This window comes from Kogia breviceps, chromosome 7 (assembly GCF_026419965.1).
Source record: "Kogia breviceps isolate mKogBre1 chromosome 7, mKogBre1 haplotype 1, whole genome shotgun sequence".
NCBI classification, from domain to species: Eukaryota; Metazoa; Chordata; class Mammalia; order Artiodactyla; family Physeteridae; genus Kogia; species Kogia breviceps.
In genome coordinates this window covers 8,176,627-8,237,574 of record NC_081316.1, presented here as the reverse complement: position 1 = coordinate 8,237,574, position 60,948 = coordinate 8,176,627, and the positions used below count along the sequence as shown (strand labels likewise).

The 60,948-nt window shown below is 51.0% G+C and overlaps 2 protein-coding genes across 10 annotated transcripts in view; both read right to left on the bottom strand.

Moving 5' to 3' along the window:
- Window positions 1-665: 665 nt before the first annotated feature.
- On the bottom strand, window positions 666-34,154 carry CRY2 (cryptochrome circadian regulator 2). 3 transcript variants are annotated; one of them, XR_010841236.1, is made up of 13 exons: window positions 33,851-34,098; window positions 25,849-25,957; window positions 23,326-23,468; window positions 21,546-21,730; window positions 20,703-20,791; window positions 14,071-14,211; window positions 12,624-12,935; window positions 12,255-12,406; window positions 11,930-12,132; window positions 11,513-11,605; window positions 10,219-10,360; window positions 2,950-3,063; window positions 666-2,821 (listed from the first exon to the last, which is right to left on the bottom strand). XR_010841236.1 is itself a non-coding variant. In XM_059068423.2 (12 exons), the coding sequence occupies exons 1-11, from the start codon at window positions 34,063-34,065 to the stop codon at window positions 10,221-10,223; spliced, it is 1,782 nt and encodes a 593-aa protein (XP_058924406.1). In that variant the 5' UTR covers window positions 34,066-34,154; the 3' UTR covers window positions 666-2,821; window positions 10,219-10,220. The 3 variants fall into 3 exon arrangements, 2 of the variants coding, with proteins under 2 accessions (XP_058924406.1, XP_066893181.1); XM_059068423.2 differs by lacking the exon at window positions 2,950-3,063 and having other exon boundaries at window positions 33,851-34,154; XM_067037080.1 differs by lacking the exon at window positions 666-2,821 and having other exon boundaries at window positions 2,950-3,203.
- Window positions 34,155-55,653: 21,499 nt separating this feature from the next.
- Window positions 55,654-60,948, bottom strand: part of SLC35C1 (solute carrier family 35 member C1) — a 7,329-nt gene continuing 2,034 nt past the window's right edge. For all 7 annotated transcript variants that reach the window (XM_067037077.1, XM_059068441.2, XM_067037076.1 and 4 more), the window contains exons 2-3: window positions 60,685-60,948; window positions 55,654-57,436 (exon numbers count right to left, since the gene is read on the bottom strand). The exon at window positions 60,685-60,948 is cut by the window's right edge. In XM_067037077.1, the coding sequence (XP_066893178.1) occupies window positions 56,877-57,436; window positions 60,685-60,948 (824 nt within the window). In that variant the 3' untranslated portion in view covers window positions 55,654-56,876. The remainder of the gene's footprint in view (window positions 57,437-60,684) is intronic.

Here is a 60,948-nt window from a genome sequence, read left to right as displayed (position 1 = left end):
GCAGCGTGTGGTTTTCTCGGCCTGGCCCGAACCCCATCCCACAGGAATTTGGGGTGTGGGCTAACAAAGCTCTCATGTCCAGTGGTCCAAGACTAGACACCCTCACAGGAAAGCCCATGCTCACCATAGAGAGGGGCTACTCTGGCCAGACGACACGAGACAAAGTCAGCATCCAGGCTCTAGGCTTGTCTGTGGGCAGATCTGACTACGTGGCCGGAGCAGAGGGCTTGCATCCCCTCTGCACCAAGCAGTTGCAGCTTATGTGGCTGAGCTGAGGTAAAGGAAGGATTGAGGGCCTGGAGAGGGCCCTGCCATTGACTGATCCCCAGCCTGGGGGTGTTTAAGGGGGCCGAGAGGCGGCGTCACTGCAGAACAGCACTCAGGGACCTCATCCTGGCCCTGGCATGCTCGGTACCATTATAGTCGACTGACCTCCAACTCTGACCAAGCTCTGCAGTTTAGACCGCTCGTTGCTCCAGCTGCTCAGCTAGGAGCCTCCTTGATCCTCCATCTCCCATCCACGCCTCCCTGCCACCTCCAAGGCGGGTGGGAGGCTCCTGGTCCAGCAGAACCGAGACGGTCTGGCTTAAGGCTTCATGCGGGCTAAGCCCCACTGCCTCCCAGTCCCCAGACCTCCCACAAAACTGACAACAGCACAGCTCTGCTCAGACAGGATCAGACATTTATGAAACACATGAATATTCACAAAAAAACTGCGGGAGAAACACAACTTCCCAGCCATAGAAAATCTCCGTATAAAGTGCATTTGGCCTGCGACCATCTCCTCCCCATGCTGGCCCTTGGATCAGGATTTGGGGCAATGCTGTGCAGGAGCCCCCAGGGACACCTGGGCCAGGAGGCGGGAGGCACGAAGCGACTGTGGAGCTCCAGGCCACCGGATGCACCCTCTCCTCACCCCGCCCCTCCCAGCTCCGGAGTGGACGCATGCCAGGGATGGTGGAGATGCAGGGGGAGGTGGTCCCGCCAACTTGTACCTTAGGGAAGAGAACCATTCTTAAGTGGGCAGGAAAAGGGGATCATCCTGACATTTGAAGGTGGTGCTAAATAAATACTGACTCTGGCCCTAAGCCCTCTGGCCTTCTCAGTTTCTCAGACTAGCCCTTCCAGGCTTGCTCTACGCTCCTTCTGGCAATAGCCCCCGATTCTCTTTCCTCGTGGCTGGGGCTAAGGGAACAGTGAAGACCCCAACCCAATGCTGCAGAAAAAGCCATCACCGGTGCCCTGTTCTCCCGACATGATTATGAGGGTGACATACATACAACAGTTGGACTCTAAAGGCAGCTTTCCGGCTGGGAAAGCCTGCGGACGTCTCAGGAAGCAGCCTGTCGATGTGCTGGACAGATGTAGGAGGCAGTTCCGGTCCCAGGACACAGGACGGTGAAGGGCAGGGCTGGGGCCAAGGGAATGAACCGCTCTGAGGCCGGGGAAGGTCACAGGGGAGGTAGAGCGGAGAAGGCCCAGGGGCCAGCTTAACGTTACGTGAACAATCCCAAGAGGAACTGGCCTCTCAGCTACACGCGCGCACACACACACACACACACACACACACACGCACGCGCGCGCTGTGGCTCAAGTGCAGGCCATGGGTGGAAGGAAGACTCGCTCCAGCTGACCGCACAGCCCTCCTTCTCGTGGTGTCTTTCTCAGCACAGCCCCGACAGTGGGAGGCGGAGGTGGGGGGTACAGGCTGCCCCTCGAATGCAAGGCCTTGCATTCTCTGGGTCAAACCTCCCACCTGCTGCTTCCAGAAGGCTTGGTGCGCTGGGTGGGATCTCGGCTTGGGTCTTTCCCAACTGTCCCCGGCAGTCCACCCCCCTGGGTCTTTGACGTCCAGCTACGGGGAGAGCTGGCGTGGCAGCCTGGTTGCTGACCAGCCCCGGGCAGGCTGTGCAAGGCTTCAGAGTGCAGACTGGGATGGCTTCCCTGGCTGGTGTCAGCTGAGCTCGGGGGCAGCACCGAGATGCCCTGGAGTGTGGCGAGAGGCGCCAGGGGGCTTCCTACCACCAGGAACCTGGCCTCCTCCCGGTGGAGGCACCTGAGACTCCAGTCAGCTTTGGGGCCGGCTCTCAGCTTCTGGGAACAGTAGTGAGAGCTGGCCTCCTACTTCTAACCTCAGGTTTTCAGCCCCGAAGAGGGAGGTGTTCTTAGCTATCATCTATGATACTGTACATGCCGCACTCCAGTCAGGTGCCTGGCTGTGCTTCTGCACGATGATGCCAAGCTTCCAGATCTGTCTACAGCCTCGTGCTCAGTCCCAGCTCCCCAAGGAAGAGTCCGGAGAACCCAGTGGCAGGGAAGTTTAAAATAAGAAGCCAGGCCAGGGGACTATGTCTGGACACACCCGTCCCCTCCAGCCTGCCCAGGAACTCAGCAGAACCCTAGCTGCCTCTAGAATCCCACACTCTGGACGAGAGCCGGAAAGGCTTCTTCCCCCCTGCTCGGCAGTCTGACGCGAGGAGGGAGGGAGGGAGGGAGGGTTGGGGGGCGGATGCCAGGATCCCAGCTAAGGTCCCACCACTCTTCTATTCAGACAAGGCAGCTGGCTCACAGGGACAGGTCTGGGGTGAAAGTCACGGCCGTGACCTCTAGCCTCCAGCCCAGGCAGTGTTGGGAACCACAGGAGTGTAAACAGACGCACGCACACGCAAACAGGCGGGGCCGCTCCTTCCTCGGCACACGCACACACACGCACACGCTTGCTCCATCTCTGGAGGTGATCAGCTGTTCTGCAGGCTGCGCTCTGCTGCCACGGTGGCTGCTCGGGCACCCCGGCTTCGCTCACAGAGTCACGGCACTGCAGCTGAAAGAGAACAACAAGGGCACAAGGGAGCGCTCGGGAGGCTCTCAGTGGCCCAGGGACATGGCTCCTCCAGCTGCTCCTCTGGGGAGCTGGGAAGAGCCCAGAGTAAACCGAGCGGGCCACGGTACCTGGGGACAAGGTTGTTGCTGGGATGCCAGCGGGTGCTCGCACGCTGGCCCTCTGGGGTGCTGGCGTGGACAAGCTGTCCCCCGTGGACCCTCTGGGCCTCCTCTGCCCCTTGCCTGAGAGCAGCAGAGAAGGGGGAGAAGGTCACGGACACTCACCTGAGGCCTTGGGTAACGCTTGCTCAGATATGACAAGGGCAGTTTCTGAATCAAGGCACAGCGGCTGCTGCCAGAGATGGAGAATCAGAAAAAAAGGGCTGGAAGAGAAGCCATCCGGGACCAGTCATCTTGAAGATGAAGGCAGTGACTGAGTTCACAATCAGCCGGTGAGCAAACTTCCACCCAGAGATAAGAGAACCCTGGCACTGTGCTAGAAGACTGAGGGGCGGGGAGAGGAGACGCAAGGATGACTCACTTCAAAGATTTATAACGTCCTGAATCTGGGGCAAAGGGAAGAAATGGCCTCATGTCTGATAACAGAGGACAGGGTAAAGCCCACCGTAATGCTGGGTTGCCTGTTGAAATAGGTCTAGCGTGTCTGAGAGAGTAAGGAGACATGCAGGGCTCCGTTAAAAGTCTACACCTTTCAAATGATGGTCAGACAGATAACGACAAGAAGGCTTACTGAGCCTACTATGGGCCGGGCACTACACACTTGTGTTACAGCTGAACTGTGTCCCCCCACATGCATACACTGAAGTCCTAACCCCCTCAGAATGTGACTGTTTTTGGAGAGAAGGTCTTTAAAGAGGTAATTAAGTTAAAATAAGGTGCTTAGGGTGGGCCCTGATCCCAAATGACTGGTGTCCCTGTAAGAAACCATTAGGACACAGACACGCGCAGAGGTAAGACCATCTGAAGACAGAGGGAGATGGCAGCAATCTACAGGCCAAGGAGAGAGGCCTCAGAAGAAACCAACGCTGCGGTCAACGTGATCTCAGACTTCTAGCCTCCGGAACTGTGAGAGAATAAAGTTCTGTTGTTTAAGTCACCCAGTCTGTGGCACTTTGTTGTGGGAACCCAAGCAAACTAATACAGCTTGCAATCCCATGAACCCTGAAGATATGGCTTCCAGTTTTACAGATGAGAAAACGGAAGCCAGAGAGGATAAGTAGATTACCCAAGACTAGAGCATTCAGAGGTGGCGGAGCCAAGACGGGAAACCGAGGTCTGTCTGATTCCAAAACCTGTATTTATACCACTCAGTGATCTCTGTATTATAGTTTTGCTCATTAAGACTTTTAGAGGCTATAAAAAGAAATCAACAGGATGGCGTGAAGACTAGTATCCAAGCAACATAAATGGAAGTTCAGACATTAACAGAAAAGGGGAAACGCCCTCAAGAGTCCAAGACACTGGAGCCAGGGATTCAAAATCAGTCTTCTGACACATGTGACCCTTTTCAGACAAATGTTAAAGGTGAAGAAGATTTTAACTGGATGATGATAATTTATCTAGAAGCTGGGAAAAATCAAGAGCAAACGTAGGAGTGGGTACCTGTAGGGGTCAGTACTGAGTGCCTCTTTAAAATATTTTCAACAATTTTCCCTTTAAGCTTGTACTACAATAACCTAGCCATATTTTTTCACTACGAATAAATATATTTGTTAAATATAAAGTGTACATATGTTTATTGAAACATGCCGATTGTGATATATATTTTATACATAGATCTCTCTCTCTGGCCCCTATTGTTAAGCCAAAGAGATGACTATTCTTCTGAAACTGAAAATTTCAGGCTTGAAGAGCATACACAACAGGTCCTCCTACCTGCTATCTCCATTTCTTGTGTTTTCTCCACCTTCGGGGATGGGGGAAGATAAAGAGTGCTTTAAGATTCCTTAGAACAAGGGCTCTTACTCTGGGGGTTCCTGGATCCTTAAGAGGTCCAAGGATGGGATTAAGGGGCAGTCCATGAAGACCAGGAAGAGAAATGTGTACATTTCTCTGTGTGTGCAAACAGGTGCGATTTTCTGGGAAGAGGCTCCATCTTCCATCCTCCTACCGTCTTCAAAGCAAGGGTAACCCAAAGAGGGTTTAAGAACTGATGCCTAAGCTTAGAAGATAAGGGGGTGAGGTGCAGGCAGGTGGCCATAATAATAAGAATTCACTCAGACCTACGCTGACTTGGGTGTGGTCTAGGTATGGGGCAGACTCGGGAAGGGAGGTGTCAGTGTCCTGGCCTCAGACAAGCCCCGGTGACCCACAAGCCTCTATGATGGGTTCAAAAACCCAAATAGAAAACCAAGGTTTGGAAGAACCAGCTTACCCTTGTCCACAAAGCTAGTCTCTAGAGGCTGTTCAACGAGTTACTCAAGTTGCTCCATCAGCAGATAACTAGAGGGTCCCTGTGCTCTTGTCCTCAAGCTAGGGCATAAGTCTGCAGAAAAAGGGGGCTGGGGAAACCAGATGAGGCCTTGCAGGAAAATGAGGACAGCAGCACTAAAAGAAAGAGAAGAATAGCTAGGGGAGAGGCGCTAGGGAAAAATCAACTCATAAAACATGTACTAAAAAAAAATCTCATGATTGTCCAACTCTTTCAACCTGTCATTAATACAAGAAGCAGAAGCGGCTGGAACACAGAGTAAGTTAACGAGGGCCTCCCTCGGCGTGCTCATGTCAGTTAGGACGGTCCCCCTGGGTACCTGTGCCCTCACGTCCCTTCCCTCCCACTGGATGCTTCCCTCCCAGTCTGCAAGTCCACCCTCCCCCAGCTCCCAGCCCAGGAGGGGTGTGCGGATACCGTGCACGCGTGAGCATGTGTCAGCAGAGGAGACACGACAGCTCAAGGTCGGGAAGAAACTGTTTGGAGCCTGCAACCAGGTCTCAGAGGTCACCCCTCCCCACCACACGGGGTGAGCCACAGTGCCCAGGAGCTCGCGAGGGGCAGAGGGTTTGCCGCCAGCTCCCAGGTAGGAGCAGGGAAGGCCAGAGGCGCAGCTGGGCCTGGATGGGGTACAAAGCTGGCCTCTTAGCTCCGTCTCATTCCTCGTGTCAACCACACGCCTGCCCTTCCTGCACCACAGAAATCACACGGCAAAGGGGAGGGGACGTCCATTAGTCAACAGCTTCTTAGTAAGTGCCAGGGAAAGTGTGAGGGGACGCCAGGTCCCAACTAACTTCTTGTTTCAGGAACTGAGAGACAGAGAGGTGAGAAGAGCCTGTGTGAAGGCTCCCGGGCAGCGAGCAGCACGATGCGACCTCCGCTTCCGCTGGGCAGCACTTTACAGGTTGCCCGGTGCCTTTCACACACATTATTTCACATAAGGAAGGATGTACATGGAACAAATGGCAAAAAGACGATGAAGAGACCCCAGAAATCGGGTTTTCCTCCGCGAAGCCCCAGGGCTGACCGAGTTGGGGTGAACCTCAGCGGAGGAGGGGAAGAGGCAGTCCTTGCCATGGACCTTTTATATTCAACGGGCTTCTCTCAGCAGATCACCATGTAGCAGCAGCAGGACAAACGGATCACGTGGACTGTTAGAATAATTAGACCAATAAGAAAAACGTGTGCACGAGGCGAGCCCGCCGGAATCCAGAGCAGTCAGCGGCTTTGGGGATTACGGGGAGGCGGGGGAAATGGGGGCTCTCTGGCGCTGTGGCTTGTCGTTCAGTTCAGCGAACACTGTACGATAACCAGATACAGAACAGACACTGATGTGGGTCTGACGTAAACACGGAACCGACGGGTATCAGGGTATGTTCTCCCACGAGATCAGTTGACATCATTGTCTGGCCCAGGCCTGAGGCGTTAGGAATAACAGAATCACAAAACTATAGAGGCTGCAGCTAAACATGGCCTCAAAAGGTCCACGATGGAGCCTTCAGGCTGCTAAAGAATGATTTATTCACACCTTACAGCTAGCTAAAGCATCTCAGAGAGGTTATGAATCCTGCCCTAAGTCACACAACTAAAACTGACGAGAGGAGAGGGGGCAGGGTCAATACGACTGCATCAACACAGGCCCCGTGGCCACTGCTCTGTGGTCCATCCAGCTCAGCGTGTGGGCCCTGACCGAAGTAACAATAACACGGTCGGTCAAAGACACCCTGAGAAGCATATGCAAGGTGGTAACGTGCTTTCACCTGCGTGGTGCGTTTTACTTATTCAAAGGCTTTTCACGTATGGCTTTTCGTTTTCTTTCCCCAATGTGTATCCTCGATGAGTAGGGCAGGTGACAAGATGCTATTATTGCTGTTTTACTGAGGTGGATGCTCACCGTCTTTAGGCCCAGGTGCACCCCCAGCACACAGCGAAGCACAAGTTTCACCAAGAAACTCTTTTCTCTCAGGGTTTCCAAAGAACTTGAGTATCTGTCCTGTCCTCTGAGCTCCGGGTCCTCACTTCCAATCAATTAGCCATGATTAAGGGCTAAACCTTGAGAATCAGTCCTTAAGATCCCGATAGGCTGATGGATATCTCCTGGACCACAAGGCAAGAGACCAGCGCGGACCTCTGCACCCTTGCAATGTCCACTTGGAATCACCACCACAGACTCTGAGCTGGCTCTCTCCCCCCACCATTCCTTCTCAGGTCCCAGCCCAATGCCTGGTTAATCTCCCCAAAATGCCAATTTGATCATTCACTCTCCTGTTCCAAAATGCTCCTTAGGTCCCAGAAAGTACACCAAGGACTCCATCTGCCTGGCATTTAAGACCCTCCATGATCAGACCCAACTGTAACCTTACGTTCTTCTAAAAAAATAATAATAACAATATCTCTAATAATAATAATAGCTACCATTTTATTTATGAACTCATAAGGCAGGCGCTGGGCTAAGTGCCCTGTATATTACGTAGACAGTTATCGACCAGTATCTACACTTCCTAGCTAACAGAATCTGGATTTTGTTCAGTGGGTCATGGACGTGGCCCAGACAATGGGTCAGGAATGGTCTAAGTCAGTGATTCTCAAAGTACAGTCCCAGAACAGCAGCATCATCAAACAGCTGCGAACTTGTTAGAAATGCAAATTCTCAGGTCCCACCCCAGACCCACGGGATCCCAACCTCTGGGGGTGGGGCCCAGCCATCTGCGGCTTAACAAGTCCTCTAGGGAATTCCACTGCTCACTCAGGTTGGAAATCAATGGTCTAACCAATCCTGACAACCCAGATCCCTATTTGCCAGCTTTGGGGAGGCTTTGTGACTCAGTTCTGGCTCATGAGGCCAATGTGAAAGGCTGGGGAAGGGGTATCCTGGGAGAGCTCTTATTTTCTTTATGAAAAAGGAAGAGAGGCACCCCCTGACAACCCTCATAATATAAAACCGCAACCTCCACGGCGCCCCAAACTTTCTACCTCCTTACTCGACTTTATTTTTTCTTCATACCACTTAGGGCTTCTTGACACATGATGTATCTATTTGTTTACTGTCTGTCTCCTCCCACAAAGATGCACCCAAGAGGGAAGGGACTTGGTCAGTCTTGTTTACAACTATATCCAGTGCCTACAACGGTGTCTGGCAAACTGTGATCACTTGACGTACGTTTATTGTATGAACGAGTGCAGCTGTCTCTGTGCTTCCTTCTCTTTCTTGCCTTGAGCAAGGAGTTGATGGCTGAAGCTGTGGCAGCCACCTTGAGGCCAGGAAACAAGAGAATCTCAGAAAAACTGGCTCTGACACTGTTGAGCCATCAAACCCAAAGTAGCAGCACCCACAGCTCTGGGCCTTTTGTTCAGTAAGAAAACCAAACCCCTCTTTGTTTTAGACGCAGTAGTCAGGTTTTCTGCAACTAGCAGCCCCACACATCCCTGACACATATATTTCATCATTTAATCCTTGCAACAAGAACCTAATTTTTGGTGAGGAAACTGAGTCTCAGAGCGGTTAGGTAATGTGTACAAGACCATGTAATCATTAAGCTGTTTTTCTTGTTGGAAATGCTCTCCTTGCTGTCTAAATCCAATCCATCTTTTGGGGCCCCTGGGGTAACCTTCTGTGCTGTACTCCCTGATCACTCTGGCCCACCAGTAACTGTCTTGTGATGAGCTGGGAGAGTCTGTACCATTTGTCCGGGAATGGCAGGTTATCTGTCTTGTTTTTCTCAGCAGACTATTAAACGCTTGTGGATGGGCGTCGTATCACATTTTCTATGTCTTACGCTCCCCTTCCGCATACACTTGCTGGCGACAGTTTCAAGCTGAACTGGATGCCATTACCTCTGAGGAGCCGTGACCCAGACATTTAACCTCTCTGTTCTTTAATCTTCTTACCTGAAAGTCAGAGTATCACCCAGGAAAGTTCCAGGTTTGTAAGACAGAATGAACTATGCTTAGTACCACAGAGTTAAGGGCTAACTAAGAGAACAGTACCTAAGGTTGCCGGGACTCCCAGAACGAGATAACAGATCTGTCCATCTGCAATGTCTAAGACAAAGAGCCTCGTAAAGAAAAGGGCACAGGCATCAAACACTCGCTGTCTCACCGGCATTCAGGTCTAGACACGCAAACCAGTTGGCCTCACCTGGCTTGAAGTAGACGGGTTTAGGAAAAAGAATTGGCTCCCTGGAGAAAATCACCCTCCAACCTAATGATGCAGACGTGGCCCATAAGGAGCAGCCTGAGATGATGACTGAAAGGGGACGGTAATTTATATCTCCCCCAGAAAGGCATAAAAGGCCCTTCTTGCTCTGGGGAAGGAGGAGCCAGGTTTTTGTTTTTGTTTCTTGAGACATTCACGGGTCTTTCAAGGAAGATGAGCACTGCCAGGGACGTGCGGAGCTGAAGCCGCAGCAGAGGCACGAATGGAGGAGTGGCTGTAAGAGGCACAGGTGATAGGGAGCCTGGGTCTTCTGGTCCTCAGGTGGGGCTGGGCTAAGTGAGCCTCCCAAGTCCCTAAGCCTGAATTCTGAAGGTAAGTGCTGCCCCCTGCTGGCCAGCCTACAGGACACAGCCTGTCGGGGCGACGGCAGAGGGGCCCGCAGCACCCCCAGGCCCTGCCCTGGGACTCTTTCTCCCACTGCTTCACATCGGGTCTCTGCTTTCTTCTTCTGGATTTGGCTCACTTTGATAGGTAGAAAGAGTCAAAGTTTTTTCCCCCTTAGCTGGCAAAGAAAGAACAAGGCTTTATCGTTAAATTCTCTTTCTAGTATTAGAAGGTATAGAAGTCAGGATGGTAGAGTTTGAGCTGAACCCCTAGAAAAGCAGCCAGTCCCTAGCGGGTGCCGATCTAGCCCGTGGGTTTTAGCCTCCAGCCGGCAGGCAGCTCCCCACGCTCTCCCCGCCCCCCCCACGCCCGCCCCTGAAGCCGACTCTCAGCTGCAGCCACTCACTCTCAGGCATCCTTGCTCGGCGGCTCCGAGTGAGGCAACCCTGCCACCCTGGCCCGTTTGCTGAGTTCTTCCCCCGGCGGCTCCTCCGCTGCTCCCAGCTTGCGTTTGGGGGACGCTGGGCCACTGGGCAGTGGTCTTGGGCCTGTAGGGAAGCAGGTCAAAGTGTCACACAGGCTTGCGTGCGGAGCCAAGGTGGCGCTCAACCGTGCAGCAGCAGCTCTTTAGCGGGCAGGGAGCCTGCTCATCAATGCAACCAGCACGTTGCTCCTCAGACCTGCCCCCTGGCCTTCCTTTCAGCACTGACTCTGCCCGGAAATATCCGAGGAGAGCATGACCAGGCCTGCTGGCAGTACAGCCAGCTTTGGGGCCCCCAATCCCACGGGCTCCAGGCCAGAGGCTGATGTGGCCTGTCGGCCACGCTTGCGCTGAAGGCGAGGCATGTTCCCTCCGTAACAGGCCTCCTGAAGCCGGAATGAGCAGTGCCCTGACCCGGGGAGCCAACCTGGCCGGGCAAACTAGGAACTAGGAAAAGCCCTGACGCTCTTGCCGGTCTGCGCTTGCTGATCTTCGTCCCGGAGCCGAAGGGCAGAGGCTAAGAACGCAGCAAGGCCATCTACTCCTCTCTCCTGCCACCGGCCTGGACAGCGCCAGTCGCCTCCTTTCCAGCCTCCCTATACTCGGGGGCTCTTGCCCACACTGCCCTCCACACAGCAGGCACAGTGAGCTTTTAAAAACATAAACCAGGTCACACCTCTGCCCTGCTGACGCCCGTCAGTGCCTCCTCCCTGCACTGACAACGGAATCCTAATCCTCCTCGTGGACGCCCAGTCTACACGCCGCTACTCCTGCTGTGTCCGTCCTCCTCTCGTTCCAGCTCCTCGCTCGGAACGCACCGGCCCCGCTGGCCTCCCTCCTCTCGTCCCTGGAATGGGTAAGCTTGTTTCCATCTCTGGGTCTCTTCTTGCTATTCCCTTTGCCTGGAATGCTCTTCCCCCTGTTCTTAGAAGGCTGGCTCTGCTCACGACGACGTGGGGCCCTGGTACTCCATCTAAAGTAACCCCCTTCCCCAGCCCTCTCTTGTCAGGTCACTCGATTTTATTTTCCCCCAAAGCACTTGCTGTCCGACATGATCTTGCACGGCTCCTTTACCATCCGTCTCCCCAGTGGAATACAAGTTCTACCGGGGCATAACTGGGTTCTGGCCTCCACCCTCAGCCCTCAGTGACTGGAGTGGTAGTAGCTCTGCCGCGGCCCTGGGGCGGGCGCGGGCCGTGGGAGGTTTAGCCGCGCTTACCTGCACTGTTCGTGCTCCCAGCCTGGCTCGAGCTGGGCTCTGCCACTGGGTTGCTGAGGTCTTCCATGCAGGAAGGGACAGAGGCCAGCAGACCTGGGCAGGAGGTAGGGGAATCATCAGAATGCAATCTCACAGGGCTGTACAGGGCCCCAGGGCAGGGAGGTACAAGGCAGGGGGTGCTGGGCCCTGACATCAAGGTTCCATCGCTTCCCGCTGGCCACAGCTAGTTCAGAGAGGCCTGATCCAGGCCCGCCTGTGTGGCCTGTGCCCCGGAAGTCAGGTCAACAGCCTGGAAGACAGTGCTCGGCGGCCTCCCTTTGCAAACATCTGGGAATCTCTGTCTACGCCCCCTGGGCCTCTGGCGCTGTCCTTCCCTTCGGGGAACTAGGGGGTGGCAGTGGGAGGAGGGCTCCTTACAGAGTCCCCGGTAGCGAGAGAGCTGCTGGTAAATCTGCTTCATCCGCTCAATGTTGAGCCGGCTGGTCTCGGCGTGGTTCACGAGGGGCCGTGGGTAGTCCACACCAATGATGCACTTGGCTGCCTTCTGAATCGACTCTGGGGCATTCCAGGGCTCGTAGATGTATCGAGAGGGGAACCCTTTCAACTTGGGCAGGTATCGCCTGAAACATACACACCAGACGACCCATCAGCACGCTGGAGTCTCCTTCAAAGGCCAAGAGTATCTCGCCCTAGGAGGAAGCCGAAGTGGTCAGAAACCGGAGAGCCTGGTCCGCATCCTCACCTGATGTAGTCCCCACTGGGGTCCGTGCGGCGGCCAAAGCCCACCGGGCAGTAGCAGTGGAAGAACTGTTGGAAGAAAGCACTGCAGGACAGCCACATCCAGCTGCCTGCGTTCACGCTGAAGTCTGCGTCCAGGAGCAGCTCATCGAACACCTAGATGCACGGAGGGTGGGACAGTCAGACTCCTTGGGGACCTGCGGCCGTGGTTCCCCCCAAGGCAGCGCACACCCTGTGGAGAAGGGAGCCAGAGCCTTCTGCTGAGGGCAAAGCCAAGAAGGATCTGGAGGGAATCTCCTGGACCCAGGGGTCCCAGCCCCTCCCCCAGCCCCAAAGGGGGCTGCCCTGGGCTGCCCGCCGAGAGAGGACTCACCCGGACCCCGCTCTCCCAGCTGACCCAGAGGTCCCCGCGCGTGAGGAAGCAGGCCACAGCGTGCCGGGCCAGGTGGTGGATCCAGCCCTCCTGCCTCAGTTGCGTCATGATGGCGTCAATCCAAGGGAAGCCTGTCTTGCCCTCGGCCCACTTGGCCAGGGCCTCGGGGTTGCGATCCCAGGGGATCTGGATGCAGATGGGGTTGCCCTCCATGCGGTCAAACCTGGGGTTGTTGGTGGCCGCCGTGTAAAAGAACTCTCGCCACAGGAGTTGCCCAAACAGGGAGAGCGGGGGTGTGCTGCTCCGCTTCACCTGGCGGGGTGGGACAGGATGTGGATACAAACGCTCGCCCAGCTATCAGCGCCGTGCCACTCAGGACGTCCCCACAAAGGAATCTGGAGCCGCCATGAACTCGGTGGCTCCAAAGCCCCTAAATGCGTGGAGGGACCCCGCCCCAGGAGAAGCGGCAGGGGTGCTGCAGACGGAACCCTGGGCCCTGGCTGTGCCCACTACCGCTCTGAGCCCTGAGGATGGCTGCAGGGCGGCAGGCAGCACTGCCGGCCTCCGCGCTGGGGGCCCAACTCCCAAAGACTGGTCATGACCCTTGTCCTCGAGAGTCCCCGTTGGGCTCCACTTTCTAAAACGTCCAAGTAAGTTTTCTCATCAGCACACGTAAAAAATGCTCAGTCTAGATTTTGGTTCAATAAGTTATGCCCAACAGCCTGGATCTGGGGCCATGAAAGAATTAAGCCATCAGACTGCCAAGCAAACAATAATCTTCCTAAAGTCACGAGATTACCCACCAAGCTGGCAAAGTTACCGCATGCCACAAAATCCAGATGTTGGCAAGAACGAGGAAACAACGTGAAACAATGCAGACGCAAGGATGAATCTGAGGAATCTGAATGGCTGGATGTGTTGTCCTCCCTCCTCCTGGGGGTGGGTGCATTACTACAGGGCTATGCACCTATCGTCCGTATCCAGCCCTGCATGCAGCCCTCCGGGTCATTTCCTCATCACTGATGGGCAACCGCCGCTCCTAGGCGCCCCTTTAAATGCTCTGGACACAGCCCCATAGAGGGCTGCTGTGCTCTTCACCTTAGAACTGGCACCGGCCTCAGCCTCCCTGCCTCCCACCCTGACCGCTTGGCCCCCGTCCACCTGCTGCCAGCAGAACTGCCACCTCTGGGGTCACACCCTGAGGCCGGCTTTTCTGCCTGTTCTGCTCCACTTGAGAACCTGGGTTTTGTTTGTTTAGATCAGCAGTTTGGGTTGTGCTTGGCTCTGGCATCTCTTGGATGTGGCGTCTTCCTCAGCTTCTCCGGACAGTACACACACTTAAGCCAGAGGGAAGGCCTCTCTTCAGGGTACCTGCCCGGCCCAGAAGGCCCTGGTGTCCTCTTGGCTGCAACCGGGGGCGGGCTTCGCCGCCCTCACTGCCCCTTACCTTTTTGTACAGGTCCCACAGGCGGTAGTAGAAGAGGCGGCAGGAGAGGCAGCCGAAGCGCAGGTAGGGGCTGAGGCCCGTGGGGCTGGCCAGCAGGGAGTTGGCATTCATGCGGGGTCTCTCATAGTTGGCAACCCAGGCCTGCAGCACAAAGGGAAGGCAAAGAAAGGGCAGACCTGGAGGCTTCCGAGGAAAAAAGCTGCGGCACCAGCTAGTTAAGGAATCGGCCTAAGGTCGCAGGCCAGAAAGCCAAAGGGCCAGGACGAGGCCCTGTGCACGTCCTGCTACTTCACGCTGGCAGAATTTTCGATGGAACCACCACCGATCAACCAATGAGGCCCAAGTTCTTGTCCTGACTCTGTTTGATCTGTGCTATGAGCATAGGTTATACAGTCCCTCAGCTACTTGTTTATTAAATGAGAACAAAATTTCTCACCTCCTGGGGATGAAATAGAATGATGGAAATGAAAGTTTCTGAAAGCACTGAAGGGTCTGTGATTCTACAGAAGAAAGGAAAAAGGGCGTCTACATTACAGAGGAAGATATCCCTCCCTCAGTCCCTGCTCTGTCCCAGGGACCCTGAGGCTGCTGTTACACGGTGGCTACCCAAGCACTTCTCCCCAAACCCGTTCCTGGAAACCCACAGAGTCATTCATTGCTGGGGCCACTTGTCATACAGTATCATTGGGCTTGTTTTTATCATCGGTTGCTGCCGGCAGACTGCTTTATCTCCACAACTCACTGACACCTGTGTTCTCTCATTTGATCTTAACAATCGTCTGAAGCAGCATTTGTCATTACCTCCTTTTGAAAACGAGGCAAGGAAGCTCAAAGTGTTATGTGACTCTTCTGAGGTCACAGAGGTGGTAAGAGACAGAGCTGGAGGGACTGACTCCGGATTCCAGTCTTTTCCCACTACCTCTAATAACCATTTTCTCTTTCTCTTCGTGATGACTATTTCACAGACTTCACGCCCTCTTTATTCTTTTTTTGGCCGCACCGCTTGGCACGCGGAACTTCCCCAACCAGGGATCGAACCCACAGCCCCTGCAGCGGGAGTGTAGAGTCTTAACCACTGGATCACCAGGGAAGTCCTTTACACCCTCTTTAGACCTCCTATTCCACACTTCCCCACCACCCTTCAGCAGATGACCTTCCTTCCTTATGATAAGGAAATGGAAGCCATCAGATGGGAAACACCTCAACTTTTAGCCACCAAATCTACAAATTCACCTGCATCCCCATCTACCCCCTGTCCCTCCTGTGACCCTGCCCAAGGCTAAGGCCTCCACCTGGCTCTGGAGCCCTCCCCTCTTCCTTCCCTTGCACATTCCATCTCTCCCTCTCTTCCCTGTTCACTCCAAGAACAGTGGGGAAATGATCTCGTTTCGTTGCAAACAGAACAAAACAAAAAGAACTTCTAGTCACCCTGCGCACTTCTCCCCTTGGGTCCTCTTTCCCCGCTTCGCAGCCGGCCTCTCTCCATTTCCTCACGCCCCCCGCCACTTCCGCCTTCACCGCTCCCAGCCAGAGGCTCTGAGGCGTCCGTGCCGCCGGACCCCGTGGGCATTTCTGTCCTGTGCTTTTGGACTCCCCCGCAGCACTTCACCAGGCTGACGGCTCCCTGTCTCCAAACCCGCCATTCTGTTGGCTCCTGGCTGCCATCAGCGGCTTGGCTGTCCTCGGTGTTTCACCAGGTCCACCACCCCTCCCAACTCCTTGAGTGGTGGCACCCCAGGGCTCTGTCCTTGGTCCCTTCTAGTCAACTGTGCTCCTGCGTGAGTCCATCCAGTCCCACGGCTCCTGAGACAGTTTCTTTGCAGACGATCACCGTGCCTGTGGCTCTGGCCCAGGCTCTGCTCACCTAGACTCCCAAGCCACTCCACCCAACTCCCTGCCAGGGAGCTCTACTTGATTGCCTTTCAGGCACCTCAAGGGTAGCGGGCTCTTTTCTTTAAACCGCCCTTCCACTGGCATTTCCCTATCCCAGAAACTGCACTGTCATCCACCTCGCTGCCCAAGCCAAACGCCTGGCCGTCGCCTTTGACTCCCTGCTCATCAGGTCCTGTCAATCCTACTGTCCAAGTGTTTCTCTAATCTGTCCTTTTCTTTCCATTCCCTATCGCCACCAACCTGGTTTAGGCTAAGATTGTATCTATACTGCACAACGGTGACAGCCTCCTAGCTGACCTCTCCGCATCAATTCTTGTCCCCCCGATCCACCCCCCATGGTGGGAGCAGAGTGATTCTTTACAACGCCCGTGTCCCTGAGGACACCACACGCGCTGCGCTTCCTGGTGTTCTTAGGCGAGAGTCCCACATCCTAAACATGGCTTACAAGCACCCCACAGTGGCCCCGTCTTTCTGGCTTCCTTCCTCACCTCACTCTTCTTTAAGCACCATGCTCTCACTACAGCTCTTACGCATGCAGCTCCGTTGGCTGGAGTGCTGCCTTCCTTTCCCCGCCCCTTTCCTCGGTTAATTTTGACTCTTCCTCCAAGCCTCACCCTAAAGGCCGCCTCCTCGGCAGGTGACCCCTCAGGTATTGGTTACGTACCTCTAACAGACGTGAAGTATATTTACCTGCTCATATCCTCAGCCCACCTCTCTTTGAAAATCTTTTTATTGTAAGTGAAACACAGATACAGAAATCACACAGATGTGTGGCTTAACAAATTACTCTAAGGCGAACACCTGTGCAACCACCGCCAAGAATCGGTTCAAGAATCAGCGCTTTGCCGGCCACCCCAGAAGCCTGTCTACGTGCTCGCCCCAGTCACGGTCCCTTCCCTGCCCCGTGAGTGACCACTTGCCCAACTTTTAAAATAATCACTTTCCTGGGGCTTCCCTGGTGGCGCAGTGGTTAAGAATCCGTCTGCCAAGGCAGGGGACACGGGTTCGAGCCCTGGTCCGGGGAGATCCCCCCGTGCCGTGGAGCAACTAAGCCCATGCATCACAGCTACTGAGCCTGCGCTCTAGAGCCCGTGAGCCACAACTACTGAGCCCACGTGCCACAACTACTGAGGCCCGTGCGCCTAGAGCCCGTGCTCCGCAACAAGAAAAGCCACCGCAATGAGAAGCCCATGCACCGCAACGGAGAGTAGCCCCCGCTCACCGCAACTAGAGAAAGCCCACGCACAGCAACGAAGACCCAACGCAGCCAAAAATAAATAAGTAAAATAGATAAATTTTAAAAAAAATAAATAAAAATGTTTACATTTTCCTGCTTTTGCAAAGCACGTTTGGAAGGGAGGGCTTTATCTTTTCAGTTATTCCTCACATTTTTAAGTGTTTTTTTAAAATTTTCACCCAAATGTGCATCCCTAGGCACTGTAGCTTAGTCTTGGCCATGTAAAAGACTTTGAAGCGGTTTTTTTATTATTAATTTTTATTTGAGAATAGTTGCTTTACAATGTTGTGTTAGTTTCTGCTGTACAGCAAAGTGAATCAGCTATATGTATACATATGTCCCCCCTTTTTTGGATTTCCTTCCCATTTAGGTCACCACAGAGCACTGAGTAGAGTTCCTTGTACTATACAGTACGTTCTCATTATACTTTGATGTGTTATTTAAGTTTCTTTAAACCTATGCATTTCCTGCCATTTCCTTCTTTTCCTTTTATATTTTCTGTCAAAGAATCCAAGCCGCTTGACTTGTACTAATTCCCACAGTCCAGATTTCCCTGTGTACGTAACGGTGCAGTTCAACACATCCCTCTGTCCTGTGTGCCGCCTGCACATTGGTGGCTGGTGCCAGAGACTGGCTTGGACTTAGGTTTGATCTCTTTGGCAAGACTACAGGGGTATCTGCCTGACTGTCACTCTCCTTGGTGTCAGCGGTCATTAATGCATCATGTGTCCTCACTAGGGGCCGCAAGATTCCATCATCCCTTTTTCATTTAATAATTGGGACACCTTTATGGAGAGATGCTTGTCCTCAGCTACCACTGGGTAACCCAGTGGTAAAGATCATACTGTTTGCCTCCCCCGTTTTGGTAGCAGCACCTAATTTTCTTGCAGTGACCCAACCCTTCCCTAATCTCAGTTCAAGGTGGTAAAATGAAGCTAAGCCACCTCTGACTCTGGGAGCGGGCTCACTCTCAGATGCAGGTCTGGCCAGAGAAAGCGCCCCCTTCCCGGGCCATAGTGACAGAGTCAGGGACAGTCACATGGCCCAAGCCAGACCAATGGAAACACTCCTTGGGACTTTCTCTGAAGCTTTTGGAAAAGAGGCAGACAACTTCCTCTGGTGGTGCTAGGCAGATTGAAAATAAGCAGCTGGTGACCAGCCTTGCCACTGCTCAAGGAAAGCCTGCCTGAGAATGAAATAATACAGAGGAAAGCAGAGCTGAGATGGTGAATGCATTCCAAGTAGCACTAGCTGGACACCTAGATCCAGCTGTGCCTGAAGGCTACACCTTGGACTCTTGGTTATATGAGTTAAAAAAAATCCCCTTTTCAAAGGCCAATTTGCAAACAAGAACTGATTAATATAATCCTCTTGCTCTTTCATTCCCATAACCCTCTGAACTACTCCTTTCCTAACCCTAAGCAAACTGTAATTCCTTGTTTCGTGTCTATCATCTCCTATAGACTATGTTTCTGGAGACAGACACTATGCCTGTCTTTTTAGGCAGTCTTTCTAGCAGCTAGATCATTCTGACGTTAAGAAAATGCTCACTTCAGATTTGGAGAATTGAAGAAGTTAAAATAAACCTCCTCAAACTGTTAAACTCCTGCTCATCAGGTACCTTTTGTTCTCCCTGCTGTGTAAAATACAGTATTCCCTCGGGCTACCACGGAGTCTGAAGGGCCCTGACATGAGGCCCCACCACAAAAGAGGCCCTCCAGGGGTGTATGGAAAAGAAGTCCCTGACTTGGTGATTTAAAAGGCACTCCTCGAGGAAATGCTTTTAAGGGGATAATAATCCCAAGCTATAGGTTAGCTCTTGACATTTTTTTTTTTTTTTTTTTGCGGTATGCGGGCCTCTCACTGTGTGGCCTCTCCTGTTGCGGAGCACAGGCTCCGGACGCGCAGGCCCAGCGGCCATGGCTCACGGGTTTAGTTGCTCCGCGGCATGTGGGATCTTCCCGGACCAGGGCACGAACCCGTGTCTCCTGCATCGGCAGGCGGATTCTCAACCACTGCGCCACCAGGGAAGCCCAGCTCTTGACATTTTTAAGTCTCACTGTACTCCTACCACCCCATTTCTGGGGTGGCCTTTGAAAAAGGGATTTTTTTTTAACTCATATAACCAAGAGTCCAAGATGTCCAGGATTTCAAAGGCAAGTTGGCCTTTGAAAAAGGGATGTTTTTCACTCATATAATGAAGAGTCCAAGGTGTAGCCTTCAGGCACAGCTGGATCTAGGTGTCCAACTAGTGCTACTTGGAATGCATTCACCATCTCAGCTCTGCTTTCCTCTGTATTATTTCATTCTCAGGCAGGCTTTCCTTGAGCAGTGGCAAGGCTGGTCACCAGCAGCTTATTTTCAATCTGCTTAGCACCACCAGAGGAAGTTGTCTGCCTCTTTTCCAAAATCATCTGCGCCTTTCTGCCTCCTTGGCCCAGCCTTTGTCTCCACACTGACCATAAGGATCTCTGGGTAAAGCTGATGTGGACAAAGACAGCTGGTTCCCCCACGCCCTTGGACAGCAGTTCTTATCCTTTTAAATTGCTGGGGCTTGCTTTTGGCCCTGTCTGATGGTAATACCCAAATAGGGACATCAAGGCTGCTGGGCCTTCGGGAGGCTAGGCCCATGGTGTGCCTTCACTGCTGGCGAGGTACCTCCAGGGCTGGGAAGCATTCTTTCCAAGTCCGCCATCTTAGCCTCCTTCTTGCATCGTTATCACCTGGCTGCTGGGCCCAATGCCCAGCCATCTGAGCAGGAATAGAACAAGTTGTGATTTTAGGGACCCAGTACCATCTGCAGGATGGGGGGGCAGGAAATAGGAGCTGACTGTTCATGAGAACCTCCTCTGCTTCTCTAGTTCCAGGGAGGTGGGGGCATCTGACATTATGAGGGGTGCCTCTGGGGCCTTGGCCTCTTTCCTTCCTCTTACCAATTCTCACTTCACTGGGAGGTGGGTCATTTGTTCTCTGTGACAAGCAAATGGAAATCACACCCTTGGAGGAGATCCAGCAAAAGGTGGGGGACACAAAATAATTAATCTTACAGACTTTACTGACCAGATACCCTCTTAGTAAAAGGGGACACACAGATGAAGGAAAAGCAATCTCGCCTAAGCTGTAGAATCGCACAGAACAAGACCTCACTCTGCTCCTTACTAACTGTGTGACCTCAGGCAAGTTACTTAACCACTCTAAGCCTTCATTTCCTAATCTGCAAAATGGAGAGCTCAATACTGTCCTTGTAGCGCTGTTGGAAAGATGAAAGGATTTAGTACAAGCAGGTGCTAAACCCAGAAATGCTCAGCCCAGTGACCAGCCCATGGTAAGCGCTCACTAAATGGTAGCTGCTATTATTATTGTCGTTATTGCCATAAGGAAGACTTTTCATTTTCCAACCAGCTTGAGCTAAGAGGCACTAAGGGACATGAACCTGGCTCCATCTTCCCTGCGGCATGGGTGTCGGCAGCTGAAGTTCTGTGTCTCAGAAACGGGGCCATACCTTCCGTTCCAGGTGCTTATCCAGGCGGGCCAGGGCTTCCGTCTCTCCTCCCTGCCAAACAGCTGGGCCGAGTCCTTCAGTGGGGAATCCTACAAGGGGAGGAGCAAGTCACAGGACTGGTGGTCAGGCCGTTTCAGTGACGGCTCAGCAAGTCCTCCCAGGCTGGTCTGCTCTTTGAGCTTTGTGGGAACTGAACCACTGTGCTTTTGGTGCTAGTGGGGCTGAGCTAATCCTCAATGGGTCCGTGTTTTCTAAGTCATGTTGGCTCTCTTTCCACTGTGGCCTTTCCTCTCCTTTCTCTTGCCTCCCCCAAGCCTCACTCTGGACAGGTGAGAACAATCCTGTACAGCTGGCACTGCCAGGTTAGCCGACTACAGCTTTGGTTTATAGGTGAGAAAGGCTAACTTTGTTCAGATCAAAAAAATGGATGGTGGGGAGGAAGGGGAACAGGAAGGGGAGAGAGGGTGTAGTCAGTGACCTGAGAGGCCGACATACCCCCCCTTTCATCAGAAACAACACCAGTTACGTTGGTATTGAGATGCCAGCACCAGGCTGTGCCTATATCTGAGAGGGAAAAGTACAAAAATAGAGGCATGAACTAGAAACAGAAGATTACATATATAAATACGAACAGAAAAAAGACTGCAGAAGGACTACTGCAAGATTAATGCTGGTTTTCTCTGGGTGGTGGGTAATAGTGATAGTTATTTCCATTTTCATTTCTCCGTATTTTCTAAAGTGTCTATAATAACTGCATTACTTTGACAAAAAAGAAAAAAATGGTAAATTCTTTTACAAAAAAGGAGGTGCTAGCACGAGAGGCTCGGGGCAGGAAGTACGCACCCAGCTCCTCCAGGGAGGGCACGCCATAGGTCTCATCGTGGTTCTCCTGGATTGCGGCCCTGCAGCCCTCCATCTGCTGGCTGGTCACAGAGCCCACGGGCTTCTTGGGCAGCTCCATGCGGCTGATGATGGCCTGAAAGCGCTTGTAGGTAAGGGGCGGCTTCTGCCCGTTCAGCTCAATAATCCTGGGGATCCCAAAGCACACCGGACGTCACTCACAAGACCCTTCATCTCGGGTCCCTGCCCGCCCAGAAAAGAGCCCAGACTTCGAAGGCTTGGAGGGTGGCTTTCCTCATCCGCTCATGGGTCCCGCTCCTAAGTGGAAAGGAGGGGACAAGGGGGGCTACACCTCCGTTTTACCGAGAGGGAAAATGAAGCCTAGATTGCTGGAGCAGGTGCCTGGAGCAAGTCAGGGACCAAGCTGGGGTTCAATTCCAGGTTCCCTGGTGCCAATGTGGAGCCGCCTAAAGACAGAGACCGACCATATCTCTCTAATCACAGAAAAGTCCCCACTGGTCTTCTTGGTCCTTGGTTTGCCTGTCCAAGCCACAGGGAGTCCCGTGGACCTCCCTCTCTATCCCAGCGTAAGCCTCAAGGAAGTGCTTCAATAACTGCTGCAAACATGTTCCTTGGTTGGAAAATCAGTCCCCTGTTGGGCCCCAATTACTAGAACAGAGAGGTGGAGAACAGCCTGTCCTCCCTAAATCGGAGGCTGGGCCTGGGGTTAATAGTAACAACTAATACTTCAAGGGTTTTCTTTGTCTTTTTTTGCAATTTACAAAAGTAGTTTTTCATGAGCAAGGGAAACACAGCTGCACTGAGCTAAGAAGAAAAGATATAGGAGAGTTTCGAGGAGAACTGAGGCTGTTTATATAAGGATGAACTGGGATGGGCTGCAGCTAGACTCCCGGGGCTCTCGTTGGCCGAGAAGCAGCTTACGCAAGACGGCAAGACGGCGAGATGGGGCTTGCTGGGCGAGTTTATTTCTCAGTTCCTCTCTCCTCCCTTCCGTTAATGGAGACGGAAGGTTGGCTGCTGCCCCTGCAGCACCTCCCCGCTCCTCCGGCACGTGGCAGGAGGAGGAGCTCCACACACAGCGCTTCCCTGAGCCGAGCCCAGCTCACATGCAGAGCTGTGTGACTCCCGCCTCCAGGCAGCCACACTGGTTGTGGGGAGGGGGACAGGGAGCAGGGCTTGGCAGCAGTGGCAGCAGCAGCAGGAGGGTGACAGCTCTCGCAGGGAAGGGGAGGAGAGGGTTTCCTCCTAGCCCCTCTGAAAGCACAGAGGCCCTGCAGGGATCTCTAGAGCCTCTGGGGCAACATCTAAATGCATGGCCGGGAAACCCAGAGAGCCAGGGGAGCCCAGGGAACGCATCTCAGGAACAGAAGCTGTGTCTATGAGGACAGAGATCTGCTGGGAGGGGCGACAGACAGGGCCCACTGAGGTCAGAGGGCAGTTTCTGAGCAGCAGGACGGAAGCGGGAGCGTGGGGGGTGGATGGGACTGGAGCGTGTTAGGAGCAGATCTATGAAGATCCTGAGTGGGGAGCCTCACTGCTTCTGTCCCTTGGGCCTAATAAGCCTCTTTGCACCCAAATCGGGCAAGCGCTCTGAGCTCTTCTACAGGCCCCAACTCTGACCTATTATCTTCCAGCTTCTAGAGAATGCCATGCCTCATGTGCCAGGGGCCCTATTGCTGAACCTCCCTGAGTTCCGCTCAGCAGGGGCCCAAATCACCAACTCCCACAACTGGCAACCTGACCCCTGGGACCCATCTCTTACTTGTCCAGGTCATAGAGAGTATGAGAGTTCTCAGTCACCACCTCCACACCAGCCTCCTTGGCCATCTTCATGATGGCCGCGTCCCGTTCTTTCCCAAAGGGTTCAGAGTCATATTCAAAGGTCAGGCGGGTCACCCCCCATTCCTGTGGGGAGAGAATCTGTAATGCTCAACGCTGTTTGGGGAGAAAGAAGCTGGGCACTCAGCTCTCTCCTGGGAGGGTACAGAGCCAGTCTAGAGACCTCGCAGAATGGGCTGCAGAACAAACTAGGGACAATGATTTAAACTGGAAAACCAACAATAAGATCCACAAGGTTTGAGGAGGGCAGGCTTTTGAGGTGAGGCCAACAGCCTACAACAGTGGAGCCTGAGGCTAGTGGTCTCTGTGGAATCAGGAGAGAGGTGGGCAGCTCTGTGCACTTGCTGTGTCCTTGTGGTAGGAGAATGCAGCAGGAGGATATAAATACATGCTCCCAGGGGAGCCTCCAATCCCAGAAAGACACTGACTCACTGGTAAAGATGGCGGGGGACAGGACTGCCATATTCTGCCTGCTTGGCAAGCCTTTCCCAGAGCTCCTCAGGGCCCTGAAAACTTCTGGCCTAGTTTTCTTGGCAGACTTGTGCTGTGTGAAGTGTGTTGATGGTTTCCACAGCAACACTCCGGAGGCCAGTAGCAAACACAGCTAATAGGCTCCAGCTCTCAGAGAGCTGGGAAAGGAGGAGCAGCCCTTAGCCCAGAGGCCAGAGAAATCAGACCAGAGGGGCCACATGTTTAAAAAGAAGGGAATTCTTTTCCAAGTCTTTCGTCATGTCTGGTAGACATTTCTAGTTTTCCTAGCAAAGCTGGGAGAAAGTGGCCCAGTGAAAAGTTGTACAGAAAACCCACAGAAAGCCCTAGAGCATGCAACTAGCAAGAAGGAAACCACATTCCAACCGAAGTCTCCGGTCATGGTCCCTTAAAACCCTGAATCCCCGGGGCAAATGTCCTGGCCGTGCACAGGCCAGCCTGGTCCTGACTCAGCCCTGCTGCATGTGAGTCCTGAGCAGGGCTGCTTATCCCTCGTTCAAGGACAGCAGCACTAAACATGTATTGAGCACTGACTACGAGCCAAGTACCATGCTTAGCAGTTCATATAGATTACGCTGTTAAAGACTCATAACCCTGTGAATAATAATAAAAATATTATTAGGTGACACCTTCTCCAAGAAGCCTCCTAGGCCTTCTCCCTCAGTATGATTCTCCTGGACCCTGCCCGTTTTCCATCACAACAGTTATCGCATGGCAGCGAAGCTCCCCACTGCTTGCCTGTCTCCTCCATTACAGCGTGAATGCTCACAGCACAAACCCTGCTTATTCTTCATAACCCAAGGACCTAGTATGGGGTCTGGTACACAGCAGAAGCTTAACAGCATACAGTGAGTGACTGATCTATCTGTTATCTCTGGGCTACTAGCGGGTCGGCCTCTGAGGTGCTGGGAGAGAGGGGACAACGCGGAGGGAGAAGAGAGGCAAATGTGTTTAATGGTGTGGTGGTTAAGAACACGGCCCTGGAGTCGGGGCCTGGGCGCAAATCCTAGACCACCCCCCTGAGCTTCCCAAGCTACTGTTGCTTCCTCATCTGCAGACCAGGGACAGCAGCACCCACCTCTGAGGGCTGCTGTGAGGAGTATGTGAATTAATGTATGTGAAGCACTTACCTAGAACAGTGTTTGACTCAGAGTCAGCCCTCACTGAATGCTGGCTATTGTCAGCACCGTAGCATTCGTGCGGGGATGGAAAGTGAATGATGAAGTGTTTACTAAGCTACTGGCCTTGACATTAAGTCTTTGCTCTTGCCTTTTCCTCCAGGAAGAGTAGGGAAGAAAGCTGGGGTGGAGAGAGGCAGAAAAACCACAGTGCACCGCTGAGGATGAGGGGAGACCGTCCTAGAGCCCTCTGTCCGCGAGCAGTTTCGTCTCTGTTTGGGCCTTAAAAACTGTTTTATAAAGAGGTTGGGGGGAAAAGTGGGCTGGCTACCTGATACAGCAAACAGAGGCCTATATGGTACCTAAATGAAGATTTTTATCAATCATTCACAGAGGAAGTAGGGATGTTTCCTCAGAGAGGCTGACTTTTTTTCCCAATAAGTAAAGCAAAGCAAGATGGGAAACGCCCATTGCTCAACAGGAAACCTCACCCTCAAACTCCTGGCGTAGGAAGAGCCCTAATAAATCTTTCTGGCTTGAGCCAGGAAAACATCTAAGGAAGCCAGTGGCATCCGGGGTGGAATAGCTTGCCACATCCCATGTCTGGACTGAGATGGGAACTTTCCAACAAGACACTGGATTCACAGAAGTCTTCCTTAATGCAGTTTCCAGTCTGTTGGCAGCTGACTGGCTGCATTTGCTCCCGACTTCCCTAGCAGCAGTGGTCAGACCGCCCCCGACCATTTCCATTTCCTCAGTCAGAATATTGTCTCGGTCAGTCTGCGGGGAAACCCTAGGCACAGACTCCCACTATCTTCTCTTGGACTTTGCACACTTACCTTGAACAGCCTTGGGAACACGTCAGCCGGCTGTCCCCGGACTACAAAGAGGCGGGAGTTCAGTTTCCTTAAACTTGTGTCCAAATCTTCCAGAGACTGAAGTAGGAACCTGCAGAACCCACACAGCCCTTGTTGGTGGTAACATAACAAAGAGTTACTCTTTCCTAACAAAGCAGGGAGAAGCTGGTACATTGTTTATGCCAAACAAGTAGCACGGTTCTACTGGGTTCTGGCTGACGTGCGATACGGTAGAGGATCAGTGCCACCTCCGTTGAAACCCTGCCTTTGTCATCACTAGCTGTGTGACTTTAGGCAGTTACTTAACCTCTTTAGCTTCTTCCCCCCCAATCTGTGATATGGAGTTGGTGTTGGTACCTATCTCATAGTATTGTTAAGAAAGCCAAATAATGCACGAAGCACATTTAGTACAGAGCCTGGCATATAGGAAATCTGCGATAGTGTGAGCTGCTCCTACTCTTGTCGTTCCTCTGTGATCACAGGCAAGTCACTTATTCCCTCTTGGCCTCAGGCCCTGGGTGTAAATATCTTCCCACCACTAGGTGGTTGTGAGAATCAAAAGGGAGAACAGATGGGAAAGCCATCTGAAAAACAAGTGCAGTACTGTGGTATGGAGGCCTGAGGTCCTATTAGCAGAGGAACAACACTGCAAGAGCCCTGGAAAGTCTCACCTTCCCTGGTCCAACAGACTCCCTTGTCTTTCCGCACTCATGCTTTGGGCTGCACGCATGTCTACCGTCACGGCCCCACGGCCCCACAGCCTGGGCTGAGTCCCCAGTTGCCAGGGTTCCATTTGGCAGGTAGCTCATTCTCCAGGCCTCTCCAGGGCTCTGGCCACCAGGTGTTTGTCCCAAGAGGGAGGAGGCACTTCTCTGTCAGATATCCTCCCATGCTTTCGGGGGTGGGAGCTGGGGTATGGGAGACTCCAGAAACTCAAGAGACCTAGCCTGCGAGCTGGGTCACCATGGGAAAGGGAAAGGAAATTAACACTGCCTGAGAGCCTTCAGTGTTTTATTTATTTACTTCATAGGACCTCAAACATTTATTACCTGTTCAGTTAGGCATAATCACCTTTCTGAGAAATTCCACCAATACGTTTTATGATGTGTTTTATCTTTAAATTAACATTTTAAACAGATTAACTCTTCATGTGGTTCAAAATTCAAGTTACAAAAGGGTACACAGTAAAACGTCTCCTCTTCCTGCTTCCCCAAGGAATTTAATCCACCCCCTTCTCCAGAGACAACTAATGCTATCAAGGTATTATATGCCTGTTATGCTTTTTAAGTGTGTTTTCTTTTGAATTCTCTCAACACATTCTGAAGGACAATACTATCCTCGTTTTATAGATGAGGAAAATGAGATACAGAGAGGAGAATTAATTTGCCAAAGATTACAGTTATTGAGTGACAAAGCTGGGATAGGAAAGTGTCCCAGACTCTCGGTCAGACTCAAACCATGTTTTCTTCTCTGTGCCTCATTTCTTTTTCTTTTTTTCTTTTTTTTTTTTTTTTTTTGCGGTATGCGGGCCTCTCACTGCTGTGGCCTCTCCCGTTGCGGAGCACAGGCTCCGGACGCGCAGGCTCAGCGGCCATGGCTCACGGGCCCAGCCGCTCCGCGGCCTATGGGATCTTCCCGGACCAGGGCACGAACCCGTGTCCCCCGCATCGGCAGGCGGACTCCCAACCACTGCGCCACCAGGGAAGCCCTGTGCCGCACTTCTTAAGCCTTTCAGTGGCACATCAAACACTGCTCCAGGGGCTGAGATTCCTGCAGGATCTCCTGTGTTTGTGGCAAACACGAACCCGACTCCAGGTAATCCACTGACATTCTGTTCTTCTTCCTCAAGAATGAAGCCGTGGCAGGCGAGCCTCGTTCGTGGACACCTCCTGCTATCTAGGCTGGGGCTCCCACCCAGGCCTGTCAACGATGGGAATGACCGGATTTTTCCTCTGCAGCACATCATGTTCCCTTCACTATGGGAGGCTTACAGAAGCACTGACTGTTCCCAGGCTGCCAGATGGAACCAGTCCCTGCTGCCGCTCTGATGTCAACAACCTGACACTGCCAGGCGGAGAATGCCAGAGACCCACATTCCTGCACGGGCTGAGTCCTGGGCTCAGCCCGGAGCATCAGGCTAGCTCAGGAGCAGGCAGACTCTCCAAGGGGTTGCGATGGGAGACTGACAGGCCGAATGCTGCTTTATGCAAAGCCAAAGCTCCACCTCTGCGAATTCCTGTTTTTGAAACACTGTCACACTCAGAAAAGGAAAGCTGAGACAGAGTGACGCACTTGCACTTGCTTTGGCCTCCTCCCAGGCCTCACCCTCTTCTCAGGAGGAAAAGACGAGAGACCAGTGTAAGTTGCCTCTGTGCCACTTGAAACCTGGGCCCTGCCGGGCAGAATGCCTACGGATAACTGGTGCCTTAGATTCTGCAACCCCAGGACAGAGGGTCCTGCGGCTCCCAGCAATGTCCCTGCCATGCACTTGGGGAGCCTCAGCCTTCACGGTCCACCAGGCTGCCCAGGACTTTGATTTGAAGCTACAGACAGGACTGGCATATGCACATGAAAGCTAGGTCCCAGCTGCCTTCTGCAGACTTTATTTCTAGACCTCATTTATTAAAAGGAGAGATTCCTGGCAGCATCTCTGTAGTACAGATGACCTCGTGAGAACCCTTTTCTTCTTTGACAAGAGAAGTCTACAGCCGAGGCAGTGAGTGGAAGGCAGGACCCTGGACTCCGCAACCAAAGGATAATAACAGTGACAGCGACTACTAACATTTAATGAGCGTTTACAATGAACCAGGTACTATTCTCCTTGTTTTACATACATCACCTCATTTAAGTCTCATTTTACAGATGAGGAAAACTGAGGTACAGAGAGATTAAGTAATTTGTGTAACATCATTCACTTGACAGGTGGCCAGAATTCAAACCCGGACAGTGTGGCTTGGCGTCTTTATTCTTAACCACCAGGCTCCACTGCATCTCAACCAGGACTTACCCCCTGAGCACTGAGGCTGTGCTGCCAGGGACTCGGCCATCAGAGAGCACCACAGCTCTACTCATAGGCCAAGGCCTTTGCTACCAAATCCTTGCTCCTCCGGGGATCAACAGCTGTGAATCACCCAGAAGCTTTTGCTGAAATGCAGGATCTCAGGCTCCACCCCGGACCTCCAGAAACAGAATCCGCATTTTAGCAAGATCCCCTGGGGACTCCTTTGCACATCAAAGGTTCAGAAGCACTGTCCCAGAAAACTGAACTTTACTTCTAGCTTCTATTTACAAGTTGCCTTTCTTTGCTTCTAATTTGTTTTCACTGAACTTCCTCTCTTTAAGAGCCTGGTTTCTGCCTCCCCTTTGACCCTCTAGAAATGCTGTTACTTCCAACTCCCCCCCTCCAGTCAAGCCCTGCAGGACTCCTCCAGGAAGGGAGGCCTCACGATGGCCCCCAGGAGCCCCAGCCTCCAGGCAGACAGAGAAAGAGTAGCCACCTCTAGGGCACCACCTGTGAGCATTGCCAAGAAGGGACAGGGAGCCTCGGAGCAGCGCTGCTCCTGGGCAAAAGCTCACTGGGACCAGTGGGCGAATTCTTTCACCAGAGAGAACCTTGGGCCTTTTTGCTTCCCTTGAGCCCGCCTCTCCACATGGCCAGTTTCTCTTTACTCCAATGAGGGGGGACTCTAAAGAAAGCCGGCCCGGGCATTGGAGGTGGCAGTGTTCGGGCAGGCAGCTCACCCCTGGCAGCTCCAGGCTGAGCTCACACGGCTGAAATTCAGAGCACACCGTCCTGGGTGAGTTCAAGCTCACCTTTTGGATTAGACAACATGTGCAGCTTAGTTGCATTATGTAAGTGCTCTGGATCCAGAAGCAGACAGAACTGGAAGAAATCAAATTGGGATTTCAAAAAATACTAAAAGGACTCAGTAATTCAGGGACTCCATGGAACTAGCCCTTTAAAATACAAGACACGCAGATCTTTTAGGGAAGGACTTCTCCAGAGAAGGCAGATTCTGTGCTGAGAAATATTTTGTTTGTTATTAATAGGAAGAGGGAAAATGATAGGGAACTCTGTTTTTGGGTCTAGATCGCCCTTGACCAAGTTTCTCTGCTTCAAGCCAAGGTTAACTGTAATGATGATATCATCGGCCAGCCCAGACTGGCTACATAGGCTATTAATATAAGTTAATTTCTCCTAAGTAATTCAGAGCGCTTTAAGCCCCATGGGAAAGGATAACCCAAACCCACAATCCATAGCAGGGATTGATCTCTAAGTATCACTTGGCTAAAAATATGTTTATTTTTTTCCTAATTTCGAAGAGAAAGATGAATGTGAAAGTTTTCATCCTTTTTAGGCAAATGGAAACATTTCCTTAGCAGCAGAACAATAAAGTGACTTTGGGTACCAGTGTGAACAACTCAGAGAAACTCAAATTTCCCTGCCTGTAGACCATAGTTCTCAATCCCCTTCTTGCTGACCAAGTTCCAGGGAAGAACCACCCAACTTGGACAGTCCACCAGTGTGTAGCTGCTGGCATTGGGAAGAGAGACGCACTTGTTCTCACCAGGCATCCTGGGGAGTTCCCAGGTCACCTCATTCACGAATTCTGAGTGATTTTGGCTGATATTTTATTTCTACCAACTCATTCTGTCCCCAAGTTCCTGAACACAGGTGTACGAGAGAGCCAAGGAGAAAATGACATAAATAAAGGGTAAGGTGAATTTTTGCCAACACTCATCTGGGTTGCAGTAGGGAGAGAAAGGTAATGAAAAACTGCAAGGGCCATTTTTAAATCTAGAGGTGGCTCACATCCCCTCTTTTTTTTTGGTTCTCACTGCAGTACTTCCTTCTAGACACAGTAAATTTGGGGAAGGTGGGGCTGGGGAAAACCGCAAAGGGTTTAGCTAACTAGTGCTTGGCAAAAAAAAGTCCTGAGGCTCAAATGCTACAATTAGCCTATAAACTTCCCACTACCACCGAGGCAAGAAATATGCTAGCCCTTCTCCTATGCTAATAAATGTACATGTTCTTGGTTGCCTTTCTCTGTCCACTTTTACTCTTAGGAAGGGCCATTCATGGTTATTTTACTCTGATTTATCTGCTGAAAAACGCTGTGTGGGAGTCAGCGTAGGAAGTGCAGGAGGATAACAGAGATACAGATTTTGGTTCCCCCCACCTCTTGCAGATGGCCCAGGGCCCACTCTTCTGAGGGAGGCTTCTCAGAGGCAGCAACTGAAATATTTACAGAGCTAGGATGTTACGCTGCAGCACAATTCTCCCAGGTCACTTCCAGATCCAGAAACAGCCACTGGAAGATTACACATATTGTAGTTACACAGAGGTACAGCTGGCTCCATCACTCTCCCTAACACCCAACCGAGTGCATAAAACAGTCTGCAGTTCTGCCCTCGCTCTGAACCTGGGAGCAAAGAATATGGCGGGGGTGGTACGAATGTGTCTGTGCCCAGACCCAGGAGCAGTTATTGTATTTGATCTGTTTTGTGTGATTTCACCTCTTTCTTCTGATTGCAAAACAAATCAGACTTCTTGCCAATGCACTGCAATACATATCCCAAGTTGTCGGGCTCAGGTCTGGGGTTCTCTAGTCCAGTGTTTCTCTGGCTTTGCTGTACATCACACCTTTAAAGACCCTAATGCCCAGACCATAACCCGGAACCATGAAATCAGAACTGGGAGAGAAGGGGGCCCAGACATCTTTTAAAGATCCTTAAATGATTCCCATGTTCAGCAAGGTTAAGAACCACTGCTCTAGTCTGTCCCCCTATTTTATTTACTTCATGGCATTAGCTCTACTAAATTAAGGTTGTTTACTTGTCTTGCGCCAGGCAAATGGAGGCTCCAGGAGCTCTGGACACCACATCTGCTTGTTCACTGCTATTTTCCTAGCAGCACCTAGAGCAGTGTGCCTGGCAGATATTAGGCACTCATTAAATAATCGCTCAATTAACATCTGCATTCCTACACAGCCTCTGACTTCAGGATTTGACACAGGCATCTGAACTGCCACATTCCTTTTCTCTCTCACTCACTCAAAAGCACAATCACAAAAGGGTGACCCACAAAACTCCGAGTTTCTAGCGAATCTGAGTTTAATCAGCAACAGAGTTTTTGTTGTTGGTCTGTAATTTCCACTACCACAAAGGAGTAGGCAGTCCTATGCAATGTCCTCCAAAACCCCAAAAAAGGAGAAACTCCGTGACAACGCAGCAAGCAAGCAGTCTGGATTCTATTTACTCTGCTCTGACTGCCACACCGCCACTGGGAGAGGGGCAAAGTCTCGGGCTCAGTCCGTGCTAGGGATGGCCGGTCATTTGAGGGTGTTTGTCAAACCCAACCTCCTATCTATAGAAACTGAAGTGGAGGCAGAACAATAGAGCGGCTGAAAATTGTGTGGGCAGGCTCTCCACACGACTATCTTTAGTCGTTCCCTCAATATAAATGGGTCAGGAGGGGGGCATTTAATAGATCCACTGCTAGGGGCATTCACTCTCCTAGCAGGGCACACACCTCGGTGAGGAAAGAATGGTGCAGAGCCAGCATATCCTGGGAATAACCCTGCCTCTCGAGCAACATGGTCACAAGCAAACATGCTCCAGAACAATGCAAACCAAAGGACTACTGAGGGGCATGTTAAAGAGAGATGCGAACACAATGTCTCAGAACTCCTTGGTTTTGAACACTCGTTAAAGAGAAAACCCATCAACTACCTATCTGTTAATCTTCTCCCATGATCCTGTCCACTCCATCTCCTGGGAATCATCAAAGAGGGACCCTCGATATCACAGCTTTCCTGGTCCCTAATCTTAGTACATCAGTTGATAAAAGTCTAATCTATAATGGCTCAACCGTCCTTTAAAAACAATCTCATGGGGGCTTCCCCGGTGGCGCAGTGGTTGAGAGTCCGCCTGCCGATGCAGGAGACGCGGGTTCGTGCCCTGGTCCGGGAGGGTCCCACGTGCCGCGGAGCGGCTGAGCCCGTGAGCCATGGCCGCTGGGCCTGTGCGTCCGGAGCCTGTGCTCCGCAATGGGAGAGGCCACGACAGTGAGAGGCCCGCATACCGCAAAAAAAACAAAAACAAACAAACAAAAAAAAACAAAAAAAAACAATCTCATGAGAAGAGGAGGAAGGAAGGGACACTTTGGTTCCTTCTTTTTTTTTTTTTCCTCTAGCAAGCCCATAGCTGCTGAGGGAATTCTCCAAAATGGCTTATGTACTGCTCTCTGCTCTCCGGCTCCGGACACAAAGTGCCTCTAACTGAACATGCCCTTGAGGTCTTTGTCTATAATGAAGGGGAGACGGCACTTGCCCTCTCTAATGCTAAGCCAGAGTCTCTAGACGCCTCCAGAAACAGAATGATCTTGGTGGAGGGAAGGCAGGATGGTTGAAAAAAGGGATTCAAACAAACCAGAGGCTTACAGATGACCTTCAGGAGCACAGCAATGAGCTCTTTACTTGAAGAATGCAGGCATCGGCTGTGCTATCGATTCAGAAACCCATCCCTGCCTTCACACCGCAATAGCTCCTGCCCTCCCCCTCTTCCCGCCCCCAGTACACCCCTAAGAGCCCTAGACAAGGAGTCCCTGTTCTGCCACTGGCTGCAACTCCTTGAGCAGGTCAACTTTGTGTCTCTAGGGCTCAAGAGTCTCATCTGTACAATGGGGATCATGATCTGTCCCACAGGAATGTCGTGAGGACCAAAGAGGATAACACGCAGTGCGAGCGCGCGGTGTCAGAAGCTGAGCCCTGGTCCACCCAGGCTATTACTACGGGGACTAATTGCTTCCCTCTTCACGGCTTCTCCCCTCTGGAGACTCGGCTCCGTCCCCCTGCCCCACCTCCTTCAGGCCGGGGTCTTTCGGCAGAGCGGACTGGGGCCAGAGCCTCCCCTTCCGAGGATGGGTGCCCCAGACGTCAGGCTGCATCCCCCCGGCCCGCGAACCCGCCCCGGTCCCCCTCACCTCCATCGGTTGATCCCGACTGAGGAGGAGGCCGCGAACCAAGGGTCGAGGATGTAAACGCAGCGCATACAGTGCGCCCCGCGCACGGCCGCCTGCAGCGCCGGGTTATCATGGAGCCGCAGCCCCTTGCGGAACCAGTGCACTGAGGAGGCGCCTTCCGAGCGGGCCGCCGGCACCGGGGCCGCCACTGCCGCGGTAGCCGCAGCCGCCGCCATCACCGCCCTGACTGCTCTGGCCACCTCTGCTCCGCCCCCATAGACACCGCGGGCCCCGCCCCCATCCCGCCCAGTGACCTATGACGCTTCCGTTCCTCTCTGGGTCCCCGCCCCCGGGACCTGGAGCCTATCTGCTATTGGCTGGGCGCCTCCCGCCCGGCGATTGGCTCTGAGGCGCTCAGTCTGGCCCCGCCCCCTCACGTTCCCACCCTGTGTGGGCTCGCTGGGGAGGAGCCGGAGGGCTGGGCGGGAGACGCAGGCTGGCGCTCCCCAGGGAGGTCTGGGCTTGGACCGAGTCCGGAGGGACTGTGGGTCCCAGGCTTGCCGCTGGAAGCTGTGTGGGCTGGCGGGGTTGCTGTGACTCCAGAAAGTGAATTACACGGCGAACAACCGGCAGTCCTACATCATCATCGTCATCAATATCATCATCATCTACCTCACTCTATACGTCATTACAACATTCTACTACAGCCGCCATTTATTGAGTGCATTATATATGCCAAGCCACATGATAATACCCTTACATTGACTGTGCCATTTACTACTCAGTTCAGCCTAGTTGCATTCATTCAACGAACCCCAGTGAAAGAGCTGTTATTATTCTCATTTTACGGGAAAAGAAGACTGAGGCTGCCTCAGGGTGAGTGACTTGCTCAGTATCATAACGCTAATAAAAGGATTCTACCCCGATTATTGTGAATCCGAAGCTTCTGCTTTTACCTACAAAGCTATACTTGGCGTCTGCGCTGAGCAACGTGGCATTTACAAGCGGTAGAGTTCAAAGAGTAGGAAGAAGTGGCCTGATGTCCAGCAGTAGAAGGTTTGGGAGTAGGGGCTGGAAATGTAGAGGACGTGGGTTGAGATAGTAATTGTGCCATCAGATGAGTTTTGCTTTTCCTTCTATGTTGAGTGGACTCAGTGGTCCCTCTGTATGCAAAGCACTGAACTGGAGTCTGTGTGGGGATTCAGAGATGTGGAGGACACTTCCCATTCCTCCCAGGGGAGCCAGGTGGAGCCCTCTTCGCCTTCTGGAGTCTAGCACAGGGCTTACTGATTGACAGAATGAGTGAATGACAGGAGAAGCATATAAATACCCACAGGGAAGTGTTGATGGTGGACTAAGCTAGCCTAGTCAGATTGGAGCTCCGGGGGTTATCAAATGAAGAGTCTGTCTCAGTTTGTCCCTAGGTTGTAGCCATGCTAAGAACCCTTCCGGAACTTGGGAATGAGCAGTGAGGAATTTAGCAATATAGCCAGCAGTTTAGTGGTGTTGATTGGCACAAGTCTTAAACCACAGTGGTGTTGCAATCCTAGGGTCTCTCATTGTCAGGGCTTTGTGCAAACTGTTCCCTCAAGCCTGGATCACATGCCACACTCGGCCCCCTTTCTGACTCCACTTTGTCCTGTGTCACTGCTCAGTGTAGATGTCACTTGCCATCTGGTCCCAGCCTCCACAGTGGCCCATCTCGTTCTGTGCTTCTTATCACTGGCCTTAGTAACATGGTACGGGAATTTCTTACTTGTCTGTCTGTCTCATTAGACTATAAATTACTGGAGGGCAAGGAATGTGGCTCATTTACAGCTGTATTTCCAGGGTCTAGCTCAGTGCTTGGCACTTTATGCTCGAGGATTATTTAGTAAAAGTTGGACAGGGACTAGACTCTCAGGTTGCCAGGAACCGTAATGTTCTATCCCAATCCCGACCCTGTCGTTGATTTTGAATCTCCTCTCCAAATGCTTGCTGAATGACGAGATGCCACCTCTCATTACTTTTCTTTTTTTAAAAAACATTTATTTATTGAAATTGAGGTATAGTTGATCATTTGTTTTGAGACTTTGTGTTCCTCTCTCCTACCCCCCCCCCCGTTTAAAAAAAATAAATTTATTTGTTTGTTTTGCCTGCGTTGGGTCTTTGTTGCTGTGTGAGGGCTTTCTCTAGTTGCGGCGAGCGGGGGCCACTCTGTTGCGGTGCGCGGGCTTCTCATTGCGGGGGCTGCTCCTTGTTGCGGAGCACAGGCTCTAGGCACGCGGGCTGCAGTAGTTGTGGCACACAGGCTTTGTTGCTCCGCGGCACGTGGGATCTTCCCAGACCAGGGCTCGAACCCGTGTTCTCTGCATTGGCAGGTGGATTCTTAACCTCTGCGCCACCATGGAAGTCCCTTACCCCCTTTTTGCTCCACAAGGTTGATGCTCTACTAGGAATGGAGCAGAGAGTGGAAGGAGATCGTTCTTCCCTATAGCCTCAAAGATGGGTATTCTTCTCTTTTTCTCCTCTGAACTCCCGCGATGCTTTCTCTATAGACTGTGAGCTACATGAGGGCAGGGACTGTGTTCATCTTGCTCATCAATGTATTCCCAGCACCTAGTTTGGTACCTGACATGTAGTAGGTGCTCAATAAATATTTGCTGAGTGATTGTCATTTATCTCTTTCTCTTTTTTTTTTGGTTGACATGTCTTGCAAGTTTATTTTAAACTATAGGTTCCTCTTTGCTCTCTCTTTTTTTCTCTAGGCAATTTATTTGTTGAGGAAATAGGGTCATTTTCCCTGAAGAGAGACCCACATTCTGGGTTGTTCTCATTCATTGCATCTCTGAGAATCATTTAACATACCAATCTCGAATCCTATACTTCCTGTTAATTGGGAGTTAGCTCCAGAGCTTCATAAGAATTCAGGATTTTTTTTTTTTTTTTGGATAAGGATACCTTACAAATGAACTTTCATTGGGGAGCAGACACAAGATATCAACTTGTTTCTTGTTTTGTGATTTTAAGATTGATGACTGTGTTCCAATACCATATCTCTTTCTATCTTATTAGGCTATTATGAAAGGCAGTGTGGTATAATGGTTAAGCCCAAGGTCTTGCACATTTGGAGTGGCTGTGTTCAAGTTCTGGTTCTGCTTTTACTGTCTGTGACCTTGGGTAAACTAGTTGACCTCTCTGTTTCCCACTTTCTTAACCTATACAATAGAGATCATAATAGTAGCTAGGCTATAGTAAGCATTTAATAATAGTCAGCTACTATTATTCTGACCAGCAGGATCTGTGTCTGCTTTTGTCTTCCTTGCAACACCCATGCCCTGGGTCTTTACACATAATGAGTGCTCCATAAGTTGCTGAGTGAATAGAAGATTTTAATCAGTTTTTTAAAGTCCTCAAAATTATACCAATAATGAAAAGCAGAGACAAGTCATCATCATCAATTTCCAAACAAATCAAGTACTTTTTATCTTCATGTGGCCTTCCAGACTTTGTCCATAACATCTAAGTTCTGCAGCTTTAATCAAAGCAGAGGTGCAGTGTTGCATGCATCCTTAAACAAAATATCAAGCATGTTTCATATTGCTATGTCATTGTCTTTGTTATTTCAATGACTATATAATTCTTCAAGTTGATAAAGATGAATTAGTTTACTGAATGATTGCACATTGCTTGGGTATAATAACAGGGTAACATTCAACCATCAGGAAGTAATCTGGCACTGGATAGAATACTGGAGTGCAAGGTCCACTTTTGGACTTTACAGTTCAAAAGGGACACAGAGAACTTGGAGAGAGACCAAAGAAATCTGTAAATCGCTAAGTAGGTGAAATGTACTCATGAATTATTATACCTTTGAGAGAAATGAGAACTCAGTTATACATCACATATCCCCTCACAAAGCTGGATATTTACTTATGACAAAGAAGTCTTTGTAAAGAAGTGGAGTAAAAGTGGTTTTTCCTATAATGTAAATGAGTCAGACAGGTATCCCAGTGTAAAAAAATGAAAATTGACCCCTATGTCAGAGCGTACACACAAATCAATTCCAAGTAGACTTCATGCGTAATGTGAAAGGTTAAAGAGTAAAGCTTTGAGAAGATTACATAGGAGAATACCCTCATGACCTTGGGGTAAGACAAGGAATTCTTTTAAGAGAGCTTTATTTATTTATTTATTTATTTTTGCGGCACACAGGCCTCTCACCGCCGTCGCCTCCCCCGTCGCGGAGCACAGGCTCCGGTCGCGCAGGCTCAGCAGCCATGGCTCACGGGCCTAGCCGTTCTGCGACATGTGGGATCTTCCCGGACCGGGGCACGAACACGCGTCCCCTGCATCGGCAGGAGGACTCTCAACGACTGCGCCACCAGGGAAGCCCACACAAGGAATTCTTAAATAAGACATGGAAAGCACTAACCATAAAGGAAAAGACTGATAAATTGGACTACATTAAAACTAGGAGGTGGGCCTCCCTGGTGGCGCAGTGGCTGAGAATCCGCCTGCCGATGCAGGGTACACGGGTTCGTGCCCCGGTCCGGGAGGATCCCACATGCCGCGGAGCGGCTGGGCCCGTGAGCCATGGCTGCTGAGCCTGCGCGTCCGGAGCCTGTGCTTCGCAACGGGAGAGGCCACGGCGGTGAGAGGCCCGCGTACCACAAAAAAAAAAAAAAAAAAAAAAAAAAAACAAACAAACAAACAAAAAAAAAAACTAGGAGGTTCTGTGTATCAAAAAACATTATTTAGAGAGTGAAAAGGCAAATTACAGAATGAGAGCAGAGAGTTGTAACATATATAATTCTTAAAGAGCTCAGATCCAGAATATTTAAAGAACCCTTACAAATGAAAAAGAGAAAGAAGATAGGCAACCCAGTGTGAAACTTGGCCACAGATTGGAACAGCCACGTTCCACCTCCTCCCCCACAAAGGATACGCAGGTGGCCAATGAACAAAGGAAAAAGCGCTCACCTTTATTAGTTCGTTGGAGAAATACAAATAACAACCACAGTGAGATGCCACTATAGACCCACTAGAATGGGTAAAGTTAAAAGTGTCCGGGAAAATGTGAGCCATCAAAACACTCATACTCTGTTGTTGGACGTGTAAATTGCTACAACCACTTTAGAAAACTGTCTGTGTTATATACTAAATTTGAAAAACCAAATACCCTACAGATCGTGAACGATATACCCTATGACCCAGCAATTTCATTCCTACTACATACCTAACAGAAATCTGTGCCCACATACACCAAACATTCATAGTAGTAGTATCAGTAATGGTCCTAAACCGGAAACAACTCAAATACCCAGAAGCAGTAAAAATGGATGAATCGTGGTGTATTCAAACAAAGGAATACTAAACAACAATAAAAATGAACAAACTATAGTTATATTCAACAACCTGGATGATCTCACACATATAATTTTTTTTAACATCTTTATTGGAGTATAATTGCTTTGCAATGGTGTGTTAGTTTTTGCTTTATAACAAAGTGAATCAGTTATACATATACATATATCCCCATAACTCTTCCTTCTTGCATCTCCCTCCCTCTCTCCCTCCCTATCCCCACCCCTCTAGGTTGTCACAAACCACATAGCTGATCTCCCTGTGCTATGCGGCTGCTTCCCACTAGCTATTGGTTTTACGTTTGGTAGTGTATATATGTCCCTGCCACTCTCTCACTTTCTCCCAGCTTACCCTTCCCCTGCCCGTGTCTTCAAGTCCATTCTCTAGTAGGTCTGCATCTTTATTCCCATCCTGCCCCTAGGTTCTTCATGACCATTTTTTTTTTTAGATTCCATATATATGTGTTAGTGTATGGTATTTGTTTTTCTTTTTCTGACTTACTTCACTCTGTATGACAGACTCTAGGTCCATCCACCTCACTACAAATAACTCAATTTCATTTCTTTTTATGGCTGAGTAATATTCCATTGTATATATGTGCCACATCTTCTTTATCCATTCATCTGTTGATGGACATTTAAGTTGCTTCCATGACCTGCCTATTGTAAATAGTGCTGCAGTGAACATTGTGGTACATGACTCTTCTTGAGTTATGGTTTTCTCAGGGTATATGCCCAGTAGTGGGATTGCTGGGTCATATGGTAGCTCTCTTTTTAGTTTTTTAAGGAACCTCCATACTGGTCTCCATAGTGGCTGTATCAATTTACATTCCCACCAGCAGTCACACATTTAATATGGAACAGAAGAAGCCAGACACAAAAGAAAACATTTATATATGTATATGTCCGCTATGTAAAGTTCATAGCCTGGCAAAACTAATGTATGGTGTGGATAGCTAAAGAAATAGAAACAACCCATGTGTCCATCATCTGATGAATGGATAAGTAAAACCTGATACACCCATACAATGGCATAGTATTTGGCAATTTTAAAAAAGGTAGTACTGATATATGCTTCAAGGTTGATGAACCTCGAAAACATTCTGCTAAGTGACAAAGTACCACATATTGTAGGATTCCATTTACATGAAATGTCCAGAATAGGCAAATCTATTGAGACAGAAAATGGTTTTCTAGGTTTGAGAGGACTGGGTGGGGGGTGGGCGGAAATAAGGAGTTACAGCTAATTTCTTTTTTATTTTTTTGGCCACGCTGCAAGACCAGGGATCAAACCTGTGCCCCCTGCGGTGGAAGCGCAGAGTCTTAACCACTGGACCTCCATGGAAGTTAATGGATGTGGAGTTTCTTTTTGGAGTAATGACAATATTCTAAAACTGATTGTGGTAAAGATTGCACATCTGTAAATATACTAAAAACCTTTGAGTTGTAAATGTTTCATGGATGAATCATGTGGTATATGAATTATATCTCAACAGAGCTACTTTTTTAAAAAATACAAAGCATTGTAAATAAAAAATAAAATAAGCCTCAGCACCAGAACAGGACTTTATATATATATATATATATATATGTATATATATATATATATATATAAAAAATTTATTTATTTATTTAAAATTATTTATTTATTTTTGGCTGCAGTGCATCTTTGCTGTGGTGCTTGGGCTTCTCATTGCAGTGGCTTCTCTTGTTGCAGAGCATAGGCTCTAGGCTCACAGGCTGCAGTAGTTGTGGCTCGCGGGCTCTAGAGTACAGGCTCAGTAGTTGTGGCGTAGGGGCTTAGTTGCTCTATGGCATGTGGGATCTTCCTGGACCAGGGCTCGAACCCGTGTCCCCTGCATTGGCAGGTGGATTCTTAACCACTGCGCCACCAGGGAAGTCCCCCCCCTTTTTTTTTTGATATTTGTTTATTTGGCGGCACACAGTATCTAGTTCCCTGACCAGGGATTGAACCCAGGCCCCCTGTTTTGGGAGCGCAGTGTCTTAATCACTGACCCACCCAAGAAGTCTCTAGAATAGGACTTTTAAAAGAAAGGTATTCCATGAAGAAATTTCAAAGTCAAAAAGCATTGTTTATATCAAATTTGCATATATGGTACTAGTTTTTTCATTGGTGTTATAGGGTCCTTTATTTACCTGGAGATGTGCATTAGATTAGCATGTGCAATGTTTTAAATAGATGAATCCATATTTAATATGTGTCCACATTAAAAAGATCTTAAGTTCATAAATTAAAAGCAACAACAAAACCCAACCTATGGCATTAGACATCAGATGTCAGAATAGCAGTGACCACTGACTAGGAGGGACTGCATAGCGATAGGGGTACCTGGGGGAGTTTCTGGGGTGCTTGTAATGTTCTGTTTCTCGACGTGGGCAATGCTTACACAGATGTATTCATTTTGTGTTAATCCATTGAGTTACGCGTTTTTATGATTCATCTCCTCGTTTGTATGTATGTTACACTTCAATTTAGAACATTCGGAAAATCGGGGGCTGGCTCTAATTGGGTCTGGTGTAGTGAGCCCAGAATCATCTGTCCCTGTCCTCTCTGGCTGTGTTTGCCCCGCAGTGTTTGCTCCTAAGTGCGCGCCCTGCAATGGCCGTGGTTTTGTGGAGTTGAGACAGCCTGCGGCCCCCCAGCTCCTGTAAAGAATGATGGTTCTGGGACTTCCCCGGCAATCCAGTGGTTAAGACTCGATGCTTCACGCTTCCACGCAAGGGGTGTGGTGCAGCCAATAAAAAAATAAATAAATAGAGAATTGGCTTTAAAAATCTATATTTATTAAAATATATATGTAAAAAGAATGGTTGTTCTCTGAAGGTTGCCATAGGAGCCTTCCTAGACTGTTCTGCTGGTCAAAGACGTCGAGGAAGGCTGTCTGGTGGGACCTGAGCTCTTATAGACACACTGGAGTTTTCACCTGAGGCAGGAAGTAACCAGTATCATCTTTTTAAAAATTATGTTTTATTTTTTTTAGCAGTAATTTTATCTTATTATTTTTTAAAATAGATCTTTATTGGAGTATAATTGCTTCACAATACTGTGTTAGTTTCTGTTGTACAACAAAGTGAATCAGCCATATGCACACATATATCCCCATATCCCCTCCCTCTTGAGCCTCCCTCCCACCCTCCCTGTCCCACCGCTCTAGGTGGTCACCAAGCACCAAGCCCATCTCCCTGTGCCATGCTGCTGCTTCCTACTAGCTAACTAGTTTACATGCAATAGTGTATATACGTTGATGCTACTCTCACTTCACCCCAGCTTCCCCCTCCCACCCCATGTCCTCAAGTCCATTCTCTATGTCTACCTCTTTATTCCTGCCCTGCAACTAGGTTCATCAGTACCATTTTTTTTTTTTTTTTTTGGATTCCATATAGATGTGTTAGCATACGGTATTTGTTTTTCCTCTTTCTGACTTACTTCAATCCTATGGGGGCTCGAACCATTTGTCAAACCAAGGGAGGAGGTGACATTGTGTGGCCTGGGCCTTACCTCCTGCTGGACCCCCCCTGAGACTCTGGTAACCTCGAGCAAAGCACCAAAGAAATGAGCGAGTGCTTTTCTAATCTTTGCCAAAGAGCAGACCGCATGTTCCTTTCCAGATGAGGCGTGGCCATCAGACCCCAGGCCCAGTGGCTGGTTGGGGATGGGCCGGCGGCTGTGCTCAGATCCCCTGGGACTGAGACCTCTGTCACTTCCCATCGCAGGAAAGCTGCCCTCAGAGGCGAGGCCCCAGCCAGACTCTACAGTGATAAAGAGCAAATGCAAGAAAGCAAAACCAGGGGGAAGGACTCCAACAGAGAGAACGGGGGTGTGTAACCTTGCTTAATTTCAAAACTGAAATTTCATAGGTTCTTGCTAAAGAAAACAGCATCTGCTCTTTAAGCTCAAAGGAGGGAAGGATGGCGTGTGTTTACAGGTCTGTGTGTGGCAGGGAGCCGGCTGCTAAGAGAGTAGCCACGCAACATACACCTTTTAGCCACCAGAAAAAGAACCTTGTTAATGACCCTGTCTCTGCTAATCCAGCTCCAGGGCCCTGGGAGGGATGACATCTTTGTGGTGATGGATTGCTGAGGCATTTGCCTTGACCCACCCTCAGTTACGAGCCTCTGTTGGAGGAGTAGAGACCTCTACCACTGCAAATCCGCCCCCCACCCCTGCCCCGCCACAAGGAGTGGGCTTTTGGCCACTAGTGTGGAATCATAGTCTCCTCTGGAGTATTAGCACTCTCTTCACTCTTCCCTCCATTCTGGTAAATGTATTTTTTAATTTTAGAAGAATAAAATGCTAGAAATGAAACCTTCCTTCTCAAGGACTTGGGGGTTGGCTTCCTTCTGTGGAGGGAGCATCCAGTAACTGCTTGTCTAGTGGCAGCATCTGCTTTCCAAAGGAGGTGAAAAAGGAGCTGCAAAGAGCTGCCATCCCTGTGCGCTGGACCACATGGCCCACAAGTCAATCTGGGAAACTGTCTTGATGAGCTTGGTCAAGGTTCTTCTGGTTCCAAGTAACCAAAACCTTCTTCAAGCTAGCTTAAACAAAAAGCAGACATATATCAGGAGGACACAGAAGCATCTTGTGGGACCAGAGGGCATAACCCAGATCCTGCTTCACCAGAGTTGAAATCAGGCATCAAAAAGCCACTGGAGGGCTTCCCTGGTGGCGCAGTGGTTGAGAGTCCGCCTGCCGATGCAGGAGACACGGGTTCGTGCCCCGGTCCGGGAAGATCCCACATGCCGCGGAGCAACTAAGCCCGTGAGCCATGGCCGCTGAGCCTGTGCGTCCGGAGCCTGTGCTCCACATCGGGAGAGGCCGCAGCGGTGAGAGGCCCACGTACCACCAAAAAAAAAAAAAAAAAAAGGTAATAGGAGTTAACATTGGGGAGGGTGATGTAATTGTGTTCTCAGGGATGGGTTACTGGGCTGGGGAAGGGATGGGGCAGAGGAAAAATTGATCCTATGTTTCTGTACCATTTGAATTTTTAATATATGCATTGTTCAATTTATGGTTAATTAATAATTTTTTTCGAAAGATATTATGTTAACAAACTAACTTAAAAAAAAGCCAAGGACAATGACCTTGCTTACTCCTCATTCAAAGGTAACATGCTCCCCTCCATGGTAAGGGACTTGGTATCCAGAACTGCGGACTAAGGCTTCCCCTGTTCCCCAGCCACGTTACTCTCAGAAGCCCCACAGCCAAACCCAGCCTCCTTTTGCAAGGGAGACAGTGATACAGCCCTTCCCACACCTGCCAACAGCTTGGTGGGGCTAGGAATGTGATTCCAGCCTCTCTGGTGGAGAGTCTCAAATGTGAGTGTTCCTAGGTATTCAAAGTGCAGATTCCCTGCAGAGTCTGACTCAGAGGAGTCTGGGGTGATGCCTGGAAATCTGCATTTTGAATGCTTCATAGGCAACTGAGATGCTGGTGGTCCTGCACGGACCACATATTGGAAGATGCTGCTTTAAGCCCTGGTCGGGGCACTCTGGGTCCCCAAGGTTCTGAGGCCCCTGTCAAGCCAGAGGAAAACAAACAAATCACACCAAGCTGGGGCTAGGCCTGCCAGCGTCCTGCTTCCCAGTGTCTCTTCCAATCCCACCACAACCCTGGCTCAGGAGAAGGCGTACTGGGACTTGGTAACACAGGCTGGAGGAGGGGAAGGGAGAGTTAGTTAGGGTAACCTAACACTGAGCAGCCTCTCATTCTGGCTTGGGGCATGGGTTGGGGAAATACCAGTAACAACGAGAGCTCACAATAACGCCCTGAGCTTGTTCTACGCCAGTTCCTCTACTAAGCACTATTCAAAATGCAGATTCCCAGGCATCACCCCAGACTCCCCTGAGTCAGACTCTGCAGGGAATCTGCATTTTGAATACCTAGGAACACTCGCATTTGAGACTCTCCACCGGAGAGGCTGGAATCACATTCCTAGCCCCACCAAACTGTTGGCAGGTGTGGGAAGGGCTGTATCACTGTCTCTCGTAAATATATTTATTCTTATTTATTCTCAGAAAAACCAGTGGAGTTGGTATTATCTCTTCTTTACAGAGGTGGAGGCTGGGGTCACCCAGTGGCAGAGCCAGGTTTGAACCTCACCCAGGGAAGCGAACCGCGGTCCTAAGACTGGTCTTTACACCCGGGGTAGCTGGATGTGTCGGTGCGGTTTTCAAAAAGGTCTGCAAGCATGTACGTAAGGGAGGAGAAGGAGAAGCCTGACCAGAGGGCAGAGCATCGCAGAAGTCCAGGCTGCAGGGGCTGTGACCCTGGTACCCCGGCAGCTGGGGTTCCAGGCCTTGGTCCACTTGTGAGAGCAGGAAGATGTTACATGCATACGAGTGATTATTATAATCTGTCTTCATCAAATGCCAGAGAGATCCCAGCCCAGCCAGAACCTGGTCTGACTATTTTCTGGCAGGGAGATCTCATGGGATGGGCCTGGGTTCCTCAGCGCCTTTAATGGGATTTGGAGTCAGACAGACCAAGATTCAAATCCCATTTCTGATACCTGCTGTGTGATCTGGGGCAGGTTACTCCACTTTTCGGGGCTGGAGTCTCCTTCTCAGTAAAACATAGAATAATCTTCTCTCCCTCTTAGGGCTGTCGGAAGGATCATGTTTGTGGAATTGTCTAATGCACTCTGCACAGTGCCTTGTGCCTGGAAGGCTCTCAGTGAACAGTGGTTGGAACAAATTGATAGCACCATTGTTGGCTTTCTCAACCTCAGTGTTTTGGACTGGATAATTATTTGTTGTGGGAGGCTGTCTTGAACACTGTAGCATGTTTAGCAGCATTCCTAGCTCCTGCCCACGAGATGCTATCACAACGTCCCCCCACCAACAGCTGTGACACCTAAATGTCTCCAGATATCGCCAGATGTCCCCGGAGGGACAAAATCACCGCCAGCGGACGACCGCCAAGCTAGAGGCTGAAGGCCTGTGAGGCGGGGGAGCAGTCCTAAAGGTTTGACCCAGGAACCTGGCCCAGGTGGGGGCCCGGATGTGGGGGGGGGGGAAGTGGAGGAAAAGGCCGTGAGCTCGTGGTGAAGAAGCAGAGCTAGGGGGTGGGAATCCCAGAAAAGCAGAGAACGGGATGGTCTGAGCAGAAGCGGGCAAAACCCTTGGAGATGGTAGGGCCTACGGCTACACCTGGGCTTTGGTTTCTTTGTTTAATGGAATTTTGTTTTCCCAATCGTAAAAGTGGTATAAGTTCATTCTAGACAATTTGGAGAGTCCGCTTTGCAGAAAATAAAAATCTCAAGGAATCCCCATATTCCACAATGGAGTTGGATGTGCTCCCTTGTTCTTTTCTTTTTTAAAATTCATTTATTTATTATTTGTTTTTGGCTGTGTTGGGTCTTTGTTGCTGCACACAGGCTCTCTCTAGTTGCGGTGAGCGGGCTTCTCGTGGCGGTGGCTTCTCTTGTTGCGGAGCACGGACTCTAGGCGCGTGGGCTTCAGTAGTTGTGGCTCGCGGGCTCTACGGCGCAGGCTCAGTAGTTGTGGCGCATGGACATAGTTGCTCTGCGGCACGTGGGATCTTCCCAGACCAGGGCTTGAACCCGTGTCCCCTGCATTGGCAGGCGGATTCTTAACCACTGCGCCACCAGGGAAGTCCCGCTCCTCTTTTCATTCGACAAACATTTATTGAGAGCCCACTACTGAAAACTACAGGCGAGAGGCGTGTACAGAAACTGCGTCTCCTTCCCTGTGGAAGAACAGTGAGAGCGCTGTCTGGGGCAGGGGCTCTGCCTGTCACCGCCTGGCTGCCGGCTAAAGGCTTCATGCTCTCTCACCTTTCTCCCCCAATGCCATCACCTCTTTGCATGCTAGAATGCATTTTAAAAGTATTTATTACACTCATTGAATAGTATGCTTCGAACGACTAAATTTGTCGGTGTGTGAATTATAGCTCAATAAAGACGTTTAAAAAAATTTATTAAGAGCCTTCTCTGCAATAGCCTCTTTACCAGTACTGAGGATTCAGTTGTGAGCAAGAGAGCCCCCAGTCCTGCTGTCAAGGACTTTACAGTCCAGTGGGGGAGACAGTGCTATGGAGGAAATGCCCAGGGGTGGGATCTTATCACCATAGCTAATGTCTGTGAAGCACTTATCGTGTGCCAGGGACCTGCTCAACTCGTTTGATCCCCATGACAATTTGTGAGATACATAATTTTCTTGTCACTATTTTGTAGGTGAGGAAACCAAGGCACAGAAAGGTTAAGGAACCTATGCTGGGTTGCACAGCTAGTCGGTGGCAGAGCTGGAATTTAAATCCAGGCAGTCTGGCTCTAGGGTCCAAGTTGGGTGAATAAAGGAGGGCTTCTCTGAGGAATTGGTGTTGTCCAGGTGTTCACGGTTGCCCTCTTCTTACCATCTGCTCTGTCTTGACCAAACTTTAGTCAGGCTTCTCCCTTTCCTACAGGCCCCTGGACTCTGCTTGCCCCAAGCCTGACAAGCACCAAAAAAGTAGAACGTGCCTCCCCTTACCAGCTTCTCCTGGGAACGGGCTGACTAAAGCCAGATGTTTTTCCCATCAGATCCCATTTGTCACTTCCCATTGCGTGTCCGTCTCCCCTGCATAGATTCTGCTTGCCTCCTCCTTCATCCTAAAAGAGAAGAACCTTTCTCTTCTTGATTTTGAGATGCTCAAAGATTTCTGAGACTGGTGTGTTCTCTCTATTGCAGTAGCCTTTCTTTCTAATGAACGCGTCTCCCTATCTACGTCCAGATTTGTTTTTATTGGACAATGTTTGCACTGAGATCTGAGGGGCTAGCAGGTGCAACTATGTGGAGAAGGGAAAAACAGTGCTGTGGGTAGAGAAAACAGCACGTACGAAAGGTCCTGAGGTGGGTGGGAGCATTAAGCACTAGAAGAATTAAAGAGGAGATGCTAAATGAAATACACCCCAGGTCAAGCACCCAGGTTCCCTCTATCCTTCCGCTCATCTGTCCTCAGGTGTTGGCTGCTTCCCTCAAGGTGCCAAAATGGCTACAGCAGCTCCACCCACCTACCGAATGCTTCCTTTGTAAGAGAGAGGAAAGTCTTTAGGGCAGCACCCCGTCAGACCTCTCCTCAGGTCTCATTGGCCAGGAATGCACACATGGCCTTGCCCAGGCCAATCTGATATGATTTAGACTGATCACAATTCACCCCTGGGGTTTCGATGGAGCTGGCCTCAGGGAAGCAAGAGTTCACCTGACACTTGGGGGCTCTTTGGTCCAGAAGAGGGGGTTATTGGTGAACAACCAGCAGTGGCTGCCGCTTGCATCTTCTATTAACATGATTAAAAGCCCTGAGGAATTTTTGGAGGAGGTTGATGGGATAGCATTCACTCTTTCACCCTCTCAAAATAAACTGTGAAGCCATATGCAGATATTCCTTACAATAATAGAAAGCTTTGTTATTATCGCTGCTATGTTTACTATTCTTAGTATTTGCAGTAGCAAAATCCATCACAGAAGCGCTCCAGGTCCTCTCCTGCATCCCTGCGCATTTCAAGGACCGTGTGAAGAGGGACAGTAAAACTTTTCACACGCTCTAAGGGCCTGTAAATGTTGTTTCTACTCATTGCTGCTGGAAAATGGCGGAAACAGCCAGAGTGACCCCCTTCAGGAAGCTTCTCTCCTGCGGAGGTGGCAAAAGAAGGGTGCTTTAGCTGGCAAAGTCAAGAGTGACAATCCCATCAGCTCTGGTTCATAGAGTTGCTGCCACCTTTGCTCCCTGGTTCCATGTCCTACTCAACCTCTCACCGATGTGACGAGGCTGCCAAAGAAGTTACAGTCTAAGGAAAAGGGCGCGAAATGGTGGCCTGAGGCTGAATCTGGTCCGTGTGTGTGCCACAAAGCCCACACGGTATTTTATAAATCTGAGTCACTGTTTAAAAGAAATGAGGAGATCGCACTTAAAGAGTCAGATTTCCAGCTTCTCTTGCAAAAGTAGAAGTTCTAGCAATATGGGCCCAAGTGGCAAAAGATGAAAAGAACTCAGTCGTGTCTCCCCTGTTTGAAACTGTCCATTGCACCACAGCTCGCATCCAGCTCACCTTCCTCTTTTGTGTTACTGGTGGTCCCCGTTGCTGTCTTTATATCGGGAGTTCACTCCCGTGAGAACTAAGTGTTCACCTTCCCTGTGATTGCAGCAGGAGGGAGGGAGTGGAGAAGGCAGATGGATGCGGCAGGGATGGATGCAGCAACAGAGCCCTGGCGTCTCCAGCTCCTGCCAGGGCAGATCTTTCCCACCCAGCGGGCTGGAAGGCTGCTCTGGGCAAGTCTCAGAGCTGAATCCACAGGGGGCCCGTGTGGCGGAGGGGACAAAGCCCTACCACTTTTTTTCTGCCGTGAGCTTCCATCTAATAATCACAGCTGCTTGTTTATGTAGCAGACAGTGTGCTAAGCGTGCAACACGCATTATCTCATCCAGTCACTGCACTGCTCTCTGGACTAGGAACTATCATCATCCTCTCTCTACATATCAGGCAACTGAGGCTCAGAGACATCAAGTCATTTGCCTATGGCCACACAGCTAGGAAGTGGCCAGGAAACTAACTGAGTCTGCAGAAATGTTATCTGACTCACGCAAAGACGCCCAGCCAGCACATGGCAGATCTGGGATTCCAACTTAGGTCCAATTGCCTAGAAGTTCAAAACTGGTGGCCAGAGGGGCAAACTATTTTGGAAATTAGGAATTTGGGGCCTTTTGCTGGGTTCACTGGCCCCCAGTTTGCTATAGGCTCCACTAATCCCTGTTGACTCACACCCTGGCCTCTCCCCTTTGCCTGTTGCTTGCCTGGTCTCTGGAGAAGGTGAGAACCTTCCTGTTCTTTTTATGCCCCCTCACCTTCCCACAGAGTCCGACTCAAGTGAATATGAGCTCTTGGTCCCAGGACAGAGTTGGAGGTCTGTGTTTGTCTCTGTTGACCCCATCCCACCAGGTTTCATGGGAGATGAAAGCTGAGATCGATGAGATACGGTTTGGGTTTGGGTTCAGCTCCATGACCATGATGCTGTTCCAGAGCCCAAGTTTTGTTGGATAGATTGAGTTGGCTTCAGGATCCACTGGTTCACTGGGGTGGTGGTTGAATTGATTTTACCGTTTTAAGTCATTTCTTTCCATCTGAGATTCAGTGCAAAGTGATCCTGCTTTTTTTTTTTTTTTTTTTTTTCGGTACGCGGGCCTCTCACTGTTGTGGCCTCTCCCGTTGCGGAGCACAGGCTCCGGACGCGCAGGCTCAGCGGCCATGGCTCACGGGCCCAGCCGCTCCGCGGCACGTGGGATCTTCCCGGACCGGGGCACGAACCCGCGTCCCCTGCATCGGCAGGCGGACTCCCAACCACTGCGCCACCAGGGAAGCCCAAAGTGATCCTGCTTTAAATCAGGGTTATTAAAGGGGGGTTAGGATTACCTGAGATGAAGATGTAGAGAGACTAGCTCAGGCCCTGCATATAGCAGGCACTCACTACAGACCGGGGGAATGAAAAATGAGGTAATGCAGGGACCCTGTGCATAGTGACCTGGGGAGGAAGCAGGGAGAGGCTTGCTAGCTGGATGGAAAAGCATATAAGCCTTCTGGGGCTACAGAGCAGCCTGGAAGCCAGACTGCAGGAGTGGTAGAAATGCAGGCCACCCCCAACGGGCCCCGCCCTCACACCACACGCTCCTTCCACCTGGCTGGGGCTCACCTGAGACTATTTCCTCCCCCCAAGCCAGCCTGTAACCTGGACAGAAAGCTGATGGGGGTGGGAGTTGTAGAAATAAACAAAGATCCGCCCAAACGAGAACAAACAGGCTATTTATTTGGAGCTTTTGCTATAGGGGGGGAGTCAGCCAACATCACTTGTAATGTGGCAAAGACTTGAAGGCAGGCAGAGGAATGCGGAAGCTTTATAGTGAGAAAAGGGAAGGCTTCAGGAGGCTGTTAAACCGATGGGGAAGCTGGAGGCGGGCTAAGTACAAGGGGGCAGGGCACCTTATGTGACTGGTTGGTCCTTAGCTGGAAGCAGGGGGTGCGGGGCCAAGACAGGGAAACGGGCAGTCATTCCCCAGATCCTGAGTGTCCTGGGCTCACGTCTGTGGAGATATTGGTTTGGGTTCCAGAGCTGATTGCTGCCGAAGCTGTGGGTCAGAGTTCTATTGTCGTATATGCTTTGGCCAATGTCTGTCTGTATATTCAGTCTCACTGTGCAGAGAGGGAACCTAGCTCTGTGATTTGGGTCACGCTGCTAATTTCTCTGTGTCTTGGTTCCCTCACCTCATCTGTGAAAGGGGGATGTGAGTAGTACCCGGGTCAAGTGCTGAGAGTAGCACCTGGCATGTGGTGAGTATCTAACAATTGCTATCAATAATAATCATCGTGGTGATTATTATTACTTCTAAACATGATGATGATGAGGCTGCTTCATAGAAAGGGCGCTGGCCTGGGAGGAGGGGTCTGGGTTACATGGCACCGCGGCCTCGGGCAAGCCTGTCATGCATTCTGAGCCTCGGGCCTGTCTGTGGGATCCGGGGCTGGACTCTGATTACCCAACTCATTCCCAGCTCTCATGTTATAAATTCCGCCCCCTGTGCTCCACAGGTGCCGGACATCCTGCTGTCTGTCGTCCCCACACTGCAAACCACCCCTCCCTGCCCCGCACCACCCACAGCCTTCCTTCACCGAAGCTCCCAGCACACCTGGACCAGGTGCTTCAGTGCAGCAGGCTCTGCTGTCCCATTTCAGCTGGTTTCAGGTCCTAAATTTAGCCCTTTCACAGGAGCCAAGGTTTGGGGGGTGGGGGGATGTGCTGGGCGAGGGCTGCATCTGGTGAGGCAGCTGTGGGAGGCAAATCAGACACGGGGGCGCCAGCAGGGCTGAGTACCACACTCTTGTTTTGTCATCGGTGTCCCAGACTAGTCATTTGACCCTTTGGGGCCTCCGTTTTCTCGTCTAGTAACTAAATTTCAGGTATGTTGACTCCTTAAATCAACATATTATCTCTGAATTGGAACAACTTTGTTCTCTTTCATATGAGGAAAAGGATCAGAGAGGTTAAGTGATGTATCTAATTCATTCTCGTCGCAGCAGCCAGAGGGAACTTTTTAAGCTCTAAGCCAGTCATGGCACTTCCAGTGGCTTCCCCAGGCACTGGGAATAAGTCTAACCTCCTTGCTGTGGTCGGCGGCGTGCTCCCTGGCTGGAACTTGGTCTCTGACCTCCTCTCTTTCCACCCCATGGTGAGTGGAACCCAAAGGAGCCAGTGTTTCCAAGTAAAATGTCAGAAAGTTGCCAAGTCTGTCTCTTCCGCCTCTCCTATTCCTGGGATTTTTTTAAAATACAAATTTATTTATTTTTATTTTTGGCTGCATTGGGTCTTTGTTGCTGCACGTAGGCTTTCTTTAGCTGTGGCGAGCGGGGGCTGCTCTTCATTGCGGTGCGCGGGCTTCTCATCGTGGTGGCTTCTCTTGTTGCACACCACGGGCTCTAGGCACGTGGGCTTCGGTCGTTGTGGCGCGTGGGCTCAGTAGTTGTGGTCGGCAGGCTCTAGAGCGCAGGCTCAGTAGTCGTGGTGCACGGGCTTAGTTGCTCCGTGGCATGTGGGATCTTCCTGGACCAGGGATCGAACGCATGTCCCCTGCACTGGCAGGCGGATTCTTAACCACTGTGCCACCAGGGAAGTCCTTATTCCTGGGATTTTTTGTGCCCTGGGAATAGCTGGTTCCCCAACTCTGCTCCTACCCGCCTGGACTTCTCTCTGGTTCTGGACCACACCCAACTCTTCCTTCCTCAGGGCCTTTGCATGGGCTGTAACCTCTGCTTGGGACACCCTTCCTTTAGCTCTTCCTATGGCTGGCTGCTTCCCATCATTTGGCTTTGATGTTAAATGTGCTCAGAGAGAGGCCTTCTCTGATTCTTTTGTCTGGAGAAGGGTCCCCTCTGATAGTCTCCATTTTGGCTTTTTTGTTTTCCTCACTGTCCTCAACATGCTGTATTTATTTGTTTACTTGTTTTTAGTGTCTTGTCCACTGTTTGTCTCCCTAGTGCCTGATGCATGGTTAATACTCCAAGAGACTGTTGTTTGTTGATGTTGATAAGAACAATAGCTCACTGTATTTCCAGAATGATGCTGAGAATTAATTCACAATCATTTTGTGGGGCAGGATGGACAAGGATTATCCCCATATCTCAGATATAGGGATAGGAAAAGTGAGGCCTGGAAAGGTTAGGGGACTTGCCTGAGGCCCCCTAGCTCCTAAGAAGTGGAACCCAGGTCTCCTGACTCCTGGTCAAGTGCTCTTCAAAAACAGAAGTGAAGAGTGATGCATTCTGAAGCACAGGTGCGTTGCAGTGTTGGCCCAGCTCACTGTTCCTAAATTCTCCATCTTCACCCAGCAATTTTTTGTTTTTGCTGGGCAGGCTGACTTCCACATCCCTGTCTTTTGTACCAGGCTTTTTTTGTTCGTTTGTTGTTTGGGGCAAGTTAAAATATATTTTCGGAGGTTTTTTTTTTTTTTTTTTTTTTTAGTTGTATCCACCCTATTTCAGGTTATCTTTGTTGAAGTCAGATGTGTATATGACATTTATATGGTTCTTTTTAACCCTTCCTGGTTTTTTATTTTAGAGGAAACTTTGAAAAGAAACTCCTTCTTGATAGGTACATTTTTTTCTTTAGCAACTTGTTATCACTGGAATCAAAGGGAGAAAGTGATCTCTTTTTCCATTGGTTGTATTTGTATGTCACAAACAAAAGACAATTTGTTCAAAAAAAAGGGACAAGAGAGAAGGGGAACAGTGGGTTTGCAGGGGAAGGAGCACCTCTTCTGCCGCTTGCAGGGGAAACATTCCTGGAGGGGGCCTTGGCTCCTTCCAATACCATAGAGATGAGCTGGGTGCGACGGTGCTGACTGTGGGAGGGGCTGGCATGCTGGAAGGCCGGCTCTGGCAGTTCCCTGGGCTTCATCTGCATCAGAACTGGGGTCCTCTGCCGCGTGCGGATTCAAACCCATCCACATACACTGCACATCTTTGTGCTTTTCTGTGGGGGGGTCTTACACAGTAGCCTGTTCAGTTGTGTCCTGAGAGTTAAGGCTGCCTGAATTTGTTTCAAACTATTTAGGTTTTTCTTGAATCTGGTTCAAGAAAGTACAACTAACATTAAGAATGTTATCTCAATTTTCTGATCATACAAAGGGTGCAGAAACGATTATGTCCCTTCTCTGTTTAAGGGACCTGGTGATGGTTTTAAAATCGTTTAAGGGCTTCCCTGGTGGCGCAGTGGTTGAGAATCCGCCTGCCGATGCAGGGGACACGGGTTCGTGCCCCGGTCCGGGAAGATCCCACGTGCCGTGGAGCGGCTGGGCCCATGAGCCATGGCCGCTGAGCCTGCGCGTCCGGAGCCTGTGCTCCGCAACGGGAGAGGCCACAACAGTGAGAGGCCCGCGTACCGCAAAAAAAAAAAAAAAAAAAAAAAAAAATCGTTTAGAATCAAGTCCAGATTGACCACTGCATTCAAGGCTGTTCATGCCATGGCCCACCCTCCTTTTCTATTCACCCCCCCAAAAAAAAACCTCTCACCACCCCCCATGTGCTCTTTCCTCAGCTTAACCTTGTTTCCTGGGCCAGTCTACCCTTGCTCCTGGAGTCCCCTACTTGCCCAGTAATATTCAGCTCAAACACCTTGGCCCTTGTGAAGACTTGGTCTCTCCATCTTCTGAGACCTCAGGGCAATACTGCATCTGTTATGGGGACCTTGATGTGTGTTTTTTTTTTTTTTTTTTTTTTTTTTTTTTTTTTGTGGTATGCGGGTCTCACTGTTGTGGCCTCTCCCGTTGCGGAGCACAGGCTCCGGACGCGCAGGCCCAGCGGCCATGGCTCACGGGCTTAGTTGCTCCGCGGCATGTGGGATCTTCCCGGACCGGGGCACGAACCCGTGTCCCCTGCATCGGCAGGCGGATTCTCAACCACTGCGCCACCAGGGAAGCCCTTGATGTGTGTTTATATTCGAGACCCTTGAAGCAGATTTGGGTCTTCATAGCAGTACGTTCTACCACAGTGCCTGGCACGTAGTAGACGCTCAAAAAAATGCTGGGTACGTGTGCTCTGAAGGCAGAGACCTCCGTCTGAATCCTACTGCTGCCTCTTCCTTCCTGTGCTCCTCCTTGAGCCTCCGTGTCCTCATCTGTAAAATGGGTCATCAGCGATGGCGCCCACCTCAAGGCGCGTGGGAGGGTTGTGGAGATGAAACAGAGGACTCAGCAGTCTTGCCTCCAGCAAGTGCCCAGTAAATGGCAACAAGCACCAATAGGAAACCTGAGGTCTGGAAGGGGTCTTGGTATTTGGATCAACCCCTTGCCTGGAGGGAGGACAGATTCTTAGAAGGGCTGTCCTGCGAGAACCCAGGCTTGGCGATGGCAGGGATGAGCCTTCGTTCATAAATCCCAGCCAGACTCTGACTGTCCCGTCTCGCTGCACACACACAGGATGTCTTACTCTGGTTTTTAATTAAATCACACACAATTCAGGGCATCAGGCCCCACCAACTTCATTAGAAACCACCCGGGATTGTGCGGGGGCTGGAAGAAAGTAGTCGTGAGAAGACCCACTCTCCCCAGCCTTTCGTTACAGGGGCTGAAGACATCAGGAGTTACCCCAAGGAGTTTTGTTCCACTTGGTGGAACAAAACACCCAACAGAAGGGACAGGAGTTGTGAAAGCCACCCTCAGGCCCGGAGGGTGTGGTGAGGGGAAGGGAAGATTCTTTCTTTCAGCCCCAAACTCAGGGAAGTTTGTAATTGTTAGCTTTACACCCTCATCAAGATCAGGTTACAACACCTGCCCGGCAGGGACCTGGATCTTGGGGGGCCCAGCAGAGCTTGGGTGGAATGGAAGGCTCTGAGCTGGCCCTGGCTCCATCAGCATGCCCTTGGAGAGGCAGAGTTGGGAGAAGCCAAAGCGGCTCCCTGCCTCCACTTCTGGGGGGCTGTTACCTGAGCCAGTAGTTGTCTGTGCCAGGTGGCAGCTGCCCCTCAGGGGCCGGGGAGCGAGGCGGGCAAAACTGGTGTTAGCGACTGAGGGAGGGGGTTAATGAGCCGGGGCCCGCGGATCCTTCAGCCCCTTGCACGGGGGCTGCTGGTCTCAATGCAGAGAAGAGAGAGTGTGCATTTCCTCCCTCAGCCCAGCCTACACTTTCCTCCAAAAGAAGGCTGGTTTGGGGTGTATGCTGCCTGCCCCGGGGCACAGAGGTGTGAGGTTTCCCAAATCCTAAGCCTGTGGTGGGGTCACACCCCCATCTCCCCTGAGTCCAAGTGAAGTCGTAAGGGCTTTGCCAATACTGTCCCTTAAAGGCTGTGGCCTGTCCCCAACCCCAAAGGTCATGTGGAGGTAGGAGGCCCTGGCAGGGGGACAGGAAGGGGTGCTGTCCCTCTCCTACTCCCAGAGAGCTGGTGCTCTTCCAGAGAACCTAACTGGCTCTTCCCAAGGGGGTCCCTCCTCCCTAGGGGAGGACAAAACCCCAGAAATAGGAAAGGGGGTCGAGACAGGTTTGGCAACTTCCTGACATCACCTGGAAACACTGGTTCCATTTCAACCACCAGATTCCCATCGGGTCTGTAAGGCCACTGTCTCTGGGTCCAGAGAGACACCTTCACTTCATTCGTGGGCATTCTCCCCGGGCCGGGCCGGGCCATTGCAGGGTCTCCGGAGAAGCTCACACCTCCACTTTACTCTTCTCGTCCTCCTTGGGGCGGGGCTCCTCCTGCGTCTTTTTCATCTCCCAGCCCCTGACCCAGGTGTAGGCGGAGGAGCCTCCCAGCACCATCGTGTTGCTCATCCACCAGAGGAAGCTCTTCGTCTCCTCGTAGTAGAGGACGGCCAGCACCGTCTGGGCACAGGCTTTGGCTGTGCCGGACACGTTGTGGGTCAGGGGACTGGTGAACTTGATCTGCAGTCCCGTCACGTAGCCGATGGCAAAGCCAAACAGGCCGCCCAGAGTCATGACGCCCCAGAAGTGGGCGCTGCCCAGCTGGGGGAACTTGTAGAGGGCTGGGAGCTCCCCCAGCAGCAGGAGTGGGGGCAGAAAGAGGACGCAAGCGTTGACGTTGTTGTAGAAGGTCAGACGCCAGAGGCTGCCGTCCACCGCCGGCAGCACCTTCTTGGTGTAGATGGCGTTGAGTGAGACGCAGAGGCTGGCGAGCACTCCAAAAAGGGTGCCCGTCCAGGACAGGGTGCCCTCTGCGCCCTCCTGGTCCACACCAAGCCAGAAGCCACCTACAGTAGGGAGAGGAGGAGAAGGGCGAGGGCGATGAGCATGGGGAGGAGGAAGGACAGAGAATTTTGCCACCAAAGCTCGTAGACTGTGTGACGCCGTCCTCATCACCCCATCCTCCCGGCTCTTCCTGCGAGAAACGTGTGCAAAGTCTCCACTACGTGCTAAGCACCGCGCAGGGCTGGGGAAGTAGCCCAGGACATGAACCCCTCCTTACGGAGCTCACATTCTGGCAGAGGAGCGAGACATTAAAACGATTAAAGAAGTAATTTTAAAGAAGTAATTTCCCAGTGACTTCTTTAATTACAATTGTTAATGAGGTCCATAAAACAGTACAGGGTGCTGTGAGAGACCATAATTGGGAGACTGTACTGGCCTGGGGCACAGGGAAAGCAACATTTGAAATGAGCTCTGAAGGATGAGCACAGATACAGCGCTTAGTGGTTAAGGTGACCTTGGGAAAGCGACTTAAGGACTCGGAGCCTTGGCTTCCCGGTCTGTAAAATGGGAGCCTAGAATGGATAGAAGCACTTGTGGCCTGAGGTCTTTGGGGATAGTCACTCTTTCTGAGACTCATGTTGTGACATCTCCTGCTCACAGAGCCTCCATGGCACCCCACTGCCCTCCAAGTCTGCAAGGAGTCTCAGCCCGGCATGCTGGGCTTCCCACACCCTTGCCACGATCTGTGTCTCTGTGTCACGATCACCCCGAGTCCCCTCTCATCTCCCTGCTTCTCACACCAGGGCTCAGTGTCCTTGATCATTTACTGCACCAGAAACACCCTCCTCCTTCCTGGGAGAGTCAGGGTCAAAGGCAGTCTCTCCAGGAGTGAAGTCTTTCCTGATATCCCCAGCACCCAGACCTCTTCCTGGCCTCCTCCTGCTGTGCTTTCCTTCAAGACCCTTGCCTGCCCTGGGCTGCTAGGCACCTGCCCGTGGGGACAGCACAGTCTCTTTAGCTAGTCCCCACCTTCCCAGAAGGCAGGGGCTGAATCTTACACATGTTGTATCTCCCGCCACAGCAGCCTGCGACGTGGTTTTGGTGCCAGAGAGAGTTGGGCTGTGATCAGGCTCTGCTATTTAGAGGCTGGGTGGCCTGAGGACAGTTTACTTAACTTCTCTGAGCTCCCATTTCCTTCAGCTGTAGAGATCTGTGTCACGTTCTTGACCCTCCCACTCCAATCAATCTACTCTCCGCCTTGCAAACAGAATGATCTTCCTACAGTACAGATCTGCTCAGGTCCTGTCCTGGCTTAAAGCCCCTCTTGACCCACCCCCCACCCCCACCCCCCCCCCGCCACTGCCCTCAGGAAATAGTCCAGACTCACTTAACTTGGGCAGCCTCATGGGTGCATCTTGCTCTGGCCCCGCCATGCAGAAATGCACATGCTTTTTCTACTGACTAGAACATTCTCTCCTCACTCCTTCCTTATACCCATCTAGTACTTTCTCTGGAATGCCTGCTTAGATTCCTCCCTCCCCACTCCCCACCAGGGTTTCCACAGCACCTTTTGTGTCTCAATCCCAGGAGGCCTGGAGAGTCCCCTGAGACCCATCTTAACCCCCTTGAGGGGGAAACACTGCAGAGAGGAAGCCAGGTGCTGGGCCAGCAGAGCGCACCAGCCTCCGGGGCGCCTACCCCATCAGGCTGGCCAGCGAATGTACTTTCCCAGAAGCTATCTCACCATCTGCTACTTTGATTACTTTTTGGGACTTGGGCCTAGTTTCCCTAATGACTTCACTAGTCTGGCATGCAAATCTGCCAACCAGGAGGTCCCTCCCACTCCACCCCTTATAGGGTCAGCAGGGCTGAAGTGGAGATCCCTGGGGCATTTGGCTAAGGGTGCCTGGGAGCCCATACCAGCTCCCTTGGGGAGGAAGTAGGAGCAGCGAGCCCGATCTGCCAGGGCTCTTAGCAGCTCCCCCCCAACTCCCACCTCTGCCCTGCTCCCTCTCCCACCTTGGACCTAGACCGGGCAGCCCTAGGTCCCGAAGTGGCTCAGTGAGGGGAACATTTTCTAGGACCCGTGGCCTGGGATGGGCCTCTCCCCGGCAACCAGTGCAACTCAGCCTGAGACTCTAAGACACCAACTGAGAATATGTAGGTCAACCAAGATGAAATTTGCAGCACCAGGAAGGACCTGACCAGGTTCAAAGAAAGATCCCGTTCCTGGATGACAGAGCCCCCCAGGAGGGCTCTGAGGGGGTGGGAGGCTGGGGGTGCTCTTACCTAATGGACTGCAGTAAAACATTGTGTGGTGATGGAAATGTTCTGTCATCTGTGCCGTCCAATACAGTAGCCACCGGCTACACGTGGCAACTAAGCACTTGAAATGTGGCTACAGAATCAGGTAACAACACCTGCAACTGAATAACTGAATCTAAAAAATTTCGCTGAATTTGAATTGGAATAGACACATGTGGTCAGTGGCTAATGAACTGGATAGTGCAGTTCTAAACCTCTAGGGGACAAGAACAGAGCAGAGTGGTTAGAAACACAGGCCTGGGGGTCCGGCCAATCTGAGTTTGCATCCCAGCATGGCTACTTCCTAGCTGTGGGGCTCTGGGTAAGTGACTTAACCTCTCTGAGTGGCAGTTTCCTTGTTTGTGCAGAGTTGATCACGGTGACGCTACCCCCCAGGGGCTCTCTGGGGAACACAGGAGATGCTGTATGTGAATGATTCGCACAATGTCCCCCATCAATCATTTTTATTTTCTGAGGGCCAAGTCTGGGAAGACGGCTAAGTTATCTCAAAGCATATCTCTTGCCACTGACTCAGGCATTATTGTAAGCCTGCAAGGTCAGACGGTGATGGTATATTTATTACAAGATGCCATGTCGTCCTCTAGATGGGGAGTCAGGACACCTGGAGTCTTGAGAAGCAAGAGAGTATAGCGGTCAAGTGTAAGGAGCCAGATTGCTTGAGATCAGATCCCACCTCTGCCACTTAGCTGAGTGATCTTTGACGAGTGACTTAACCTCTCTGTGCCTTGGTTTTCCCTCTGTGAAATGTAGATTAGAATCCCATCTTGTTTGAAGGGCCCTCATTGGGCCCCTAACTTGCTAGGTGGCCTCCAGAAAGTTACTTGCTTTCTCTGGACCCCAGGCTCTTGCTCATAGGGCTGTCACAACAAGGGAGCTGGGACAGATAAAAGTCAAAGGTGGTTGACAGGGTTACTCTTTAGGGTTTTGGCCCCCATCTTCCCCCACCCCCCACAGCCATTCCCCATGACCCTGGCTGGCCACTCACCAATGATGATGCTGCAGGTGAGCAGGGCATAGAAGGAGGTGGTCTGCTTGAGCAGCAGGTAGGAGAGCAGCACATTGAAGACGGTGGTGAGTGAGCGACCCACGTTGTAGAAGGCCACGCCCACATACTTCAGGCAGAGGTTATTGAAGGTGATCATGCCAATGAAGACCACCGACAAGGGCAGGACGCTTCGGGCCACCCTGAGGTCCAGGCGCAGGGTGGGGAAGTCCATGGTACCAGGGCAGCAGGTGGCCAGTGAGCTGA

Excerpts from the sequence above, each read along its gene's own strand:
- CRY2 (XM_059068423.2), bottom strand. The coding sequence starts at position 34,065 with ATGGCGGCGGCTGCGGCTACCGCGGCAGTGGCGGCCCCGGTGCCGGCG. Across the intron at positions 21,731-23,325 it reads ACTCTCTATGACCTGGACAA|GATTATTGAGCTGAACGGGC; the intron begins GTAAGAGATGGG and ends TGGGATCCCCAG. Across the intron at positions 12,133-12,254 it reads CCCAGTGGGGACTACATCAG|GCGATACCTGCCCAAGTTGA; the intron begins GTGAGGATGCGG and ends TGTATGTTTCAG.